Genomic DNA, 54160 nt, shown 5'->3' on the forward strand with positions numbered 1-54160 from the left:
GGGGCAAATACAGATCTTCTATTTCCATACAGACAGTGGCAAATGAAGACCCCATGGGGCTGTATCCATTCCCCATGCCAGCCCTGCGCTGCAGGAGCCGAGCTGGCTGCTGCTGAGGGACACATCACCCTCAGGAAGGGTTGTCCCCAGGGCTGTGACCCTGCAGATGGATAAGAGACTCCGAGATGTGGCTCCAGTGGGTGACCAAGCTGGGACACAGCCTCATATCCTCATCCAGGCATCTCCTGGGGGCCCTTCCTTCACCAAGCACCGCAGGAAGGTGCTGCAGAGAGGCTGCCCAGGTGGCTGAGCACCGTGGTCACCCCATGACAGGAGCAACAGCACAGGGGTTTGCATGTTTCTCCCTTTTCAAGTCCCTCTTTACCACTATAAATTCCATTACTTTGAATTTAGTGAAAGCCTTCAAGATTTTTTTTTCCAAGTCAGTTATAAAAAGGACATTGGAATTACAGTTCCAGTGCTAACAATAGTATTACTCAAAGCTGCTGCTGAGAAATAGGGAGCTCTGGATAGAATAAAGACCTAAACTGAAATGTCAATAATAACTCATTTTTTTCTCTCCCTGTCTTCCAGCCCACACAATCTGCTTGGGTCCCTCTATCTTAATGAGCATTAAAATGGTTTCAAATTAGATCTACAGAAAATTGAATTTTTTTCTCCTCAGAAGCTTAGTCTGGCCTTTAAAGGCCACTGATGATATTTTGGTTTTGTGTAAGAGCATCTTTGATCTCCAAGGCTCTCAGCTCACAGAGAGACACGGCTCATTACCAGCAATTTGTTGCTGTTGAAATGCGAGTGGAGGGGGACAAACATGGAGAGAGGGCCGGGGAGAGGTTTGGCTGGGGGCTCCTTGGCTCCAGACCCCACTAGCCCCGTGTGGCTCTCCTGGCCTGAGCCTGGCCCCCAGGCTGGCAGGGGGTGGTCACCAGGCTGGTGCTGGGTTTGCAGCCAGCTGCTCTCAGCTTGGTTTTATCCCCAAAAATGTGGGATTAAAGAGCCCCTGAGCCTGACCTGAGCTCCAGGTTTGGGGAGTCCTTGGGGACACCCCGGGTGACAGCAGTGTCTTGCTGACATGCAGCGGTGACCTGGCAATGCACACTGGCTTTTCTTGTATTGCTTGTGCTGAATCCCTCTCCACATTCTCGGTCCCAGGGGCTCTGGGGAAGGGGTCAGGCTGCCTGAGACCTGCTGCTTCCTCACTGCTGGGAAGATGCAGCAATCAGATCTTCCAGGAAAGCCCGTTACCATGGCAGGGCCTGGCTGCTGCTGCTGCTGCAAAAAGAATAAATCTAGATGGTGCAAAGCTGAACAATCCTGAGCACTGCAGTGCCCTGGGGCAGCACTCACTGTCTGGGGGATGTTTGTGTGGCACAAATGGCCTCAGGGTGAGCAGCCTGGGTTAAGTTGGGGCTTGTACCTGGGTGTAAGAGGAGCCACCAGGCCTGTCCTCCTGCTCCTGGGAGAGAAGGCAGCAGAGGCTGTGACACTGCAGAGCAGACCAGGCCCTGTCCCTGCTTGGTTCTGTCACACTGGGATGAGCAGAGTCCCCGTGAGGTCACAGCAGCACTTGATCACTGGCTTGAGAAAGTTCTTTAAAGAACTCAGCTGCCCCAGGTGTTCCTAGAGCAGCCTCATCAAAGGAGCCCTTAACGACCTGCAGCAGCTCCCTCTGCTCACCCCAGCACCCTCCTGAGCCCTCAGTCCTGCTGTTGGGGGAACAGGGCCAGGAAAGCCAGCACAAGCACCCACCAGCTGCAGGCTGGGAGCTGCACGGGGCGTCAGGCCTCCAGCAGGCATTGATGGCTGTGAGCAGCCTCACCTGGATCCCAGCCCATGGGCCCTGAGATGTTTGAGCTCTGCCTGAACCATCACTCCCTGCTCCAGCTGGACTGGGGAGTGTGGGTCTCCTGTGTTGGCACCCAGACCTTCACCCACAGACTGCAGAGATCCAGGTGATCCCCAGGCTGTGTCTCACCTTGGCTGCTCTCACCAAGCCTCACCCTGACGTGGCTTCATCCTTCCAGCTTCATTTCAGACCTGCCTTATTGCAGGGAAATTTTCTGATGATCTGGACTCCTGGACGAACAATTCTACCCTCCTGGGTGGGTTCCCTCCTTGGGAACAGAGGGATCGGCCTTTTCTGGTGAGACTGTCCTGCAGCTGAGGGGCTGTTCCAGATGGCAAGGCAAGACATATTCTATTTGCCATCTGTGTGGCAGTTGTCTTTTGTCAAGTGGGCAGTTTTCCTTATCTCTTCCACAATCTTCCCTCTGGGGGGACATCTGCTGATAACAGGCTATTGAATGTCACTGCATGGCTGATAAGAACTACCGCATCTCATTGGGAGATGTGAGCCCAGAGGGAGGAGCCAAGCATTCCTACCTGGATATAATCTGGAATTTCTGGAAATACCACACAGTGTCTCCACTGGATTTCCCAGAGGAGCAGCAGCTGCCTCTTTTTCCACTGGATCTTTAGGGGAAGACTACACCCTTCTACAGTATCCCTGCTCCAGCAGAACCAGACCTGACAATCCAGGAGGGCTGCAGCCACAATTCCAATTGGACTGCTACCAACACCCTGACCAACAGGGTGTCAGGTTGTGTTCTGACTCTGTCAGTGTTGTTTTAGTTTACTGAATTGTTTACTTTATCCTTTTATTTTCTTCCCTATTAAAGAACTGTTATTTTCTGCTCCTGTATTTGTTGCCTGAGAGGCTCTTAATTTGAATTTTATAGCAATTCGGAGGGAGGGGTTTACATTTTCCATTTCAGGGAGGCTCCTGCCTTCCTTAGCAGGCACCTGTCTTTCCAAACCAAGACAGGGGTCTCTTCTCAGGTTTCCTGGACCTCTGGGAGCCCCTGGCCCTTGCTGTGCCCTGATTGTAGGAGAGGGGGTTGTACAAAGGCCTACAGGAGACAATCACATGTTGGGTGTGGGGAATTAAGTTTCTTCCTCAATCCGTACTTCCTGCAGCTGCTGAGGAGCAATGCCAGTGATGGGATGTGCAGAGGATGATGAGATGCAATTGCCATAATGCCTTTCTCTTTTTCCTTTAAGCTCTTCGCAGCTTCTGCAGGTGCTTGGGTTGCAGCAAGGGAGGCCAGCAGTGAAATTATACCAGCAGAGCTGCCCAAGAGAAGGGGGGAGAGGCTCCACGCCAGCTGGGCTGTAGCTGCAGCCAGGCAAGTGTCTAGTGGAGCGATGATCCAAACCCAAATGAAGCTTTCTCCTGGTATTTGTAGATGAAGCTATTTCTCCTGGTGCTGCTCAAGCCTGGTAACTGTAATAACACAAATTGAATGCATTTGTTGGCCTTGACTCCCATCAGGGCAGGTGTTTTCAGTGGCTGAAATGTCAATGCAAGGCAGGTTTTAGAAGGACTCTGTAAAAATAGCTGTAAGAGGGCTGGGATTGTGATATGGCAGGAGTGTGCAAAGGTGGTGGGTGCTGTTGGGAAACAGCTGCTAGTAGAACTGGTTTAATTTCAAACTATCTCCAGCTCCCAGCATAAAGGGAGGGTGGGAAATAGAACTGTGACATTGTAGTTTAGGGAAAGTAAAAGTTTGACAGATTTGGCAGTAGCTGATCTATAAGGAAACTCCAACCCTGAGGGATAAAATCAGTCTGGGGAGATGTAGCTGGGGTGATGGTCTTGTCCTGGAGTGAGCTCCATGAAGATAGACCCACGCTGTGCCTGGGATGTTTTCACCTCACCCACGTGTTCTCAGGGAGCTGAAGCATGCTGCTAACAGTGATCCTGGCTGTATTAATTCAGGTATACCAAGTTCTTTCCCCTCCTTGTCCTCAGACCAAAGTCCCAAGGTTTATTAACCAGCTTTTCAGTGCTCAGCATGTATTTTCTCACTGCCACAAAATTTGGGGAAGGGAGAGGCTGTTTGGGTCTTGTACATCCCTCACTGCTGCTCTGTCCTCCTTTGCTTTCTGACTCATGCTGTTGGAACAAGCTGACCTGCTCGTGGCTTTCAGTTTAATGGATGAACCTCTCGGATGTCTGGATATGGTCTCCAAGGCTCTGACCTCCTGGCTGCACCCACGGGGTGTTTCTCTGCCAGGCTGCACCCTCATACCTGCCCTGGCTGCTGGAGGCTCTCACTGCTGCCCCTGATGTGCTCCCTTGGGATCTTGTGTCAGGACAGGTTCCTGGGGTGGCAGAGTGACTTCAGCAACCACTGTCCCAGTGGGAAAACTGAGTGGTGGTGCCTTGGCAGGTTTCCCCAGAGAGGCAGAGCTGGGGGAGTGGACAGGGATGTGTAGAAGCTCATCCTGCTCTGCTCCCACCAGTGTGGGAGGAGTGGAGGCTGGCAGAGAACTGAGGATGCTCTGGTGGCTCTTTCCATCTCTGTCCCCATGTGACAGGTGCTGGCTGCCTCCCCAGGGCCAGCCCTGGGCCGCACCGAAATCACCGGTACTTCAATTGTCACCACCCTGCAGCCTCAATGGACCTGTGCAGGTGGGATCAGCAGTTTTCCTCCGTGCAGAGAGCTGGGGCTTGCTGGCAGGGGTGGTGTCCCAGGGGCTGCTGATAGAACCTGTCACAAGCTGTTCCATCCTGTGGGGACAGTGGGTTTCATTTTTGGCAATTGGCCCAGTACAAGGGCTGCAAAGCAAGTGGCTGCATAGGTGCATTGCTGCCTGGTCACTGGGTAGGAGCACGTTGTAGAGCTCCCCTCAGCTGCCTTACCTGCCACCAGCTCAGCTGGCGGTCGCATGGGCCGGGGGTTCTGGCATGGGCAGGGACTCCCCTCATGTAAGCAGCACTGTGCCAGGCTGTGGGTGGGGAAGGCATCACTCCTGTCCTGGCAGTGGAGGACGTTTCAGTGCTGCCTCCTGCTCTGGCAGGGCGGATTTGCCAGGTGTGACTCACCTGCCTCGTGACCGCTCCAGCTGGCCTGGAGCGGTGACCTTTGAATCTGGAGTATTAGCTCATGGAAACCCAAATAATGGCTTGGGAAACAGAAATATCTGGTGAGGGACAATCCCTGGGCAGCCCCGATGAGCAGGGATAGGAGCAGCAGGGTGTGGTGGGGGGAACACCTCTGCTCTTCCAGCCTTTTCATCCAGCATCCCTTCCTGATGCAGCCAGCCAGCAAACTTCTTTGGAAAGCATTACTTCACAAAGAGAAATGTGCTGTGGCTGATGGTGCCCTCGGGCAGAGCCAGAGCGCTGCTTCAGCAGCCCAAGCTGCTGAGGTATTAACTCCTTCCCCTGCATGCCTGGCTCGGGGTGGTTTTCTGGTCCTTGTGTCAGCACAGCTGGGGTGCCATCCTGTCCCCTACCCAGGCCCTGGGTGATGGGGAGGGCTCTGCATGTAGCCTAATGCCTCAAAGGTGTGGTTTTGTTTGGAAGGGGACCCCTGGTTGTGTCACCAGGTGTTGGTTGGGCTGTTCAGTCCACTGGAGGCACTCTCATCAGCAGGTGGAGGGGGATCAGTGTCACCCTGAGCCTTGCTCCTCTGGGTGCATCTGCTCCTGCACCAAGCCATGGTTTGGCTCAGACCAAACCATCTGCTCCCGGATGTGCCAAGAGGGCTGCTCTCTGCATTCCTGCAGGAGCAGCTGCTGGGATGTGTTTCTCCATGCTGGGGATTGCTGTATCCAATTGTATCTCCAATCCTCCATGCTGGGGATTGCTGCATTTTGCTCTGGACACACAGAGTAACTGGTGAGGAGCAGGAAATTGAAGTGTTTTTTTCTCAGCAGTGGAGTGAGGAGATGTGAGCTGAGAGAGGGAGTGGAATTGTCTATGAGCTGTAACAGGCAATGAGGTGTGGGAGAGGAGGAGGGGTGTTTGTGGCGACCCTGCACCCCAGGGGTCTCCAGCTGTGTCACTGATGTGACCCTTGGTGCACCATCTCCCGTCCCAACACCTCCTGCTGGGTTGTGTGCAGAGTTGAGGGATTTCTGAGGGATTTCTTGGTGACTTTTGTCATTGGCATGTGGGTAGGGCCCATGCCACAGCTTTTTATCAGCTGGAATTAGGACAGCTGGTCTGCTTGAGTGAATTAATCCTAGCAGGGGGCTGCTGAGCCACACTGAGATCCAATCCTCTGGCTGGCAGCAGTGGTGGTCTCATGTCACCACTGTTGTTGTTGGCTCTCTGTCACAGGCTTCTCCCCTACAGCCAGCAATGTTCCTTGGCCATTTCTGGGAAGAATTCAGTGGATTTAGGTGAAAGTGCTGCAGGAAGTGTGATTGTGGACCTTGCCTGGGAGCGGCTATTGAGATGTCCCTTCCCTGATTATGAGTCTGTGGTGGAGAAGTGAGCTCCCCACTGGGAGGGATGGGATCAAACATCAGGAGTGTGGGAAGAGCTGTTGGCTGGGGCTGTAGTGGATCACTGTCCTGGGCAGCCATGCTGAGATATTGTTACTAGAGAAAAGGGAAGTAAAAAACTGGGCAGTGAAGGGGAGGAAGGCATGAGAGCCAGGTCAAATACAGTATCCAAATGTCTTGCACCTCAGGTGGTGTCAGTGATCTTGTGCTGCTGGACTCTCTACCTGCCCAGGACATCTCTTGGGATGTCAGACAACTAGGGATGGGGCTGCCCTGCTCCCACAGCACAGTATTTCCCTGGAGAAAACCCCATGATCCTTTGACCTTAGTCTTCTCCTACGTGTGGAAAAGCAACTGCTGCTTTCCTTGGCCCTCATAAACATGGTGTCATTCTTGGTGTGGTTCTGTGCAGGGCCAGGAGTTGGACTTTGATAGTCCTTGTGGGTCCCTTCCAATTCAGGATATTCCATGAGTCTATGAAATGTCATTTTGCAGTGAGGGAGAAATGCAAAATCCTGAGTGGTGTTGGAGTATGAGAGTTCAGCCTGTGGTTTCAGTTTTTTCTCAGACAAGGTCCCACTGGGATCACTGAGGTTGAGTGAATCCTCGTATTCCCACACCCTGTAAGTTGTGCAAACAATCTGCCATCCCTGCAGATTCTGAATCCCACAGGGAAGGGAGGACAAGCATCCCACCACCCAATCCTTCTCCCCAGGCTCACGCTGAGCAACGGGAACTCTTCCAGCAAAGGAGAGTAGAAATCCAGGCAGTGCAATTAGAATTATAATAATAGTAATTAATGCCTTGTCTCTCTCTAAGGATTTGCTAGTGAGACTTGCCAGGTGCTGGCTGGGCATTAACTGATCAAAGCCACAGCACCCACGTGAAGGGGATGGGTGCCAGCTGGGCCATGGGACCTCAGTGCCTCAGCTGGGGACTCACTCTCTGTGCCCTCACCTTTCTGCATGATTTGGAGAGGAAGATTAGGAGGAGCTGCTTTAAGAATCCCAAAAATAAGGGTTAATGGATGGGGGAGAAGACCAGGCCAGGAGCACCCTGTGTGTTAGCCAGGGGTGCTCATCTGGCCCCAGTGATGTGAGCTGAAGGGCCTGTGTGTGTCTCTGTGTGCAGGGGCATAAACGAGCTCTAATGCATTGACTCCTGTCTGTGCACGTGTCTGTATGTGGGAGGCTGCTCCTGCACACGTTTCAGTCGACACACAAATGCCAGTCCGTGGGCTTGCACAGACACAAGCCAGCAAATAACATGGGGGCTGGAGAAAATGCTTTACAGGAAGAGGCTTGAAGAGCTCAAATTGCTCAAATTGTTTACCACAGACATTGAGAGGTATGTTTATTCCGGTGTGTAAACACTGTCACAAGGAGAAAGGATGTGGCACCAAAGGACTCTTTAACAGAGAGCAGCAGAACAAGAAGCAAGGGCTGAAGCTGGCAAAGTTGGCCTGAAGAGCAGGTGTGCATGCTGGGACAAAGGGGATGAGCAGCGGAAACAAACTGCTGGAGGGGGGGCATGGCAGGGTTTCTGTTGCCTGGGAAGGGCAGTCCCTCTGGTGATGTCTCAGCCAAGTTACTCCATCAGGTACCCAGTGTGAGGGTAAACCAATGTTATTTGTTGTGCTGTTAGAGCCGCTCACGTTTCAGTCTCTTTCTTACTCTTGGGTGAGGCCTGGGTCATGGTCTTGGGGTACAGGTTGGTGAGGCATCTGTGGGATGGAGTCCAAAGCAGCTGCCTGGCCTCCCTGCAGAGCCCCTGAGCAGTGCTGCCTCCTGGCTCTGTGCCAAGTGTGGTTCCTGGTTGCTTCCTGCTCTCCTCTCATCCTCCCAGGAGTTGGGCTGTGTTGGGTTGGTGGCCCTTGTGTCTGGGAGGCTCGGTGAGATGAATAGGCTGGTGGAGTTCCTGCAGCAGTGGGGAGCTGCCGCAGAGTCCCAGGACATTGTGCTGGAGTTGCCCAAAGAAGCTGTGGCTGCCTCTGCATCCCTGGAAATATCCAAGGCCACCTTGAACAGGGCTTGGAGCAGCCAGGTCTGGAGGAAGGTGTCCCTGCCTGTGGCAGGGGGAGGAATGAGATGAGCTTTAAGGTCCCTCCCAACCCAAACCAGTCTATAATTCTATCACATGTTGATCCCAGAGATTTGTACACCACTGGTGGGACATCCAACTCCAACTTTGGGAAGCTGCCTAGGAGTTGCCTTGTAGATGAACCCACATGTTATAAACAATAATCGATTGAGCCAAATTATTTTGCGACCGAGATACGGTCTCTGATAGCCACAATCAAAAGGGACAGCATCGAGCCCAGGTTCCGTGCTGGCTGAACACTGGTCCGACCTCTATCTCATCGGATCGCCCTCTGTTCACGCCAGTGTGTGTGTCCCGGCAGGTTTTATACACTTTAATTAGCCCGAGGCAGAGTCTCTTTTGTTCTTTTCATGGTTACACATATTCATGTTGTCTCCTTTCTCTGCGTTGGGCTGGACAATGTAGTTCCCAGCAAGCAATGAATGCTGATGTCTGTTAGGGGAACCTGGCATTGGGATGCAAGTTCCCGATGGTTCCTGCTGTCTTGATCTTCGGTACTTGTCGAGTATTCATCGCCCAGGTTGTTCTTGAGTAAGGACTCATCTTCTCCAGAGCCAGGCTCTTTCGATTGTAAATCAGGCTTCTCCTCTGCCATCTCTGGTTTCGCAATAGCATGAGGCAGTCTCTCGGTAGGTATGAGGTAATCCCTCGGCTCCCGCGTGTGCATTTGTAACCTTTCCAAATATTTCTTACAAACATTATAACTTATATAATGTATATTTTTATCATATTCTACATAGGCATGAATCATCTAAATTACTCATTACACCACAGAAAGGGGACAGGGGACTTTGGCTGTGACCTCCTGCGAGGAGAGAGATGGTGTGCAGGGAGGTGTGGCTGAACGGTACCACCTCTGCCTGAACTGCTGGAAGGTGCCAGCCTGAAACAAATGAGAAATTGTTGTTGCTGTTGGTATCAGATGACGTAGTTTACCCACCAGCAAATCAGCTGAGAAGCGGAGAGGCACTGAGTGAAGCAGGGAAATTATTTAGAAAGGTAATAAACCTAAGTGTAATATAAATATATGAGGGTAATGGATTCTATGTACAGAGGAACACAGAATGGCCGTCAGTGGTGTAGGTAGCACAAAGAGCCCACCACGGCATTTCACATCTGTGTATTTGAGTTCAAGGGAAAGAACCAAGAAACCTAAAGGTCAACTTCCACAAAGCTCTGCTGCCCTACTTCCCCCTCCATCACAGCCGCTCCGGTGCCTGCCCTTATGGGGTGTGGTGGGCTCCCGCAAGTCACGCCCTCGCCAAACCCAGCAGGAGCGGGGGGAGAGGTTGGAAAGGCAAAAGCAAGAGAATTTGAGGGCGGAGAGAGAGACTCATCTTGTAAGGAGAGCAGGAGAGGCTCTGGGTGTCCCCGCGGTGCCGGGCAGCACCTGCCAGGCTCGGCCCTCCGCCCTGCAGCCACCGCGGAGCTTCGGGCAGGTGGAAATGACCTGCAGACACGAACTGCCCCGGGGCACCGTGCTGCTGCGGCGCCCGGCCGCGCTCCCGTCCTTAACGCGGCCCAGGCACTCCCAGGCATTCCCGCGCTGCCTCTCCCCGAGCAGCCCCAGCGCAGGGGAAACTGAGGCGCGGTCAGGTGGGGCTGTGCCTCCTCCGTGTCAGCGTGCACAGCTGGAAACTCCTGGAAGGACAAGAGAGGAACAAATTCAAGTCACAAGCAGTGCCTGTGACTTAATGATGGAGGCTTGTGTGTGTCGCGGCCACAGCTGAGCCCTCCGTAGGCACATTTTTCCCACATGTGACACCATCACAGCTGCTCTCAGAGCTCCTGTGCTTGAAGCTCATCTGTGCTGCTGGCAAAGCATGGCTCAGGTGCTCCTGAAGGGGGGGTTATTGATAATTTTTTCCTTTTAATAACTACTATGTTCTTTGTCAGAAAATTTCATGTTCCTTGAAGTTAGGGGAATGAGGTGACATCTGAAAGGAAAATTTTATTCTAAAACTTGTCTTGACATTTTTCTTCTCTCTTTTTGAATTTCCCTTTTAATAAGGGGAAAAGGAGGAAGGGAGAGCACACAGAATGCAGAGGAAGTGAGATTTCCCACCACAACAACAAGACTCTTCAAAACATTTTTTTTTAACCAAAACAATAGTCAAAAAATATCAGAAAGCAAACCGTGGCAGTTTACCAAACATCCTTAGCTTGCTTTTTTTCATAAACTGCTCTGAGTTTTAACTCCAATGACTCCTCACACAAGTAGATAAGAGGAATGACTCTGGGGTGAGCAGGGAGGCAGGAATGTAAATACACCATTTGACTGCAATGAGTAAACTCCTGAATCTGGCATCACCAGGGGAATGATGGATGCCCTGGCACTGCAGGCATTGAATATATTGAATTATAGAATCACAGATTGGTTTGGGAACTTAAAGATCATCTCATTCCTCCCCCTGCCATGGGCAGGGACACATTCCACTATACCCTAGGATGCTCCAAGCCCTGTCCAGCCTGGCCTTGGATGCTTCCAGGGATCCAGGGGCAGCCACAGCCCCTCTGTGCCAGGGCATCACTTCCCTCTAACCAAAGATTTTTCTTCCTAACATCCAATCTAACGCTGCTCTCTGTCAGTTTAAAACCACTGCCCCTTGTCACTATCTACCCATTTAAAAAGTCCCTCTCCTTCCATTTTTGAAGCCTCCTTAAGGCACTAGAAGGCTGTAATTGGGTCTTTCTGAAGCCTTCTTTTCTCCATGCTTCAATTATATCCATGCAGTTACATTTTATAGACTGCTCTACCCAGTAACTGTGGTCCAGGGGATGGATCGGTGCTGTGGCATTGCTGATGGCCATGACATGACAAGGGACCCTGTGTGTCTTAGCACAAACCCTTGCAGTACTGTAGCTGTGCCTGGCTGCTTTTGTTCAGCTCCTGGTGCAGGAATCCTTTTTACTCACATTGTGACCTTGGGCAAGCAACTTTGCTGTGCTTAAAATTAACTTCTCTGCAAACAAGGTGCATAAATCTCCATGTCAGGAGAAGCTGCGGCATGGCATGAGGGACTCAGGTTTGGAGAAGGGTTTTTCCACCCTGAGTTGTCACATGTGTGGTGTGACCCTCTGGGGCAAGGGTGCCAGTGCAGCCCCAGAGACGGGGTGGTCCTGATTGTGCCTCAAATCATGAGCCTTTGGCCACTTTCCATGGGGGAAGAGGGTTCAGTAAAATCTGCTATAGCTCAGGGTGTTTCCACACAACCCCCCCTTTCTCCTAATTTGTGTGGTTTTGCTGGCAGAGCTAAATAAGGGCTGCAGAGACTGATGAAAGAGGCTGCAGGCTCGTCTTACAAAATAAAAAGGCTGGAGCAAATTGGCGTGCCTAGCCTGGGAAAACAGAAGCTAAGGGCAGCACAAGGAGAGCGGTGTGCGGATCCCAGGGTACGCCCTGCGGGAGGAGATGAGCTGCAGAAAGCCTTGGCACAAGACTGTTTTGTGTCTGTAGCCTGTGACTACACGCAGCCTGGAAACGAGAGGTGGCTCTTAAGCACCAGAGGAGGGAGGGCCTGGAAAGACTTCCCAGCAGGAGCCCTGTGTGCCCGGAGCACACAAACTCCTTTGGTACCCTCTGAGGGGTTTCAGGTTGCCACAGCCACCATAAGGGAGCACGAAGGGTCCCACAGCCCCACACACCCAGGCTGGTGTCACTGCAGGGCCGTGGGAGGATGTCTGTCTGTCCAGCCCGGTCCAGGCTGGGTGTGCTCTGCAGATAAACAGCTCCTTTTACACTTATTCATTCTGCCTGTGTACACAGCCTGCTCGCCAGCGGCCGGGAGGTGCCTTTTCCCGGCGCTGCCTTTGGTGTGGGTTTTACAGATGGTTTATATTCAATCAGGCAGAGATGAGGGAGGAACATGGCAAATGTATGAAGTGTGCTGGTCATCGCTGGCTTCCTGGGACACCCTGACCTTCACCCACTGATCCATAGAGAGCATGGAGTCATCACTGACTCCTCAGTCTCTGGTTGCTGTCAGGTCCCTTGTATTTCCTCTTACTGGACACTTAAAGCAACTGGGGTTATAAAAACAGGAGAAGGGAGAGGTGACAGCTGGGCCTGGAGAATTACAGGGAGGAAATGAGATTAGAGGGAGCAAGGATCACCAGGAGGCAAGATTGGCCCCATGCTGGGCAGTCAGCTCCTTCCCTCACAGCCCGACCCCACAAGTGGCTCCTTCCCTCACAGCAGTCAGGGATCCATCAGCTTCTCTTTCCCTCACAGCTCAGCCCCACAGTCTGCTCTTTCCCTCCCAGCCTGACCCCACAAGCAATCCCTTCCCTCCCAGCACAGTCCAACCCCTGAAGCTGCCCTTTCCTCCACAGCTCCCTCCCTTATAGTAGTCAGGGATCCATCAGCTACCCCTTCCCTCACAGCCCAGCCCCACAGCCTGCTCCCTTCCCTCAGCCTGGCCGCACAACTGGCCCCTTCCCTCGGCACTCAGGGACCCACCAGCAGCCCCCTGCTCGCGGCCCGGCCGCCGCCGCTGCCCCGCGCCGCGGGCCCGCCCNNTTGAGTATCCTCGCCGGGGCAGGCACAGCGCGGGCCGCAGGTACGAGCGGAGCCGGCGAGCGGAGCGGAGGAGAGCGGCCGGGCCGGCGCGGCCATGGGGAAGGTGCAGCTCTTCGAGATCCGCCTGGGCGATAGCCGCGTCGTCTACAGCCCCGGCGAGCCGCTGGCCGGCACCGTCACCGTGCGGCTCTCGGGCTCGCTGCAGTACCGAGGTGAGCCCGCGGCCTGCCGTGCCCTGCCGTGCCCGCCGCCCGCGGGGCCACACGGCGGGGCGGATATCCCGGGGAGGGTTCACGGGCTGCCCGCGGGGCGCCCCGGGGATGGTGCCGGGGAGCGGCCGGGCTCCCTTCCTCGGCTCTGGGGACCGGCGGCTCCGGGGCTGCCCCATCGCTGCTGCCCCCGCTGCCATGCGGCGGCCGGGAGAGGCCGATGGGAGCAACCTGCTGGGTTATTTTCTCCCCCGATTCCTCCTCTTACTTTTTGCTCCTATCTCATAAATAAGGAAACATCCTCCCAACCCCCTTCCCAAGGCAGCCCAGCGCGGGGCTGTGCCACAGCAGCCTCCGGAGCTGGCGGGTGCCCAGGGTGGCAGCGGGTGCTGGTGGAGGGGCTCGCCCGTCTCGTTCTGCTTTCCCGGTGTCCTGCGGCTTCCCAGGGCTGCCGGCATCGCCCCGGCACGGCCCCCGAACCCCGAGCCTGGTGCTCCTGGGTCGGACGGAGCCCGAATGTGTCCGGGCAGGGCGATGGCAGGAGGCGGGCGATGCCGTGTCCCGGTGGGCAGCAGCCCTGCCTCGGCAGGAGGGAGGAGACGGGCGATGCTGTGTCCTGCGGGAGCGGCACCCACCCCCCGGCTCGCAGGTACCGTCCGCAGCCAGCAGCCGTGTTGTAACATCTCGAATGAACTCGGGCGTTTGAGTTGTGGCTCTGCTAGCGTGGGAGATGTCCGCGGTGTGTACGAGGTGCTGTGAGTGGAGGGCAGAGAGTGCCCGCTGGGCAGCAGTGGTCTGGAGCAGCAGGTGCTGGGCTACGGGGTTGTTGTTGCTCCACGCGAGGCTCAGGCCATGCTCGTGGCTGGTGCAGTCCGTCAGGGCAGAGGGATGGGGCTGGACGGCAGGGAGATGAGCTGCTGGGCTCGGATCATCCAAACTGGGAGCTTCCTCCCCCTCCTGAGACAAGTCATTCGCATTTGCAAGTCAGCTTTGTGCTCAGTGCTGTGGAAATGTGAACCAATTTGCTGTTTTCCCTGAGGTCTTGCTTGCTTCTCGTGTGTGCATTCTGCTTCCTTTGTAACAAATTATTGGAGGGGGAAAAAAAGACCAAGTAATGTAAAATGCGAAGTCTCTGTTCAAGAGCTGTCAGCCTGGATGATGGTGCCTATGCTTGCCTGAGCCTTGCTTTTGCGAGCACCTCTCCCAGTTGTCTGCAATAGCTTTTGGAAGCTTCTTGTGGAAAAAACGTATCTAGGACAAGCATAAACTTGTAGCCTGTTTAACTCCTGTCAGGGCAATACTGTTGCAGATCCAGCGTTTATCTCAGTGGAGAGCACTCCCAGATGCACTTCCAGCAAAGACGTTCCTAATGAAGTCTGGCTGACTTCCCTCCTCGGCCCATCCCGTTGACTTCCATCCATTCCTGAGGGTGCTTCAAGGACAAGAGTTTGGTCTTGGAGGGTTGGGTGTGCTGGCCCCTTGTGCTGCCAGCTGGCCAAAGCTACTTGCTGCTGCCTCTACAATTCCCATTTGGAGAGGACCTGCCATGTTCTGCTCTACACCAGCTCTGCTTCCTGGTGTTGTTGTAGCAAAGGAGAAAGGTGTCTCTTTGTTCTAGACCTTCTTTCTGCTTCCTTATTGCTTTGATTCTGAGAAGCATCAGGGTCTGGTGTTAAGTGCGGGTCCTGAACTCAGAAGGGGCTTTGCTGTGGTGTTTGGGGCTAGTGCAGGGATTTTGGTAAGAGCTGGGGCAGCTGAGCTCTAGGAAAGCTGTCAGAAACATTGAGCCAAAATCTGAGGTGGGCTCCATGTGGTCGATGCTTCTTTTGTGCTTGGGTCACTGAGCAGCTCTTCTAGGCTGTTTCCTGTATAGTGGCTTCATGAGCTGGGGTAGAAACTTTCCATTACTGTGTCAGAACTCACCCAGTTAAGTCACACTTGGATGTGAAACCAACTTCTGCCAAACACAATGTGATTCTTTGTTGTGTGTTCTCCCTCCTGCTGTGTATCTCATGGTCTCTGGTGCTTAAACCCTCTGCACTTGATCTCTTGGGCACCCTCTCCTTATTTCTGGATGAAGGAAATGTCTCACCCTCAGAGGAAGAGGCTCATGTAGCTGCTGAAACATCTTTTTGGTGTTACAGCAGGTGACTACCTGCTGAAAGAGATCTTAAAGGGACTTGCGAGCCCTGTTGAGCTCTGTGGGCTCAGTACTGGAGGGATCAGACAGCCTGACATGCTCTGGCTTCCTGCTGGGCTGTGGGGAGAGCTGGGTGGCATCAACTCATCCCCCCACACATACCCCCCCACACCTTCTGTGGCCAACTGTGACTTCCCAGGTTAATAAACTAATTCTCGGAGAAGACACAAAGTCCTCACTCCTGTCAGGTCGGGCCCACAGCTCCACAACTTGGTGCTTTCCATTTCGTGAGCCAGGCGAGCCCGGCGCGGTGACTTCTCGGTGCTGTGGTGTGTGAGATCACAGCCGGAACCAGCCTGTAGGTGACTCCTCACACAGTAACTTCTGGCTCTTGGAAATTACACCTTCTGAAAGGTGACAGTGCAAACAAACACAGCTCGTTGTGCCTGGCTAAACACAGGAGAAATCTTGGGTCATGGAACAGCGTAGCTGGGGACACACCTTTTGGGATCATTAATGTTCCCACTTAGACTGGCGTCAGTGCCAGCCCTGCTGACTGGCAATGAGAGCTCTTCAGGAGCACATCTTCTTCAGCTGACCTTGCAGCAGCATCACAAATACTGACTGGTCCTTGGTGACCCACGTGAACCTTCTGAGGAGCCACACTTCTTCCTGTGCCTGTGCCAGGGTGAGGGACCTGCCCAGAAAACTTCTGAGCCTCAGGGGAGAGTGCTGATGGAAACAGAGAATTCCTGATCATTGTGCCTGGTTTGCTGGGTAAATCATCAAACGTGTGTGTACAAAGAATAATTAATCTTACAGGAAGCTTGCGCAGGGACAGCTGGAGATGGAGTTAATTTGTGGGGAAGGAGGAGGGAAGCCAGTTCATGTGGAGCAGGGCAGGCAGTCCTGCTTGCCGGCAGTAGCATGTGGGAACAAAGGCTTGTGCTGCCTGGAGATGCTGGAGCACTTTCCTCTCAACTCTGTGGCTTCCAGGGGCCATGTGGATTATTTTGGTCCCGCCTGCCGTTCAGTGAGGCTTCAACAAGGGTAGTGTTAAAATAACAGTCCTCTCTGCCAGGTCACCAAGAGAAAAGAAACAGCAAGTGCTTTCCGGAGCAGATTTCAGCACTTTGCTATTCTCCCCTCTGTTATTTGGCTGTCCAGGTTTATGCAGGGATGAGTTGACTTTAAAATCACTCCCTTGAATTACAAAGCTCTAGAAACAAGTACTCATGTTTGTTCATGCTGTAGAAATACAGATACATAATTCCCATTTCCACAGAGCAGAGAACCCATGAATAATAATTTTCTTTTTTGATCTTACATGTAGTAAATATTCTCAGTTCTCGTATGGAGGACAGAGAAAGCTGGTGGTGAAGGGGGATGAAGAGCAGGGCTCTGAAATGCTGGGTCAGGTATCCAAACTAAAAGGTAACTTCTGTTCCCTAGAAGGGCAGCAGGGAGAAATTTTGGTTTGGTGGTTCTGACATGTGTGTAACCTGTGCCCTTCCTGAGGGGAAGGGATGACACCAAAGGACTTTGTTGGCCACGATTCTCCTACCACTTGACCTCTGGTACAGTGGAAAACATTGTTCCTGCAGGAAGGCTGTGGCTTGGGAAAATGCTGGGGAAAAGGTGGATTCAGTCCCTGCATAGTTGGCTGGCTCTCTCCTGAGTCAGAAGTTTGTCTGTAAAGGAGGATTGGAAATCCCTGTGCTGGCAGCATGGGTCACCCACTCACCATTGGGGCAGCAGGGACCCCATGGCTGGTCCCTGCTTTGGGGGGCAGTGTGGGGTGGGAGCCTGCAGAGCTGAGGAAGGCCTGGGAGTTTGGAGGGCACTGTCCCTGGTGATCCTGGCAATATCCCATGAGTCCTTGAGCTGTCTGGTATCCACCAGCAATGGTGGGTGCCAGGATGAGCCAGGCTCAGGAATGCTCACGGATGGCTCCGCAGCATCACTCCCGCAGGCTGGGTGGCTCCTGCTGTAGGGGAGCTGGATTAACTTTCTTTTCTCATTGTGTGAAGCAAGACAGCGGGGAGCTGTGTGGCCAAGTCTGTCTGAGGCTGGGGAACAAAAGAGGGATTTTTGCTCTCCTGGCTGGCTTGCTGCTAGAGCTCAAACTCCTCTGGAGTCAATAACTAATCACGAGATGGGTTTGTGTCTCTGTCACTGCAGTGAGCCGCTCTGTGCCGCTCCCCCCGCCCGCGCACTGCTTGTGTTCAGCTGAAAAACTGCTTGCTGCTTTCCTTGGCGAGGAGACATGCCACGGCCTCCCATCCCTTGTTTAACAAAATGGGAGGACAAGTGGAGTGGAGTTCTGTCTGTCTGATTTGCTTCCAAGTGTGACAAACGGGGTGTGAGTGCTTATCCCTTCCCTGGAGCAGTGCAGAGCTGTCAGAGATGTAGCTTGTCTTTCTGGGCTGGAGTCAGGTAGGCGGCAGGGAGACTCCCTGGCTGGGAGGAAGACGCCTGTGGGCTTCCATCCCTCTCATCCCGAGGCAGTTCCCTATCCCTGGCTGTGTTGGGAGAGGAGGAGCAGCCAGGGGGGTGCATGGACAGGCGTGCTCCACTCGGAGCGTGTTGAGGAATACTTTGTGCTGTAAGTCATCCCCAGGGAAGAAGTAGGTGTGTAGAAGACACAGAGCTGTCACTTGGCTGGATGAAGTCTTGCTAAAGGCTCTCATGGCCAGTAAGAGGAGGATGAACATGTGGATCATCCTCCACTACCCAGAGAGGGGGTGCTCCAGCCCTTCCAAGAGGAGGGAGTGGGGTGGTTGGGTTGTGCTGCAGGGCTGCTGCAGACATGACATGTGCCAGAGCATAGAGAAAGGTGCTCTGCCAGGCATTGAGGAAGGTCTTTTCCTTCTCCTGCTTAGGGCAGCTACTCCTAAAATGGCCTGGCAAACATGTCAGGGGCTGGGCTTTGGTTTGGTGACTCTTTTCTTGAGGGCTGATTGCTGAGATATCCAACATACAGCCTTTAGGCTACTGGTGTGACCTCTGGAGTCTGGCAACAGGAATTGCTGTGGAAGTTAATTGCCTCTTTGTGCTGCTTTTAAAATCTGTCACTCTTCAAATCTCTTGTGGAGAAATGCAAAGTGCCTAGGAGAGGAGAAAATGAGCAAAGGACCAGACTGTTGCCAGTCAGCATATTTTTTGCCTTGTGCACAGTTGTGCCTGCACATGCTCAGAGTCCCTGGGCTGTGCTTAGGATCCAAAACAGAGGTGAAATGGATCCATACCACAAAGGTGTTTAGGCTTCTGTCTGCTTGTGATGGCTTTTAAACAGCAAATCCTCATTCCCCACTCTCTCTGATGGCAATTAAAAGTAAGTGATGGGGTACACAAGTCAGCTGGGAGTGAGGTGCTTTGCTGTCCCTAAGTTTGTGGGTAGAGGCCTTTCACCACAACGTGGGTACCTGTGGCTGGGTATTGCTCTGTGCAGAGGGGCAGCCAGTGCCATGGGTTTGAGTTGCATGGCTTGAGTAAATTCTCACAGGTGTATTGGGATCTTGAGATGCTGGATGATGGCAGTGGAGAGGATATGGCGTGTCCTAAGCTAAGCATTGAGCTGCTTTTGACCCCCTCGACAAGATGAGGGTGGCAAGCTAGTGCCAACCTGGAATTATTTAGAGACCTAGTTTAAAAACACCCTGGTCTCTGAGCACCTTAATCTTCATTAAAAAACAGAGTTTGGCAGATATCCGTAGCAAAAGCTGTTTCCAAGAAGAATGAATAATTTCTGGAGTACTAATGCTTATGACTTCCACCCCTTTGTTCTTGCTGATGGCACTCTGCTCTCTGACAGTTGTTCTGGCTCAGGCAGCTCAGACCAGAGGTAACAATGCTGCAGCAATTCAGTGTTCATCCCTCCCAAAAACACCCTCCTGAATCCTAAATATTTCCTGCAATAAGAGTGGGATAAAACTGGCTTAGAAGGCAACAACTCTATAGAGAAATGCTCAGTGTATGGGTAGAAATTGGAGCCTCCTCGATGGAGATTATTAGCAGGGGTCTGAATGTCAGGGCCAGAGGTTCAGCTCAGGTCTCAGACATTCCTTTTCTGTCTGCTTGGATCTCTGAGGAGCCCAGCCTGACCATGAGGACTGTCTTACCAACTTGTAGCACTCCCAGCACAGTGAGGATTTGTTATGTATCTGGTGCTCTGGTGATAACAAGAACATAAGTCATCTTTCCAAAGTGATGATCTTGCTATAAATAGAGAATCCAGCTGCTTGTGTTGAATGGCATCAAAGAAAAATCATAGGAGCAGCTCTTACGCTTAGTGAAGTGGATTCTGGCTGTTTTCTCTGAAGATGCTGCGGTTGGGAGATTTTTTTGACAACTGAGATGTGCAAAAGCAGTGCATGAGAGCTCAATGGGGAGTTTTCAGCAGCGAGCAGGTGGGGCTGGGATCTCTCATCCTGAGCTTGGATCTCTCATCCCATGCTGGGATCTTCAGCAGGGAGCAGGTGAGGCTGGGATCTCTCATGCCATGCTGTGCCTTCCTGCCTTCTCAACAAGAACCTGCCTGTTACCTGGCCAGGATGAGGAGGCACTAAATGTAGGCTCGCTTTACTGCTTGTAAATAAGGCTCTTCAGGAAAAAGCCCTTGAAACCTCCCCTTCTAGGAGGAGGGAAGCTGGCTCCTGGCTCGTGCTTGGGAGCTGCAGCAGCACTAAATCATTTGGAGGTGTCTCAGCAGTTCTGTGTGCTGAGTTGTGAGTTCAGTGCCTGGAGCGGCAGGAGGACAGGTCCTGATGTGGTTCCACGTCCTTGCTCCTGCCTCCTCTCCCTGTAAGTGGGCTCCAACCCCTCACACCAAAACTCCTGCTCCCAGGATGGCTGAGCAGCCCTGAGTGTGCTGCTTTAGTCCTTCTCCTGCTGTGGAGGCAGGGGCTCGCTCAGGATGCCAGGTTGTGACAATTTGGTCTGTGTTGAATTCTTGCAGCCTCAGGGGTGTCCAGCCTGTGACAGATCTGCCCCACCAGGTGCCGGGCTGACTTTGCATGTGCTCCTCGTCTGGAGAGTGGGTGATGGGGAATTTGTGCCCAGGAGCATCCCTTGAGCTCCTGAACCTTACATCTGCAGGGCTGTCTTTCTGAGGCCAGGAGAGCTGTGGGTGGCAGTGAAGGTCTCCCAAAATGAGCACCAGCCAACAGGATTTGTAGCCTTACCTCTTAGAAAAGGGTATCTGAGAGTCTCAGAAGAAAATGAGCGTGACTCAGTCCCACAGCAGAGCCTGGCCCACAGGAGCCCTGGTGCTCTGGTATTACAGTAAGCCTGTTAAGCATGAATTTCCAGAAGTCTTTGAAGCATTTATTTAGAAAGAGTCTGAAAAGGGAGTAGGCTCTGGTGAATCAACCTCTTTGTGGTGAGTAGGGAAACCTGATCAGTCGGCTGTTTATCTTCTGCAGTGGCTTCTGCACCCAGTGTGGAGGGAGATGCTCCTGCGGCGGGGGCAGAGGGGCTGTCAGGCAAAGAGCTCGTCAGACCTGCTCCAGGGTGTGGGAAGAGCGGAGCAGGGCTGGCAGGGGTCGCTGGCAGAGGTGTGTTCCCAGGACAGAGGTGTGTTCCCAGGACATCAGAGAGCTCAGCCTCCCTGGCTGCTCCTTTTCCATGGGAATCATAGTCGTTCTGCCAGCGAGGTGGGAAGAGGTGCCAGGCTTTGCACTTGCTGGGAAAGAACAATTGAGTTTGTTAATGAGTTTAAAGGGGCATTTTCTTACACCAGCATCCAGCACATCCCCCCGGGGCCTGCAGTGCTCTGTGGTAGTTTGTGGTATAGTTTCTTGCTCAGTTCTTCCTTTTTTAGACAGCCAAGTCAATTGTACCAGAATATCTTAACTCCTCTGGCCTAAAGTAGTGTTAAGTGCTGGGTGGAAACCTATTTCACTTTGGGCAAGCTATAAAAAAATGACATTCCTCACTTCTGTTTTAGCACTGCTCAGTCTGAGGAAGGGTGGCTGTGGTCCCTGTCTGGCTGGAGGGCTGAGTGCTGGCAGGTCCTGGCATCCATCAGCATTCCTGTGAGCCAGGGTGAGCTGCTGATTCTGTTCCACTTGTCTGGCTGCATGTTGGGCATCTGGGACTTGCATTCCCTTCCCACGGGGCTGCTCTAGGGGCTAAGTGCTGAAGATTAAGATGTCCTGACTGCTTATGTATGTACAGCCTTATTTCTCTTTGAAGAGCATAGCTTACTTAAATTCAGGGCTCACAAAATCCAGCTTATTACCCAGGTCCCCTGAGAAAGATGGAGTAAATTAAATCTACATTAAATTTATTAAAATAAATCTGTCTTGTGCAGGGGATCATGAGTAAAACTTTTCTAGGCCCTGCTGAGGTCGTAAATATGAGATATTCCTGTGCCAGGCTGGCAGCTGCAGGCCCTGTCTGGACCTGTCCCATCCCAGTCCATCCCACCTGAGAGCAAGAGAGGCTGCTTCCTTATGGATGGCATGAACAGAACTGAGCCTTAAATGCAGTTCTAGGAGGGAGGCAGGCACTGCAGTCTCCAAACAGGTCACAGTTTCCCACTCTGAATTTCTGTCCAGAGTAGCAGAAAGGAAAGAAATCTTTTGAGATAAAAGTTGGCTTCACACCCTGGAGCAGCTGAAGCTCCACATGAAATGTTGCCTCCATCTCTCCTCCAGCCTTCTGCTCCTTTGCAACCTCTCTGCTTTTCCCCTCCAAATCTTGGAGGGATAGATGCTGGGAGAGGAGGAGGCTGTGAGTGCTGGCAGCGTGGCTCAGGTGGGTGGCTGGCATGGAGATATTCCTGGGGAGCTGTGAGATCTGCCTCTTTGCCAAGTTGTTTCTCACTGCTGTTTGATCTGGCTGTTCCCAGCATGTAGGGATGCCTGTGTCTGCCATCCTGGCCTGGGAGGAAGAGGATCGTCCCTCAGCATGCTGCGGTGGGGCACAGTTGCTCTCCTTGCAGGATTACCCAAGGAATGACATCGCTGACCTCTGCCCTGGGTGTGGCAGCAGGCACTGTGTGGAGCAGCTCTGCTGGACTGTGCCACCTGTTCAGGATGGGATGAAAGTCTCCCAAAACTGGTCTGAAGCACTGCCAGGACATGTCCAGGCTCTGCCCTGCCTGGCTGCTATGGTACAACCACCTCTGCCATGGTGGGCTCTCGAGCAGAGCAAGCCTGCTTCTCCCCTCCTCTTCCCAGTCTGTGTGCCTCAGCACTGGGGCCTAATCAGTCTGAAGCTTCAAAAAAAGTCCCAAACTTGTCCTTGTTTTGCAAGAGGCAGCATTGGAGAAAGGATTACCCCAGCATCCCCTTCTGGAGCACGTTTGGGGAGCAGTGAGGAGGTTGTAGTAGCAGTAGCATGGTGGGATTGGGATGAGGGGCTGCATGGAGTGAAGCCCCTCAGTCAGGCCCTGAGTGCAGGTGCTGTGGTGTTTCATGCCTGTTGCTAAGGAGCTGCCTCTGGCAGATCCAAGGCACAGAATTTGTGGCACGTGTTCATCCCCCTGCTACAGCCTGTGTGGCCTTGTTCACTGGTGAGTTTTCCCCCTGCAGCCCAACATGTGCAGAGCCGGGCTTGTTGAGTGTGCTCAGATGAGGATTTAATTCCAGATGTTTGAGATGACCCCCTTCCTCCGAGGGCAGCCAGCATGCTGATAAAACACTGTGATGCTATAAATAAACCTGCCTGCTCCACAAGGGAGAAAAACCTTTGGTTTGAGCAGGAGTTTGTTCTAAACAGGAGTCCAAGAGATGGCTTTTTTGTCTCAGGATTTATGTTGACCCTTGGTTTTGGGGAGGAGCTGGAAAATGTAGGTTTTCCTGCTGCTCTCAGCCTGATGGAAGAAAATGTTCACAGTGGGGGGAAGGATTGACCTACCTGGGAAGACAAGATTTGTTCTCCTACTTTTCTGCAGGTACACACCTGCCCAGCCTCCCTTTGGAGGCTTCTGCAGTGCTGGAATGAGGATATCCTTGTGTGCCCATACTGCCTGCCCCTCCTCATGCTGGCCTGGACTCTGGCTGAAATAATTCATGCACAGCCAAAATAATGGCTGTGGGTCACTTTGCCCCTGTGGCAGGGCTGTCACTACCCTGGGGTTGCTACAGGTGGAGTTTTCCAGGCTGTCTTGAGGAGGTGCTTCAGCCTTCCTACAGTGTTGGGCTGTATCTGGAGGGTCTGGGCTTCCTGCAGGATGGGTGGGACACCCAGGTGGGTCCTCCTGCCTCAGCCTGGCAGTGGAGACATACAGCCCTGTTGCCACAGCCAGGGCAACAGGCACTGCTGGCTCTTGGGATCACATTTGCTGAGCTTGGATTTGCAGGGCTGGCTCTGGTGCCCTGGAAATCAGCACACTGAAAGCTTGGGGAGGGAGGGACTGTCCCTTGCATTGCTGTGGCAATTGCTGTGAGGGATTTGGCTGGTCCACCCTCTTGTAAGGTGCAGAGGGCAAGTGCCAGCCTGGGGAAGGAATGGCTGAACAGCAGAGGTTGCTCTTGCTCCAGGGGGCTAAATGATGGTAAAGTTTGTGCCACTGCAGAGGGGCTGCAGCCAGGCTTGTGTGTGGCAGGAGCATTGCCACAGGCAGCAGCACAGGGGCAGAGAGGGGTCAGACACAGCAACCACTCCGAATTTCACTGGGAGCCTGTCTGAGCCTCTGAGCAGAGAGCTGCACTGGCTGTGAGCTTGTGATGGCTGTGGGAGGTGGGATGAACCCCTGGGTCAGGGGAAGCAGCAGCCGAGTCCTCCAGGAGCTGCAGGCTGCTGGTGCTGTGGGACATGCTGCTCCCTGTGCATCAGCTCCAGACAAGTCACCTCCCAGGGCCTGGCTACAGGCTTGGATTTGATTTGAGATGGAAAGCATAGACTACTCTTCTAGACAACTCCTCTCCTTCCACGTTAGAGGCCAGATCCCTTTCCTGCCCCTTTACTGGGTTCTTGTGAAGGAAGAAGATAAAAACCTCCCCAGACAATCCTTAACCTTGTGCCAAACCCACCACTGCCTCCAGCACTTGTAAGCTCTGCTCTTGCCTCACTGGCTTGTGAAATGCTCAAGACTATTTGTGTCTCAAGAACTGACAGGATGGACCCAGAAGGATGGGGACAGCTGAGATTTAATTAGGAGCTGTTGGTTTAATTAGAAGCGTCTCAATATATTCATGCACGAGGGACTTGTGTATCTCGTGAGTTTCCAGCCTTCCTGCTCAGTCCTTTCTGTCTGAAGCTGTGTGGGTGTGTTTCTATGTAAAGGCTATCAGTAGAAAAAACTCATCCTGCCCCTCTTGGTGTCCACTTTTCATGGAACTTTCTAGGAATTACCCAGTCTCTACAAACTGAGAGTAACTTGCTCTGCCTATGGGTCTGCTCTCTCCCAGACTTTTCATTTTATGCTATCTGGCAGGATTGGAGGATCTCAGGGTGTACCTGAATCTGTGATCTTTGCTGAACCCAAAGGTGTCACTCCAAGCTGGAGCTGTGGTGCTGTGTGTTGAGGTGACCTCCTGCTGCCCATCCTGTGACAGCCCATCCTTCTGCCAAAAGCAGGTCCCTACTACTGTGCTTTGGAGAGGGGTTGGGGCTCAGGGGGACCCTTCACCCCCTTCTCCCAAGGCTGCTTCTGGCCCCTGGGATGGAGAATGGCCCATTCCCAGCTCATGGATGCTCTGAGTCCCTGCAGCTCTGGACAGTCCCTGGCAGCTTGGGAGAATCTGTTAAAATGTGGTGATCACTGTCTGCCATGGCTCTGATGGGGAGGGATGAGGGAAGGGGGCTCTGCCTTCCCCTTCCCGTGGCTGGTTTCCATGAAATGAAGACTCCTCTGATGCAGACTCACTTCACTCCCACAACTCCCACAGCACTTTCTCCTCCTCTGCTCCCTTGTTAGCTGCATCCAGGCATGCAGGAGTTTTCCAGAGTGTAACTCAGTCCCTGGGTGCCCTCTGATTCTGTCACTAAAGCATGCCCTGCTCCCTTGTGCTGTGGGGGGTCACTGCAGGCACAGTGGCTCTGCCATCCATCTCATCCCACGTGTGCAGGGCTGCGCCCTTCCTTCCCTGCAGCAGGGACGGCTGGAGCCTCTGGGTGCAGCAGACATGGCTGAGGCCACGTGGTGACCTGGGTAAGCTTCAGCTGGCAAAATCCCAGGCTGTTTGTAAGTGCCGTTTCACAGCTTGGTTGCCAGCTCTTTGTCCGTCCCTTCGGAGGAAAGGGAATGACAGGAGGGTCTGTTTGTCCTGCCTGAGCTGCTGCCAACTGCAACAGCCACCACCTCCAGCTGTGTCAGGTTGTCAGGGGCCAGGGCAGCTCAGGCTGGAGATTAGGGCAAGGTTCTTCCCCCAGAGAGTGCTGGCACTGCCCAGGCTCCTCAGGGAATGGGCACGGCCCCGAGGCTGCCAGAGCTCCAGGAGCCTTTGGACAGCACTGCCAGGGATGCCCAGGGTGGGCTTGTTGGGGGGTCTGGGCAGGGACAGGGGCTGGGCTGGGTGATCCTGGCAGGTCTGTTCCAGCTCAGGGTAGTCAATGATTGTCTGAACCAGTTTTGCTGCTTCCTCTACTCAGCCTAGAAGCTCCAAACTGACCAAGATGCAGCAGCCTCTTCCCTCCCCCTCTGCCCATACCTGTTGTAGCAGGTGTGTGACACAGGTGGGACTTGAAAGTCAGGGGTGTTCACTTGGCACTGGGGCTGAGTGCAGGGTGACCATTGAGCCTCTGCTTGCTCAGCATGTGGCTGGATTTTGGAAGGAGGGATGTGCACACAACCTGCCCCTGGCAGAGGAGGGGATGTGTGTGCTGTCCTTTCCTCATGCCTGAGATGCCACACCAGCTCCCCTGAGGAGGACAACTCACTGGGTCAGGAGAAAAAGCAATTTGAAATCTATGGCTGCTCTCCTTAAATCACCTTGGAAGAAGGCAGACGTGCCCAGCTCCTGGCATCTCTATTTTTACTTTGTGCAGAGATGGATATGGCTGAGCTGTCTCCTTTTATTTCCAGCATTTGGCGCGTGCTGCAGTGCGTTGCTAAAGATGTGTCTGGCTGGATGTGGAGCTGTCCTCTTCCCTGAGTCCCTGAGGGACTCTGGGGGTGAAGGGCTCTTGCCTTCTGCATGGCTTCATCATTCATTTCTTCTCTTTCCCTCCCCCTTCCCCTCCCTTTACAGTTTTTGGACTTTGTTTTTTTTCCTGTATTTATTCAAATCAGCCTGGGTAAACAGGGAGCAGAAGGGAGGTGACTGGGGCCACTGGTAGCACTGGATTCCAGAGGCATTTTTAATGGGTCTCTAATAACTGGAACTGGCCTATTCTGATGCACAAACTATTCTTATTTCCTCTGTCTCCAGCTTGGCAGTTCCAAGATTTCCTTGGAAAGGCTCAGACTGTGCATTTTGCTTCCTGACAAGCAGGCTGACAAGCTCTGTGCTCAGGTGGCTCCCTTGCAGCAGCTGTGATGGTGCTGGTTTCGCCAGGTCCATCCTGACAAGTGATGCTTTTGGGTTCTAGCTGCCCCCATAGCCACGTGCCTGAGCTGTGCTTGTCACACATCCATGTCCCTCCTCCTGTTGTGGGCAGGAGCCTGTACAAGAGAGAGCCAGGCAAGTCCCCAGTATCTCCCTCTGCCCATGGGATGCTCATGGAGAGGCTGATTTTATGGTCCACTGTTCCAAAACCTGGTTAGGAGTGAGATGAATGGTTTGATCTGTTGAACCAGACACCTCTGAAACCTCCCAAATAACCTGGCCCTGTATCTTCCAGTCTTTCCTGCTCTGGGCATGAAACTGGGGAGCTCTCTGGCTCTCCTGGACCTGCTGCCCCCAGCATCACCCACCCTGCAGGGGCCTGGGGATCTGCTGGCTCCTCCAGGAGTCTGGGGGATGAGGTGGGTTATGCAATCCCTGTGTCCAGCCACACTGTCAGCTGTGGGGCAATAGCTCAGAGCTATTGTCCACCCCACTTTTCCCCAGTGAGGTAAGGGGGAGCTCATGTGTCTGGAGCAGGTTGGAGAAGATGCTCTGTTACAAATCTCTGCCCCCTGAACTGCTCCAAGGCTTGTCCCAAGTGTGGTGACTTGGTGTCCTTGGTGAGGGGACACTGGGAACTTTGGGGAGCATAGAGGGAAGGGGAGAGTGAAATTCCTTCAACCTTTTCAGCCTGAAATGCTGCTTTCTGTTGCTTGGGGCTGGAATGGCAACTCCAAGGTGTGTGACGGTCAGGGAATGTGGCTGGAGAGGGCTTGGTGGGGCTGAAGGTCTGGAACCCCTCAGAGCCCCAGAGCAATCCCTCCAGGGACTGGCCTTCCTCTCTAGGCACAGGCTGGCTGTGACCATGCCAGTTTGAGATGTCAGTGGTTAACTGGGAAACCTTGGAGCTGACAGCTCCTCTGCTGGAAGACTCCTCAGTAAGCTGTAGAGGAATTTTTGGACATGGTCTGACTTTAGCCCTGGTGCTTGACCATGGCAGGAGGGCCCCAGCCGCAGACTGGCTCTGGGTGTCAGACTGCAAAACCACTGCCTCTGCTTGCTGAGCCTGTCTGCTGTGGGAAGGGAGCTGTGCCACAGCCTGTGCTCCTGAGCATTCCCACCCACCTGCCTCCCTGGAGCAGGAGAGCCTCCTCACCACAGTGCAGCATGGGGCTGCAATCGGAGCCTGTGCGACCCTTATCTGGGCATTGAGCAGATGGTGGTGATCTATAAACTCCTGCTGTGCACGGAGGCTGAGGGGGAGCCTGCTCAGGGGCTGTTGCTCCTGAAGGATGTGAACGTTCTCCAGTTTTTGGCTGGGCTTTTCTTGCTTGCATCTCCTGTGTGAAAATGAGGGAACGGAGTGGGTGAGTCTGGGCTTGATTTGACTGGATCCATCTGTGTTCTGTGGGCTAATTCAGAGTGGGACAGGCTTGTTGTGAGCCCAGAGATGTGGCAGTATGTCCGAGGTGGGAGCTTGGCACCAATGTGTAGATACACATGACACCACCCTGCTAAAACCTTTCCTGCTCCTGATGCTGAGGCCTGTCCTTGGCTTTGGCTCTGCCACCTGCCAAAAGAGAGTATTGGATACCACCTGGGGATGTGGGGAGGGTTCATTGTGATGGTTCACCTCGGGAGGACACCTGTATCAGCTCAGGTGTGCTCTGTGCTGTGGTGGGGGAGTTCCCATCCCAGGCCATGCTATCCTGTTCTTTCCCTGCCTTGCAAATGCTGAAGCACATCCCAGACACAAGGCAGTGATGTGTCAGCCTCGCTGCTCTATCGATGTTTGGATAATGAGAGTTGGCATCTGGAGCTGCTTATCCTTCATCCTTGAGTGTAGAACAACACTTGGACTGCAAGGGGCTCTTCATCTCACAGTCATGATCAGCTGTGAGGGCATGGCAGGAGATGTGATGGGGGAGGCTCTTCTTCCTTGTGGGATTATAGACTTTAAGCCCTGAGGAGCTCATTCCACCTGTCTGCATGACCCCCCTCGCTGTGACTGGGGTGTGAGCTATGTGTTGCCCCTGCAGAGAGGGCTTGATTTGGGGTTCCTGTCTTGAGTCAGTGTGGAAGACAAGGTCACATTGGCCAGGCAGGTGCTCTGGAGAGCTGTTTGAGGTGTTTGCAAGCAGCAATAACATGCAGCCCTCGGTGTTTGGGTAGGTGGGTGGAGGTGTTGATATCAAGAGGGCTGAGAACACTTGGTGAGAGGAAAGCTCCTAAGCCAAGGCAAACTGGCCACCTTCTTCCCAGGGAGATGCTTCCTGTGGATACAGCTGGAATACAGGGGAGCAGATGGGTCAAACAGGCAAAGTGTCTGTCTGGTGGATCCTGTCACCTTTCTGCCAGCAGACCTATTCACCTGGCCAATGGGGTAAGGGAGTTCTGTGGCTCCAGTTAAGATCTTGCAAAACCTGATGGGATTCAGGTGGCAGATGTTCAGGCTGGGACAGCCCTGCACACTGTTTGTGCCACGATAGGTCTGCCTGTGTCCTCCCTGCGTGGGGGTAGCAGTGCAGATCATCTCTTGCTGCGCAGCAAGGCCAGTCTGTCACGTTTGTCTGTCTCTGTGGTCCGGTGTCGACATCAGAATCTAATTTCATCTTGCTGAGTATTGGCCAAGACTAACTGAAGATGCCTGTGGGGAGCTCCTCTGAGAGCCGTGCTGCAGGCTGAGCTCTTGGGGTGACTTTCTCCAGGCAAGGCACAAACATAGCTCAAATTACTGTCCTTGCTTTTGGGAGGGTCAGACAGCACCACTGATGCTTCCAGGCCTTGCTGTGTGGCTTTGCTGAGTGCTGTGTCTCTAACAGAGGAGGAAGCCACTCCCTTAGAACTGGTGTCTGGCTGGGAAGTGATGTGTGGATGGACATTTTGGAGGTCCTGATGCAGGACAAGTTAATGGCAAAGTGATTTTTTCTGCATGCCATTAAAGATGAGACTGAGCCCAGGAACTGGGGGCAGGCTCCCAGGGGCTGGAAATGTCCTCTGAGGGTCACAGTGCTCAGGGCTTGAATTCAAGGAGCAGAGAGCTTGTCCAGGCTGTACTGGGGGGTTCAGCTCTCTGCTGTTGCCTCAGACAGGGCTGTTTGAACCCCTTGTTCATCTGGTTAATGGGCTTGTGCCAAATGTGTCTCTCACAGGGATGGTGAGACACTCGGTGGGATGCCTGGCTCCTCGTGGGGTGGGAGGCAGCAGAGTCCTTGGCTGCTCATCCCTGTCTGGACAGTGACACCCAAGGCTTCTGCTCTCAGCCAGAGTGCCAAGGCTGGTGCATGTTTTGGGAGGGAACGCTGCTTCATTTGGGAGAGAGGTTTGCCTGTCAGGGAGCTGCAATCACTGCTGCTAAGGGCTTCCACAGTGCAAGGAAACCAGCTTGAGGGTTTCAAAGATGACAATATCTAGGAATAGCACTGGGGTAGCAGGGAGTGCTCAGTTGTGCTGGGAATGCTGGAAAACCTGCTTTTGGAGTGAAAGCATGACCTGATTCCTCTGCTCCATTTTCCCACCCTGTGTGTGTTTTCATGAGGCACTGCTCCTGCACAGTGCAGTACCTGAGGTTTTGCTTTCTCCCAGTGTTGACATGTGTCCTGTCTCTCCACAGCCATCAAGGTGAGCTGCATTGGGTCCTGTGGGGTGTCCAACAAGATCAATGACACAGCATGGACTGTGGAGGAGCAGTACTTCAACAGCACGCTGTCCCTGGCAGACAAAGGTATGGTCCTCAAAGGCCTGGTGCAGATCTGTGTTCAGAAAAGCTTTACAGAAACCTATCACCAAGACTTCAGCATCCTCTCTATGTGAAATACCCCTCACAGGCTGCCTTGGCCTGTGCACAGAGGATGGGAGCCAGGATTAGAGACTACAAGAGCTTAGCAGGAGCTGTTCAGGGAAGGATCCTGAGCAGAACTTGGCAGCTACCCTGCAAACACTGCTGGCATCCTCTGGCCCTGGTCTGCCTGAAGCAGAGCTGTCACAGGGACTGCTCCCTGTTTCAATACTCTGTAAATTCACCCTGCTCTGCTTCCCATGTGTGTTTGTGGTGCTCACAAAACACTGATCAAAGCTGGTCAGCAGAAGCCAGTGGTTTGCTGTGCAGGGGGTTGTGGTTGTGTCACTTGTGCTCCAGGAGAAGCTCTGAGAGTGTGGCAGGATCAGCCTAGGACAGTTACCCCTGCTTCCAGTGAGATGGACAGAGATAGTGATGGGATTGTATTGTCCTGTGGGTAAAGTGACACCAGCAGCCTCTGGGGGATCTGTGTCTGAATGAATGCTGTCTTTCTGCTGTTAAATAGGTCAGCCTTACCACAAATAATTCATGCTGTGCCCTGGCTCCTGTTGAAATCAAGATGTGCTAGTAGTATTCACCTGCTGAAGGCACTGGCTGTAACAGGAACATAGCAAAAGCCCAGGGTAGCAGGAGCTCAGCCCTCTGATACTGTTTTGTCAAATAACAGGAAATGGGTAAAACTGAAATGGCAGTTTCTGCTAGCTCAGCAATTTTCCAAGCAGAGTTTTTAGCATCGTGGGGAGACTGAACTCATTCTTGCAGCAACTGGTGAGAGGGCTGTTTGCTCTCAGGTCCCTGCCAAGGGAGACAGTTGGCTGGCTGGCTCTTGGATCACAGCCTGGGGGCTGCAGTCAGAGATAAACTGCCTGGGCGGGCTGTGGGAAGCATTCCTGCCCGATTCTGGATGTGCTGAGCACAGAGAGCCCAGCTGTGGATGTCAGGGTGGGGACACAGTCACAGGGGCTCTGTAAGGAGCTACAGGCCATTGGGCTTAGAAGAGTTGGGAGTTGTAGGCTGCAAGTGGGTGTGGACTTGTGGAGAGGTTTAAACCTGCAACTGTACTGAAAAATGCCCCTTCCAACTTTTGTTCCTAATATTTAATGATTTGGTGGAGAGCTGTGATCTTGTGGTCAGATCTGTGTGCTGGGCAAGCTGGGCAGTGGCAAAAGCCAGGCAGGAAGGTGGAGTGGGAAGAGGTGGGTGTGCTGTTTGTTAGGTCTGCAGCCTCTGGAAAACTCTGATAATTGCTTTGGCAGTCAGTTCTTGTGAGGTTGCCCTTGGGAGCCATCCCCTTGATAACTAGGACTAGAGTGAATTGGGAAGGATGGAAAGAAAAGCCATGTGCTGAAGTGTGCCCTTTGAAGCCCTGACATCCAAATGTGGCCAAAATTTGGTAGTCGCAGTTCTTCAAGTGTTTGTGGAAAACCCTGGTCTATTGGCTGTTGGTTTTCTGGGGCCCAGACTCCTGTATACCTCCCAGGGCAGTGCTGCTGTCTGTCACCCACTGGTATCACAGGCTCTGCCAGCCTGGAGCGGGTGCCTGGGGCTGGCAGCAGGGCTGGGCTGCTGGCTCTGCACTGGAGCTGGTCACTGGAGAGCCACGAGCCTGGGCTGTGAGTGGGACTGAATGGGCCAGCTGGTGTCTCCCAGAGCTGCCACAGCTGCAGGCAGGTGAGGCAAGATACAGCAGTGCATTATTTACCTTCGGAGAATTGAAGGGAAAATCTGTCCCTGTGGAGTTGTGTGTTTGGAAACTGAGGTGTGTTGTGCTGTTGCTCCTGTCCTGCCTTGCAGAGCTGCAGTGAGATTGTGAGGAAAGCACAGCCAAGGTATCATCAGTTGGTCTGGAGCAGTGTGCTAGGTACTCACAGTCACTGACCTCTGATCTTCAGCTTTTTGTGTCCAGCTTTTTGTGTGGACCCAACTGCTGGGAGCTCTCAGCCTGGTTCCCAGCTGCAGGGAAGCAGAGGGGAAGAGGGTGGGCAGTCCCTGTGCGTGTGGGATTGCAGCCACGAGGGATTTGCCCTTCATGCTCAGGAATTACTACCCTGGACTTGCAGGTTTGTCCCATGTCTGCATCCAGACGGGACAGCTGGACCCCTGGGAGCAGTGGGATGGAGATGGGACAGTGTCAATGCTGCCTTTAGACCCGAGTCCACCAGCAGAGATGGCTTTGAAGCTGACCCTTACATTTGTTGTGCTGGCTTGCAGGGATGTGGAACAAAAGCCCTGGGGGCTGGCACTGCTCCAGCCTGCGGCACAGGGACAGAGAGAGCTGTCTGCTGTCACAGCCCTCCCTGTGACATTGATGCGTGTCTGGGCTGGTGGAGCAGAGGGAGCCAGGCTGCTCCTCCACGTCCCTGCCTCTGTGTCTGCCTGTCTGTCTGCCTCCTCTGAGGGGCTGCACAGTGCCCTGGCACAGCCCAGCCCTGCAGGGCTGTGCTGGGGGAGCCCTTGATGGCCTTGTGCACACAGAGCCTCGATGCTGACTCAGCTGTGGCATTTTTAGGCTTTCCAGGAATAGCTCTCAGCTGTCCTGGCCTTTCCTGAAAAAAGCATGAAGGAGCCCCAGACAGATGGAGTGCCCCATGTGGGTATTCCCTGGGTGCCTCCCTGCAGGGCTGAGCCACCTGGGAGGGGAAACTGAGGCAGGCTGGCCTGCTGGCTCTTGGGGTGTGGGGTGGGGAGGTCACTGATGGCGGTGGCAGGAGCCCAGGGTGAGTTAGGGGAGTTGGAAGCATTTCCAAGCAAGGACTCCTAAAGGAGCATGAGGCCAGCCCAGCTGCTGGCCCACACTGCCAGCACACAGCTCCTGCCCTGGCCAGCACCAGCAGCCACCTGTGACAGAGCACCACAAGCAAAGGTTAATGGTGACATCTGGCATGGTCCTGCAGAGGAATAAAAACCATGCAAAAACCCCCCAGGGTGAATCTGTGTTATTCCAGGTAAGGGGTGGCTGTGCCCACCTTGTCCCACCACAAAGCAAACAGCAGAACAGAGGGAGGGTGGGGCTGTGGAAGGCCCTGGTGTCAGCTGGAGGGGCTGCCTTCCTGCCATGCCCCCAGAGGCCTTATCCACACAGGGGATGTCACTGCCGAAAATGAGTTGAGGAAGGGAGGAATTTGATTCTGCCTCAGAGGACTCTTCTGTTCCTGCCTTCCCCCACTGCAGCAATGCTGTTATCTCTTCTTTTTGAAGAAGTACATTTAAAAAAAAAAAAAAAAAAAGGTGAGGAGGAGCAGCATGTCCCTGCTGGGGGGAAACTGGCAGCCAGGCTGTGCCCTGGGGCAGAGGGTAGCTCCAGGCTGTCCTCTGACACCATCCCCAGCTCCCTTGAAAGGGGCTCATCCAGTCTGATGGCATTGGCCTGGATTGAGGAAGGATCCCAGTGTCCCCAAGGCCACACAGCAAATGGGGCTCTGTCTTGCCCATCCCTAGTGAGTGGCTCAGCTCCAGTGGTGCCACTGCTGTGCTGGCACCTGTGGGGGTGGTGCAGGGAGGCAGGCTCAGCCTGACAAACAGCCCGCCTCGCTCCATCCCTTCCCACATCCTGAGCAGTAACTTTCAAAAACACCAATCTGTGCTCTTTGAGGACACGTGGGGGGAAGGGAAGAGGAGGTTTGCAAAATTGTTGAGGCTCAAATTGCTCTTTAAGCCTCTAAGAATGACTCCACACTTCTCCCACACACCTTTGCATTGAAATAAGTGAGGGGGAAGCTTGTCCTCTGTGGCATCAGCTACTGCTTGTATTACACACTGCTTTTTGTATTACATACTGCTTTTTGTATTACATACTGCTTTTTGTATTACACACTGCTTTTTGTATTACACGCTGCTCTGGGTTTTTTTTTTTTTTTTTTAAAGGCTGTACATTGCATGAAAAAAGAGGCAGGCCCTGAAATAACCCAGATGCCCACTTTGGCACTTAAGGCACTTTCCTGTCTCTCCCCACCTTGGAACAGGGTGTGCAGGACCTGGCTGTGCCACTGGAGCGGGTTGGTGACAAGTGCTGCTGCAGAGGACCCTGCTCCCCTCAGGGCCTGTCCCCAGTCAAGCAGGGTGTCCTCTGTGCTCTGGGAAAGGCTCTGGCAGGGCTGGGCAGGAGCTGGAGGCAGCAGGCAGCCATGAAGAGCAAGGGATTGTGCTGTAGCCTTGGCAATCACACACAGGCCAACGGTTTAATGAACTCCAGCTCTTTACATCAAAGCTGCTGGGAAGTGTGGAGTGTGCCAGCTGCTGCAGAGCCTCTCACTGCTCTGTTTGCTGGAGAGGCTGCTGTGCCACAGAGGTCACTCAGCCACCGAGGGCTCCCAGGGGGGGTTGTTACTTGCCTCCTGGAGGAGAGGCTAAGAGGGTATTTACTTTTCCCACTTGGACTTTGATTGCTCACTGGTGTTGATTTTTCCTTTTGCAAAGAAAGCCAGGAGGGGTGGGGGCTGCTGGGTTTCTGTAGGTGTCAGCAGTGCAGGGGATCAAGTGGCAGTGAGCACAGAATGGCACTGCTTGTACCCGCTGCTCTGGGACACAGAGATGCTTCTCTTGGTCCAATATAATGGAGTGATTCAGCTCTGCAGAGCCTCCTGCTCCTCTCCTCCCCCCTGCTGTGGCTCTGCCCTTGTTCAGCCGGAGAGGGGCAGGTCCATCATGTGCCTGTACCCCCATGGGGCTGTCCCTTCCCTGCACCTCCAGCTGCACACACAGCTCTTGCCCTGTGGAAGGGTTGTGCATGCAAAGGTAGACTTTTGGTTTTTTTCATTCCCTCCTTGTACCTGAGTTGAACTCATGCAGGGAGCTGGCTGTAATTTCCAGCTGACCTTTCTTTTGGCAGCTTGTGAGTTAGCTTGAAGGCGCTGCAGGGATTTCCTGGCAGCTCCACACGCTTCCTCTGCTGGCAGATTTCGTGCACAAAGAGCATAAAAGGGGCAGCTGTGCATCACCTCTTCCCTAGGGTGGTTCTCTGCCGGCATGGCACAACACCTTCATGGCCAGCAGTTGGCACAGGGTAACAATCCTGGCTCCCAGCTGAATTAAAAAATCCTGGTGACCTGACTAAGCAGAATTGTGAGACTTGTGCAGTTTGTTCTGAGCGAGCAGGAGGTCTCAGAGCAGCAGGTGATGTTCCTGGACAGCCCCTGCCCAGGTGAGAGCAGCAGGGTGTCCATAGCAGTGGTGAGCCACTGCAGATGCTCTGGTGCTAGCTCCTGGCCACACTGTGCTGCTGGGTTCAGGAGCAGTAGCTGCACAGGAAAGCCACACTGAGGGATCTGCAGTTGCCTTGGGTCACAGCCGCTTCCTCAGCGCTTCCCAATTTCTTGCCTCAGTAGACCAGTTAATCCTCTGGGTTTTTTGCAGCATTGCCATACTGCCAGATCCTGCTAATTCATTGAGAATGTCTCTGGAAACTGCTGACACAGAGGTTTATGAGCAGTGGAGCCCTCGCCTCAGTGCTGGGCACTCTGCTGCACCTCCTGTGTTGCAGAAAGGTTGATCTCAGCAGCATTACCAGTGGGAAGGTTGTTCCTGCTGTGTGTTTGTGTGTTTGCAGAGCTGGAGTGAGTTGCTGCCCTGAAAGGGAGCGTGGAGCCTGCTGGGGCTGTGCTCCATCACTGCTATACAGATCAGGAGAGCTCTCCTTGGAGCTGAACACCGAGGCTTTCCTGGCAGCTTTGCTTGTGCTTGCTGGCAGGTTGCTTTTCTGACTCTTGGCTGCTCCCTCTGTGTCACCTGTGCCTGCTGATGGCACGAGCAAATGTGTGCATTTCCCCTCCTTCGTTGCAGTTTGTAATCCCCTGTATTAACTCCATTCACCGGAGGCTGAGTTGAGTCCTGTGCTAAAGCTGCAATGGCTCAGCGTCACCTCAAGTGCCCTGGCACAGACTTAATGCTTCCCTTCTGACAGCTCTGATAGAGCCTCCTGAGAGCTAAAGAGCTCTGGCCCCTTGCTTATATCTAATATTCAGTTTTCTGGCTGCAAAAGATGAGGAGAGAGGGCAGGACAGGGGTGAGCAGGGTGCTGGCTGCTGGGACTGCAGTGAGACTGACATCTCTGTCTGTAGCTGGGGACTTGGGGTCCTGTGGCACAGTGCAGAGCTGGGGCTGCTCATTTCTCCACCCCAAAGTGGAAAACACAAACCTTCTGCTTTCCTGCTCTCTGTCTGGAGAGGAGAGTATGCAAGCTGTGCATCAGCAACACCAGAATCAGTCTAACCCAGCACCTTTGGAGGAGCTTGCCTTCCCCAGGGCCGACTTTAGGCAGCAGGAGGAAAGAGACATATTGCTACAAGTGATGGCACAGGGGCCAGCAGGCACCAGGTACCTTTCTGTACTCCTTGAATTGGCCAACACAGTTAATGCATCACTTGTTAAGTAGCCAGGGAGAAACTGCCATATGGTCTGGCCTGCTGTTCCTCTGCTAGAAGAACCAAAAAATCTGTGTACTCCAAAGGTGCAGCCTGTTCCTGTTCTAGCATCCAGGAGGGAGCAGAGCCTGGCAGGGACTGGTGGGGAGGGACAGGGCTTGGGGCAGGAGCCCCATTTCAGCCACTGCCTGTCTCCTTGTGCCTGGGATGCAGGGACACTTTCCAGGCTCCTAGTGGTGGCTACAGAGCTGATATCATCCTTCTCTTTGGGGGCTGGAGGGAGTGACAAACAGGATTATTCCCTCTTTTGCTGTGTGGGGTGTGGTGAGGCAGAGGTGTGTGCTGTGCCACACACTGTGGTTCCTGGCCTGTAGCCTGCTGTGTGTCACACATCTGGGCTGGTTCTCCCAGCACACCGCAGTGTGAGCCTTCACAGGAGAGGAATAAACCTCATCTGAGTCTGCTGTGTGACCAAGGCACCTCCTGACTGCCTTTGCTATCCTGGAGGTCCTGGTTTTGTTGTGGTGGCCGTGACCCTTGTGCAGAGAAGGCTGTGACCACCTGTGACTTCCAGACAGGGACCCTGGGGCTGGGCCAGCCAGCCTGGGATGAGGATTTGGAAAGTGTCCCCACAGTGGCACTGGTTGGAACGTGCAGCCCAGCAGAGCTGGCCCCACCAGTGCTGTCAGACCGGGCTGTTTGCACAGAAAGCTGCCAGACAGCCCTGGGAAGGGGGGTGGAACACAGCAGGTAGGGCTGTGTCCTTGTTCCTGTGGGGCTGGCTCCTCCTGGGCCCCAGCCCAGCCCTGCTCTTGTGCCAGGCAGAGGCTACTGGAGGACATTTCCCAGCCCTTGGCCTGCAGACAGGGCAGGGTGTGGGTAGGGAGCTTCCCCTTGGTCTGCAGAGATGATGGCTTTGAAGGGCTGGGGATTTCTCTGGCTGCCAGCTCTGCCTGGGCAGGGGCCTGGCAGCACCAGCCAGGGAGGGGTCACTGCTAGGACCAGAGCCCAGACACTTTCAGCAGCTATGGAGGAGTGAACTTGACTTGGATTGTTGATTTAACAGTGTAAATACAGTCCTGTGGTCATTTCAGCCCCAGTGGGTATGATGTTGACAGCTTTCCCATGCACTGTGCTGGTTTGCACTGAGTGCAGGGAAACCTTTGGGTGGGAAGGGACCTTAAAGATCACCTTATTCCACTCCATGTCGTGGGCAGGGACACCTCCCACTGTCCCATGTTGCTCCAAGACCCATCCAGCCTGGCCTCGGGCACTGCCAGGGATCCAGAGGCAGCCACAGCTGCTCTGGGCACCCTGCGCCAGGGCCTGCCCACCCTCCCAGGGAACAATTCCTAATTCCCAATATCCCATCCATCCCTGCCCTCTGGCAGTGGAAGCCATTCCCTGTGTCCTGTCCCTCCATCCCTTGTCCCCAGTCCCTCTGCAGCTCTCCTGGAGCCCCTTCAGGCCCTGGCAGGGGCTCTGAGCTCTCCCTGCAGCCTTCTCCTCTCCAGCTGAGCACCCCCAGCTCTCCCAGCCTGGCTCCAGAGCAGAGGGCTCCAGCCCTGGAGCAGCTCCATGGCCTCCTCTGAATCTCTCCAGCAGCTCCATCTCCTCCCTGTGCTGGCCCCCAAGGCTGAGGCAGCTCTGACTGAGCAGGGCACAGGGGCTGAATCCCCCCTTTCCTGCTGCCCACGCTGGGATCAGCCCAGGGCAGGGGTGTTTCTGGGGCCAGCACACAGGGCTGGGGCACACTGAGCTCATCCACCAACATTGCCAAACCCTTCTCCTCAGGGCTTTCCTCCATCCATTCTCTGCCCAGCCTGTGTTTGTGCTTGGGGTTGCTCTGACCCAGGTGCAGGACTTGCACATGGCCTTGTCAGACTTCCCAAGGCCCTTACAGCCCCTTCAGCCTGGCAGGGTCTCTCTGGAGGGCAACCCAACATCACCAGGGGATCCAGAAGACTTGGCATCAGCCCTCTGGATGAAGGCATTTCTTTTCTGTAAATGAAATGTTCCAGGACTCCTCCACATCCAGTGGTACAAGTGAACAACCCCAGGCCCAGTGTGGAGCAGAGGGGAGCAGCTGAGCCATGAATGAGAGACACCAGACCTATCTCTGCTGGAGTCAGGGACATCTCCAAGGTTCTTCTGCACTATGAGTGTGTTGTTACTGCTCCTCCTATCTGGACTTGAGTTTTTCTCCAGGCTGTCTGGGGCAGCAGCTTCTTTCCCTCCAGGAATTTTTTGGGAGGAAGTTTCCCAAGGCTGTGTGGGGGTGGCCAATCTCTGCTGGCTTGGCTCCTATCAGGAGGACAGGCTGCTGCAGGTACGGCCCCACAGCAGAACCCTGCTAAGCCTGCTGTCTCTGCTGCCTAATGACTTTCTCAAGGTATTTTTAGCTGCACATAAACTTCAGGAAAAGCTTTTTTGCATCCGAGGACACTGTGGCCTTTGTTCTGGCTTCTGGGAATGGGGAGGTGCTGGCTCGGCGTGGCTGCGGTGGCTGGCACAGCCCTGTCTCCTCACAGGGTCTGTGAGCTGCCCCTGTTTGAGGGGTCTCAATGCCCCCTGGAGCAGTGCTGAACCCCTGCTGACCTGCTGTCCCCTGCCCTGGCTGGGGAGTGCTTTGGCAAAGCCTCTGGTTCTGGAGGAGCATGGAAAGGGCAGTTCTTCCCAGGTGTTGGGATGGCCATGGGCCCCCACCATGGCTGCAAACCAGCTCACCTCTGCCTGCTGCCAACAACAGTCTCTGTTGTAAAGTTGAACAGCCTCTGTTCCACTTGCAGATGGAATTAGCACATTAAATGTCTTGGATTGTTGCTTGAAGCTCTCTAGGCTGGAGGGACAGGGGTGATAAGTGCCTTCCCACAGGCTGTGTGTTCCCCTCACTGCTGGGATGCTGGAATTGCACAGGGGATGCAGCTGTGGGGTGGCTCTGGACACTCTACGTGATGCTGCATCTCCCCTGCTGTGATCTGGGCATCTGTTCAAGGCTTGTGAGTGGCTGGTGAGACACACATTGCCCTGTGTCACCAGTACAGCCACTGCAAGTGTCCCTTGCAGGGAGCTGAGCTGGTATTTGCTCCTGTTTTCCATGGCAGGAATACCTGGATGTTGGCCCAAGGTCAGTCTGTGCCCTGCCCATGCTCACAGGGAAGCTGGGACAAGGGAAATCGCAGATTTCCCCTATTATAGCAAGATTAGTCAGCATTTGGAAGTAGAAACTCAGCCTTTCAGAGCAAAGTTGCCAGCTGGAGAGTTTAGAAGCAGTTGCCACCTCCCTTCCCATTGTAAGGGTACTTGGTTTGGGATTTGTCAACTTTCCACCAGGCAGCAGGCAGAAGACAGAAATGGTTTTGTAATTCCAAATTGCAAATGGACCCTTTGCTGTGCCTGTGCTGAGGAGCCTCTGCCAGGAGAAGCAAGAAGGAGCCCAGGTTGCTGCTAAATATCTGCCTTTCCTCCTGGTGCAGAGGGAGGCAGGCAGGACCCAAGCTCACCTGTGGGCTCTGCTGCCTTGTCACTCTGCCAGGCACTCTAGATCATGCCTGTGCTTTCACAGGAGTCTCCTATCTCCGTCAGGACCACTGGCTTTTCTTCATCTTCATTTTGTTAACCTTTGTCTGTGAAATAGCCCTGTCACTGAACTCCTTTCTGTACCAGTGGGTGCCTTGGAATGCCCACTCTGGGATACTGAGGATGCCTAAAGATGCTTCTCCCTCTTGGGGGAAGGAGAGAGTGGGCTGGAAGGAGCAGGTCTGAAAACAAGAGTTATTCTTAGTCACCTGCAGCATTTTCCTGCTCCATGGAGTGGAGAGCAGGGCTCAGTGTGCTTCCCTGGCTCCCTGCTCAGCTCAGGACTGGGGTCAGGGCTCTGTGGCCATGAGCCAGGCACTGCTGTGATGCCCTTGGTCTGTGTGAACTGTGGCAGGACACAGCTTCAGTCTGGGGCCTGGGACCCTTCAGGCTGGTCTGGGAACTCCTCTCTGGCTGCAAAGAGCAGGAAGGGCCTTTTCCAGGCTCATGGGCAGCTTGCTGCAGGCAGGAGCTGCAGGAGGGATTTGCAGGCTGTTCAGTGGGTCACAGCCAACAGGGCACTTGGGCTTGGTCAGGACCATCAGGCTGGTCTAGGCTCACCTCTGGGCAGTTGCCATCTGGTGACCTGCTCAGAGCTTGGGCTACCTTGCAGAAACTGCCTCAGTGCCAGCGAGTCACACGGTGGCTCTGAGAGCCAAACCACATCCTCTGCAGGTGATGCTGCCCACATTTCTTCCTGAGAGAGTTCATGGCCTTGCTCAGTGATGCTGTGGGAGTTAGAAACTGTGGAAGTGCTCACAGGTTCACTTCCAGCCCACCTTTCTGTTGGTGCACCTGAGCTGGGCAGGATTGGACAGAAATGACTTGTTGGATGGTGCTGCCTGTAACGTAGAATAGGGACTTTCACTTGGTGGAGTCTGTGGGCTCATCCTGAGGGTCCTGGAAAGGCTGTGAACTTTCATGCTCCTAGTAGGAGGCTTGGAATTTACTACCTGCACCTTCATGTGGGGCTCTGCATGTCACACAGCTGAATTCTGGTGGAAATTCTCAGTGGAATTCTCTCAGTGGCCACTACCCTCTGGAACTCCCACCTCCCTCCCTTCTGCAGGGCAGGAACAGCACTTGCTCCTACTCCTTGTCAGGTGCAGAGTCCCTGTACTGAAATGCAGAAGTTGCACAGGACGGTGGATGTATTCCAGTTACCCCTTTGCTTTCTAAAAGTAGGGATAATGGGTGTAAGATCAATGTTGAATGGTGCCTGTTAAAAGACAGAAGCCCTCAGGGCAGCAAACAAGGGCTGGGTTCATGGAGTCGTTCACATTAACCAGGCTTTATCCTGGACTCAACCAGCCAAGGCACCTGCTGCACCTCACCTGGCACCTTACTGAGCCAGGCTGCCCAAGAGGAGCAGGAGAGGCTGTCCCACGGCTGCCTCCGAGCCTGCCCAGCTCTGAGCATCAGCCCTGGCAGCGAGGGAAGAGCCTGGCTTGGTGCCTCCACCTGGTGACAGCGCCGGGTGCTGCATTTTAGCCTACATAATTCGGGTTTGTTTGGGGGACAGGAGGGGAATCTGCAGGGAGGTGTTGGCAATGGGCAAATCCTGCTCCTCTCTGTGAGGCCAGAGTGTACAAATAGACATCTCTGCTGTTCTCCCTTTGAAGGGAGGTGTTCTCCCTTTGCAGGGATCCACGATGAGGCGAGTGTTGGATTGTTTATCCCGCTGTCCCTGCGCTGCGGGGACACACTCACTGTGCCTCGTCCCCATGGGGTGGCTGAGTGAGCAGAGAGGCAGGGATCTAGCTTTTCATAGCATAAATGATGCACCGAGTCCTGCCTGGGCTGCTGTGTCACTGGGGGGGATTTACTCTTCTTTCCCCCACCTCCCCCTTCCATGTAATCCACTTAATCCCCTGACGACAGGACTCGATTACTGTGGCTCTGCAGAGCCAGCGTTGCTAACGGGCAAGCTGCCTCCCCCTGCCTGCAACAACAAAAGCACCAGCCAGAGCTGGGCTTTTGGTACCTCCAGTAATGATCCTGCAAAGCAGAACAAACACAGCTCGATTTACTGGGCATCCAAGCCTCCTCTCAGCTCTGCCACTTTAAAAACAAAACCTCTTGTGTATGCAGGGATTTAACAAATATGGATAAACCTCGGTGGTTTCCTTACTGAAGACAACTTTAGGAGCTGCTGGATCACACTGTGGGTCTAATTCAGCTGTGACACTGCCCTGGAGGGAATCTGGGAGTGTTAGAGGGTGGATGGAGTTGGGGAGTTGGAACCTGTTGTTTTAGCCATGCACTGGATCTTGGCTCTGCCCTGTGCCTCGAGGCTGTTGCAGAGCAGTGGTTGAAGGAAACAAGTGCCGAGGTAAATGTGTGGCAATATTTTTCTGAGCTCCTGTTGTCTCAGCAGCCAGGCTGAGGTATTGCAAGCCTCTTCTTGGGTCCAGGGGTGATGGACCTCTGGTTCCAGTGGCTGAACCCTGTGCAGTCTGTGAAGGGCTTGGTATGTGGCTGAGGGTGCAGTGGCTTGATGCCCACCAGAACTCCCTACCACCTTCAGACAGTGCCTGTGATTTCTCACATCCCCCCTGACTGCCTGACAGGGGGAAGACTTGAGGAAAAATAAACCCACAGCAGCCCTACTCTGTGCCCTGTGTCAATAGCCTGGGATAACCACTTGCTGTGGCACTGGGATCACTTAGAGCCTGCCCTAAATGACCTTATTTACAGCATATCTTCCTACAGAACCTCTCCTGTCCCAAGGAGGGTTGGGTGGCAGCAGGTGCTCCTGTTGGCTCAAGCCTGTTGGATCTGGAGCTGTCCAGTGGCTGTAGGCAGCAGAGCAGGTGGTGTGTGGTTCCCTGGGTGGTGGCCTCTCTCCCCCAGAAGATCACACACTCCAAGGTAACAGCCTCTCAGCCTGTCCCATGTACACTTCACTCTTGTTTCCACAGGGGTCCTGACAGCTGGAGAGCACAACTTTCCCTTCCAGTTCCTGCTGCCAGGTAAGATGTGGCTGAAGGCCCTTCCCTGTAAACCTTGGATTTTGCATACACTTCCAGTTCAGAAACTGGCCTGCCTCAGCCTTATGACATCGTCTTTCTCTCTCAACTCCAGCTTCTGCTCCTACATCATTTGAAGGCCCTTTTGGCAAGGTCCTGCATCAGGTGAAAGCTGTGATAGACACACCTCGCTTCTCCAAGGACTACAAATGCAACAAGATCTTCTACGTTCTCTGCCCTCTCAACCTGAATGACATCCCTGACATCGAGGTAAGAACGAGGAGGGGCATGGCTGGAAATGCCAACACCTCAGCACTTGTCCTGCTGTCTGAGGAGTCACTGAGTGGCTGGACAGCTCTGACTGCGTGCTGTGACTATGCAAGAGCAGGATAAGGACTCCTCATCTCTCCTGCCTTTCTGTCAGTACCTACTCCAGGTGATTTCTGACCCTTGTGTGTGTTGCTCTGAAAGGTTTATGTGAATTTTCAATATGCAGAGAGATATGTTAGCCAACAGCTTCAGGTGCTTGGAGACACTTGGGTCTGGGGAATTTGCTTTGGAGAGGAAAGCAACTAATAGGACAGTAGAGCTGTGGGGCTGGAGAAGTGAGACCTGTTGTCTGTGGCATTGCCATGTTGCTGGTTCTTTGCATCCTCTTAGAAACAAATATTTCTGCTTGCTTGTTTTGAATCCCTTGAGTGTTTTTCCAGAGGTTCTCTGACTCTCTTGAGCCAACACCTTTGTCTCTGCCATCCTGCAGCAGCCCAACACCATGTCCATCACCAAGAAGTTCAACTACAAGCTTGTGAAAAGTGGCAACATCGTCCTGACAGCCACGTCTGACCTGAAGGGCTACATCGTGGGCCAGGCCATCCAGCTCCGCACAGACATTGAGAACAAGTCCGGCCGCGACACCGGCGCTGTGGTGGCCAGCCTGCTCCAGGTGGGTGCCCAGTGGGGCCATTCTCTGGTTTGGCTGCTGCTCCATCCCAGGGAGGTCTTTGTGAAACTGGGGCAGCGAGGAGCCAAATCTCCACCTCTGGTCCTGTCTACCATCCTGGGGAAAGAGGACCTAGAACTTGTCTTCCTTATCCCTGCTGAGTCTGTCACACAACAGTGGGTATTCCTGCTCTGGAACATGCCCCTCAGGTCTGTGCTTGTGCCTATTTGACAAAGCAGTTGGGTGGGGTTGTGTCCTGGCTTACGTTTGTGGGAGACAGAAGACCACCTGCAGCCTCTGAGCCAGCTGTGTTTCCTCCTGTCTGTGTAGAAAGTGGCCTACAAATCCAAGCGCTGGATTTACGACCTGAGGACCATCGCTGAGGTGGAAGGCTCAGGGGTGAAAGCCTGGAAACATGCAGAATGGAAGGAGCAGATCCTGGTTCCAGCACTGCCACAGTCCATTCTGCAGGGCTGCAGCCTCATCCACATTGACTACTACATCCAGGTGAGTTTATCTGCAGTATCCCTGGGCTGGGCCGTGGTTCTGTGCCCCCCTCCCAGGCTGAGCAGTGTGGTCTGGTTGGTCCAGGCATCAGGTGAACCTTCCCACTGCCATGTATAATGAGGATGCCACTGTTTTCCCTTCTCTTCCAGGTCTCTCTCAAGTCTCCAGAGGTTTCTGTCACTCTCCCCATCTACATTGGAAACATTGCTGTGAACAGGGTCCCGCTGAGCCCCTCCCGCTCCATCCAGCACATCCCATCTGTGGTGGTCCCCAGTGCCCCCCCAGAGGAAGAGGAGGCTGCCAGTGGCTATCACCCCATGGACAATGTCTCCATCCCCACCAAAAGCCACTCCCAGCAGCAGCCCTTTAGCTACGCCCCAGGACTGAGCTTCCAGGAGATTCGGGCGGACTCGGAGCAGACGGGCTCCCCAAACCACCCCACACTCTGCCTGTCCACGGGAGCCACTGTCCCCTACTACGCTGAGGGGAACGTGGTGCCTGTCCCCACAGCCAGCTCACTCATCCTGCCCCCGGAGTACAGCACGTGGGGATACCCCTACGGTGAGCAGCGCTCCTGGGATCTGCAGCTGGGGGGAAACAGCTCCTACCAGCAGTCTGTGCTAGCTGTGGACTGCTGGGAATCTGGGGATTCAGTCAGTTTGCTGCAGGCTGCTGTCAGAGGGGATTGTGACATCTCTCTGCCTGATTTAGCCTCTGGAGGAGTCCCCTCATCCAGCTGTAAAAGCCAGCTGTCCTTCCCACATCCACGCCCATGCCTGCCCTGGGCTCTTTGTGAGAGGATCTCCCTGTTCTTAAAAGAGCTTTCAGCCTCCCACTGATAAAAAAACTTCTTGGCTTGTGGTGAGGATGGTGGGAGCATAGCCAGGAAAATGATGTCACTGAAATCTTCTGTCTGACTTGGAGTGGGCCTGCAGCTGGTCTGAAGCTGTGGGGGTGGGAGCTGAGAAAGTGTCCAGGGTGGAGCAGCTCAGGGAAATCCCAGAGTGCTGGATTCCTGCAGCCAGGCTGGGGTGGCAGGCCCAGCAGTGTGTGCTGGATTCCTGCAGCCAGGCTGGGGTGGCAGGCCCAGCAGTGTGTGCTGCATGCATTTCTGCAGCCAGGCTGGGGTGGCAGGCCCAGCAGTGTGTGCTGCATGCATTTCTGCAGCCAGGCTGGGGTGGCAGGGCCAGCAGTGTGTGTTAGCACACTTGTACCCAAATCAGCCCCTCTCTTTGCACTGGCGTAACTGAACACTCCATGTGTTACTTCAGGCCTGGGTTTGGGCACACAGAGCACGAGTGATCTGGATGTGCTGGAAGATAGGAGGATGCTTGGGAAAGAAAGAGAGGAAGAGAACAGGAGTGTGAGGTGGTGATTTTAACCTCCATGGGCATCAGAGCAGGGATGGGACTGACTGGCTCAACTCCTACAAACCCCCTGTACCTCAGCTGGGCAGGCAGTGGGGCCCTGGCAAGGAGTGTGTGTTGGTGGGTTGCTCCGCTCTGCACTGGGTTACACAGACTGGGGTGAAGGGAACCTCCCAAACGCCCACCATAACCTCTCTCATTCTTCCTTTTCCCCACAGAGGCACCTCCATCCTACGAGCAGAGCTGCAGCAGTGCCAACTCCAGCATCAGCAATGGCAATTAGCCCTCCCCTGCTCCGACCCCACCAGTGCTGCCCACCCTGGCACCACGGGGCACCCGCCTGTGGCAAAGTCTGGTACAGCACAAGGCGTCTTCTTGTCTCTCTGGCTGCTTTGGGGGGGAACTGCCACATCCCAGCCTGGGCTTTTTAAGTCTTTTTCTAGGGAGGGGGTAAAAAACCAAAAAGGGCAGCCAGAGCAGCCTGCATGTGTGTAGGAGAGGTCTGGGAAACTGAACAGTCTCCCGCTGCTGCACCAAGTGCTGGAGAGCTGGATGTGGCCCTGGGCCCTGGGCAGCAGCCTGTTCCAGTACTGTAGTCAACACTAACTGCTTTACTATCAAAGCACCTGCAATGCCTTACCTGAAACGCTCCTGACTTGGCACAGCTCCACTCTAAGGGAAGGCTGGGCTGTGTGGACTTGCTCTCCTCTTTTAGGGGCTGTGTGCTCTCCACAAATGGTTTTGACAGCCCTTCCTCCTTGTCCTCAGAGGTCCTAAGGGTAGCAGGAGGTTTCTTGGAGTAAGCAGGTTCGGAAGGTCAGGGACTTAAAAAAAGCCAAAAGCACAAGCCCTCGCTGTACCTGAGCTGTGGGGGAGTGACTGGCAGTGTGAGTGGCCATGGGCACGGGGGGGCTCGTGGGGGCACTTGCTGATGAGCCCTGGTGAGCTCTGGGGAAGATCCTGCTGTAGGATGGGGTGCCCTTTTCCAGCACGGCTGGCTTTTCCCCACAGAGCCCTGTGGGACACAGCCCACCCTTGCTCACTGCTGGGCCCGGGCACGCAGGACAGCAGCACTGCTCCCTCTGCAGCAGGGGCACCACACTCCATGTCCCTGCAGGGTGCCCTCTCCTCCCAGGCTGCAGTTATGTGACCATCAATCACAAAAGTCTGTCTGATGCTACCTCTGAGTCTGCCCGGGGGCCCTGCCCGTGGGATCCCTCTCCGTGGGGCTGTCCCTGGGAATGGCTGTGCCTGCCCAGGCAGCCCACAAGGTGTTGGGTGCTGGGCCAGGGCCCTGTGGTGGCACTGGTTTGCTGTGTGTCCCCTGGGCCTGAGCAGAATGTGACAATCAACATGGCCCGTGTGGGAGCTGCAGCCTCCGCTGCACCCAGCAGTCGGGGGATCGAGCTGGGTTTTCTCGACATTTTTCTTTTGTGCTTTTTCCCCCCACACACCTTGTTTAGATTGTTTAGCATTGACTGCCCAAGCTGAGGAAACCACAAGCCACGTCCCTCAGAGCCACAGGTGCCCAGCCAGGCTGCAGTTGTGGCCTCCAGACCTTTGGCACCTCAGAGCTGTCCCCACATGGCCCAGACTGGGCAGGCAATACCTGACAGACCTTTAGGAGCATTTCCAGCCGCTGCCTCCTTGCTCAGCCACCTCTGCACACCCTTCAGGCAGCTGGGACAGGCCCTGCTTTGCACTCTTTCTTTGCAAATGCTTTTTTATTTTTTTTAAGCATTGAACTGCTTTAAGGGTAGTGTAGCAAAGGTGCCATTCTGAGCAGTGCTGGCACAACATGCACCAATGATGGTAGAGTGATTGTCATTGTCCCTGAATATATATAAATATATATATATATGAGATGAAGTTGTTTTTAATGATTGAATTCAGAAATACAAATTTTAATGCTGTATTTAATAAATTATTCTATGAGAAATGCTGTGCTTTTTCATCCATTTCTGATGCTATCCATGTGCCTGTTCATGCCAAATCAGGAATGCACCTTGCTGATTTCTTACAAAATGAAGTTTTTTTGCTCTCACCAGGAAGGGTGGTGAACTCTGCCAAGGCAGCTTGGGGAAAACAAACACAGTGTGGCCTGACCACAGTGCCAGGCTCTTAATTCCACATGGCTGGAGGGAATTTGGCCACACGTGGGATTGGCTCTGGAGAGAGCAGCCACTGCACTGCTGCATCCCAGGCCCTGTGTCCTGAAGCCAGGATTTGTCCAAGTGGCCCAGGAGTCCTGGGCAGTGCTCACTGCTGGCAGGGGAGGAGGGGGAGAGCAGAGACTGCCTTTAGGAGGATTGAATTGGCATAGCCACAGTTTGGCTGGAAAGGCTGGAGACCACCAGCCCCAGCCCTCTCCTAAAGAGCCATTTGGAATAAACTTATTCAAAGAGGAAGAAGGCTCCTCCCCACAACCCACTTTGGTCATCCCATGGCTGAAGCATGCCAGTGTTGCCTAAATGTTGTCACTGCAGGTAGCCTGGGGTGTGATCTGTGTCTCAGACACAAAGATCCTTCTTCATTCTCTTCTCAGCTTATGCTTCTGCCCAGCTCCCATGGTTCAGACTCTCCTTTGTCGGGTGGTCCAGCCTGCCATGAGCAGCACTCTTCATCCACAATGGGCCAAAGGCAGGTACAGCTCTTCCCCAGTGCTCTTCCTCTTCCTCCCACTTGGCTGAACCTGTCTTGCCTGGCTCAGTCTGCAGGTCCTGTGGCCTTCCTTGCTGTTGGCTGTGCAAATCCTTGAACCCAAATCCCTTCCACACCCCTGGAAAAATTCCTATGAGCTGTCAATGCTTCTGGACCTGCTGGGTTGGGCTGCAGGCTGCTGACCCAGCCAGGCTCTGGGAGAGGCAGGCAGGGCTGGGAGCAGGACTGGTCTCCCAGCTCCTTCTCCATCCCTGGGGCTGAGCTGCTGCTGATGTGTCCAGCCCATGTTCCTTGGCTGGAAAATGTGATTTCTCTTTGGTTGCTGTGGCCAGAGCCACTGGGCTGTTTTTCCAGATTCCCAGCCAGGATCTGTCCTCCTTGTTCCACCTTTGTTTTGGGAATGTCCTTGTTCCACCTTTGTTTGGGAATGGCCCATCCATGGTGGAGGCTTTGGAGGAGGGAGCCCTCACCCAAGGCCGTGCCCTGTCTGTGCAGTGCTCCTGTGCACCTCAGCTCGCTCTCCCAAATTATATTTGCTACAAACTGGTCTTTGGGCCTCTTGCTGTACACTTTGCAAAGCAAGGAGCAAATGGGGGCACTCTTGTCTGGTGAGGAGTTCCATCACCACCAGCTGCTGTGGAGGGAGCAGGAAGGAGCTGGAGCTACACCTCAGGGTGGGCTTCATCCTTTTGGAGGCCAGGGCTGCTCCCCAGCCCAGCTGCTGTGCAGGGGCCCCTGTCAGCCCTGTGAGGTGGCTCTGGCCAGGGTGCAGCAGGGTGCACCCAGAGCTGGCTCTGAGCAGCCTCATTGTGCAGGAGAATTGACATAACAAGTGACAATCAGTGCTTTCCAACCCTCCTGCCCTGCCTTGGCTGTGCAGAGAAGTGAAACCTGTCACAAAGAGCCTGGCTGATGTTTTATGGAGCCCTTTGAAATGGGCCAGGACTGCAGGATGGAGGGGCTGGTTCACCTCTCCTTGAGCCCCCCTGCAGGGGTGGCCCCAGGGCACTGTCAGCAGGTCCCTGGGGAGGGCTTTGGATGTGGGGCAAACCCAGTATTTGGGGTTGAGTTTGGACTCACCCTCTCCAGAGAGGATCACCCCCTCTGTCCTCTGTCCACAGCCTCTCTGGCTTCCACCTCTTGGGGAGCTCCTTTAGGCCCTTGATCACCACTTCCTCCTCTTGCTAAACACTGAAATAAAGAGGAAAAGCCAATTTTTCTGATCACAGCTCTGGGGAAAGAACTCCAGCATGTAGGGATTCATTCAAATTCCTGGCTCAGATCTTTGAAGAAATTGTTTTTGAGTTTGTTTGAAATGGGGAAGGGGAGCAGTGGGGCACGAGAGAAGGTTGTGAGTTAATTGTTTCCAAACTCAGTGTTCAATGGAAAACACCAAAAATATCATCAGTTCTTTTTCTTTTTTTTTCCCTGCTGCTTTTATGTACTTCATGGTTTTGTTCTTTTCCTACTCTCCACACGTTTCACCTCCATATCTTTGGTATTTTCAATGTTGTGTCCTAAACTTTGCTTTGGCATCTGCTGTCCCGCTGCCTGCAGGAGATGGGGGAAGGGGAGCTGGGGGATGCAAAGGCTCTTCTTTCTTTTGGACAATTATTCTTTTTTAGCTTTCCACTGAATTTCCAGGAGTTTTGTAAAAATAAATATTTTCTGCTAGGATGTTTTCCTGTTAAGCCAGCACAAGACAGGACATACAGGGTGTTCTAGGCTCCATTTGGGTTTTATTCTATATTTTAAAATATTTGCAACTATCTGCAACAAGAATATCCCATCCCTCCTCCCCAAGAGAGACTGGCGGGGTAAAACCCACAAAACTTGTGCCCATTCTTGTACCACTACTCATGGCTGTAATTCTTTATTCCTGTGGTTCTCTTTACAGATTTTGGGGTTTTATACAAAAATTTGTGATGGCTCTGTACAACCTAAGACTTCTGTGCAATTTATAACTGGGTTTTGAAATGTAAACTCGCAGTTTTCCATGTTTACCACAGCTTCTGGGGAGTATTTTTGTCCTGGGTTTTAACCCCCCAAATGTAAAGAACTGGAAAAATGTAAATAAAGATGATCTTTTTTAAGACCAAGGGTGGTTTGCTCTGGGTATGTGATGATCATAAATGATACCTCAGCTGTCTGGATGCTGAGAGCTGATGGTGAGAAGTGGTTCAGGGCTGTCAGTGGAGGCATCCCCCCTGGAGCTGGAGCTTGGAACCTGGTTTAGAAATGAGGTTAAAGCAAAGCCATGGCTCCTGCAGCTCGGCAGGGGGAATGGCTGGGGTGGGAGGGCCCTGCTGGGCTGAAGGAGCTGTTGCTCGCTCTCATGGTAAATCACAGAATCATGGAAGATCCTGAGCAGGAAGGGACCCCAAGGATCACCCAGCCCAGCCCCTGTCCCTGCCCAGACCCCCCAACAAGCCCACCCTGGGCATCCCTGGCAGCGCTGTCCAAAGGCTCCTGGAGCTCGGGCAGCCTCGGGGCCGTGCCCATTCCCTGGGGAGCCTGGGCACTGCCAGCACCCTCTGGGGGAAGAACCTTGCCCTGAGCTCCAGCCTAAAATCCCCCCCGCCGCAGCTCCGTGGGCAGGTGCCGCTGGAAGGACGCGGCTGCGGCCGGAGGAAGCGCCGGAGCGCTGGGGTTGTGCTCTTCCTGCTGGCCGGAATCCCAGGATGTGGAGCTGCGGCTCCGCTCGCCCGGCTCGGGCGGGAGAGGGCGATGTCCGCCCGGCTGGAGCCAGGCGAGGCGGCTCCGGCTGCCCGGCCGAGCCCCCGGCCCGGCCCCGGCTCCCAGCAGCTGCTCCGGGAAAACAGGGACAGCACAGCCCGTCCTGGCCCCGCTGCCCTTCGCTCAGGATGGGTTTGAGGTGAACAAGAGCCGTGGCCGTGGTGATGGGCTGCAAAAACTTTGTGTGATCCTGGTTATTTCGGCTTCTTTTGGGAGCCTCTCCTCATCCTGATGCCTTGGGGAGGTTTGTCCCAGTGGCCGCTGCTTCCCTGTGTCCGTGTGGGAAAGACAGAGCTGCAGCGAACGCTGGAAAGGAGCCAGCAGAGCCCGTCCCGATGCGCGTCCGGCCCCAGCCACCGCGCCCATCCCTGTCCCAGTGCCACCCCGGCGTGCCCGCTCTGGCTTGTAGGAGCAGGGATGAAGGCAGGGAATTCCCAACATCCCACGTGAGGCACTCCCAGCTGGATGGTGATGCCGGCATGCCCAGTGCGGGGTGGGGGATGCTGGCACCCCCAGTACAGGATGGGGCGATGCTGGGTATCCCCAGTACAGGATGGGGCGGTGCTGGGTACCCCCAGTACAGGATGGGGCGGTGCTGGGTACCCCCAGTACAGGATGGGGCGGTGCTGGGTACCCCCAGTACAGGATGGGGCGGTGCTGGGTACCCCCAGTACAGGATGGGGCGGTGCTGGGTACCCCCAGTACAGGATGGGGCGGTGCTGGGTACCCCCAGTACAGGATGGGGCGGTGCTGGGTACCCCCAGTACAGGATGGGGCGGTGCTGGGTACCCCCAGTACAGGATGGGGCGGTGCTGGGTACCCCCAGTACAGGATGGGGCGGTGCTGGGTACCCCCAGTACAGGATGGGGCGGTGCTGGGTACCCCCAGTACAGGATGGGGCGGTGCTGGGTACCCCCAGTACAGGATGGGGCGATGCTGGCACCCCAGGTACAGGATGGGAAGATGCTGGGTACCCCCAGTACAGGATGGGGCGATATCCAGGCTGCCCCCGGCCCTTGACGGAGCAGAGGTTTCCAGAGTTGGCTCTTTGTGCGGGAGCAGTCGCCCCATCCCGGGGGGATCCCAGGGGAAGGACACCCGCCCTGCCACCACCCTCCTCCTCCTCCTCAGCCCATCCGCCGGGAGCGATGGAACCCCCGGGGCCCCTCCGTGTCCCCACCGAGCGGGAGGGGCCGCCCCGGGGGCTCCGCGGGGACGCTGCCACGGCCCTGCCGGTGCGCAGGGGGTTCTCTGGGGGGTTGGTTAATTAATTAATGAATGAGCTGCTGCTGCCAAACGGAGGGAGAGGCGGCTCGGCGGGGCTGCAGCGGGCGGGGGGCGGGTCCCGGGCCCGGGGACTCTTATTTTGACCGCGGCGCTGCCGTCGCTGCCGGGCCGCGCTCCGGGGCCGCCGCCTCCTTCCCCTCCCGGGCCGGCGGCGCCCGCAGCGGCCCCGGAGCTGCTCACCGTGTCCTGGGGGCTCGCCCGAGGCTCTGAGCGGCTTTGGGAGCCTCTCGGGGTCCCTCACACACCCCCGAGTGCCTCCGCTCCCCGGCACCCGCGGGGTCTGCAGGGGCCGGCTGTCCCGGTGGGGAGCGGCCCGGGGTGACCGGAGGGACACAGAGCTCGGGGTGACCGGAGGGACACAGAGCTCGGGGTGACCGGAGGGACACAGAGCTCGGGGTGACCGGAGGGACACAGAGCTCGGGGTGACAGGGAGGGACACACAGCCCTGGGTGACCGCAGGGACACTCAGCCCGGGAGGGCCCCGCTGGGGCCGCTCCGGTGGAGCTCTGCCGTCCCAGCCTGTCCCACAGCCCGGTCAGCGCGGTGTGAGGGCAGCGGGGGCAGCGCAGCCCCCCGGGGCACTCAGGGCATCGAGACAGCGACAGCGACAGCCCCGGGCTGGCACAGCTGTGCCGGGAGTGTCCGGGGGCTGCAGCTGTGGGACGGGAGCGGGATAACCCCGGCTGTGCCCTGCACCCGGCCAGGGCTCCCCACGGCCGCTGCCCCTGCCCGGAGCTCTGCAGGGCGAGAGATTCCCTGGAAAGCGCAGTGGGAACCCTGAGTGGGGAGGGACCGCCAGGATCACCCAGCCCAGCCCCTGTCCCTGCCCAGACCCCCACCAAGCCCACCCTGGGCATCCCTGGCAGCGCTGTCCAAAGGCTCCTGGAGCTCTGGCAGCCTCGGGGCCGTGCCCATTCCCTGGGGAGCCTGGGCAGTGCCAGCACCCTCTGGGGGAAGAACCTTGCCCTGAGCTCCAGTCTGAGCTGCCCTGGCCCAGCCCCAGCCGTGCCCTGGCTCCTGTCCCTGTCCCCGAGCAGAGATGGGAGCTGCCCCTCGGGAGGAGCCGGAACAGAAGTGTCCATTTGCCCACTCCGAGGAACGAGGTGTCAGCTGGGGCTGCAGGAGAGCGGCCTGAGGACCAAGGCATGGGGTCTGTCCCTCCAGAGAGCAGATAAGAAATGTGTAAATTGACTTCAGAGCACTCAAAGGCTCCTGTTTCCCTCCAAAAAACA

At 54.6% G+C, this 54160-nt stretch overlaps 1 protein-coding gene across 1 annotated transcript; it reads left to right on the top strand.

The window, feature by feature from the left end:
- The first annotated feature begins 12954 nt into the window (after positions 1-12954).
- On the top strand, positions 12955-51004 carry ARRDC1 (arrestin domain containing 1). Its single transcript, XM_041406881.1, has 8 exons — positions 12955-13149; positions 30338-30448; positions 43383-43433; positions 43546-43700; positions 44191-44373; positions 44701-44877; positions 45027-45438; positions 46463-51004. Exons 1-8 carry the CDS (start codon positions 13032-13034, stop codon positions 46525-46527), a joined length of 1272 nt encoding a protein of 423 aa, XP_041262815.1. The 5' UTR covers positions 12955-13031; the 3' UTR covers positions 46528-51004.
- The last annotated feature ends 3156 nt before the right edge of the window (positions 51005-54160 follow it).

The sequence above is a fragment of the Onychostruthus taczanowskii genome, unplaced genomic scaffold (assembly GCF_017590055.1).
Source record: "Onychostruthus taczanowskii isolate IOZ18803 unplaced genomic scaffold, ASM1759005v1 scaffold25, whole genome shotgun sequence".
NCBI lineage: Eukaryota > Metazoa > Chordata > Aves > Passeriformes > Passeridae > Onychostruthus > Onychostruthus taczanowskii.

Excerpts from the sequence above, each read along its gene's own strand:
- ARRDC1 (XM_041406881.1), top strand. The coding sequence starts at position 13,032 with ATGGGGAAGGTGCAGCTCTTCGAGATCCGCCTGGGCGATAGCCGCGTC. Across the intron at positions 43,434-43,545 it reads CTTCCAGTTCCTGCTGCCAG|CTTCTGCTCCTACATCATTT; the intron begins GTAAGATGTGGC and ends TCTCAACTCCAG. Across the intron at positions 43,701-44,190 it reads ATGACATCCCTGACATCGAG|CAGCCCAACACCATGTCCAT; the intron begins GTAAGAACGAGG and ends GCCATCCTGCAG.